The 68,570-nt window shown below is 51.9% G+C and overlaps 4 protein-coding genes across 5 annotated transcripts; 2 read left to right on the forward strand and 2 right to left on the reverse strand.

Annotated features, from left to right (window-relative positions):
* The first annotated feature begins 3,104 nt into the window (after positions 1 to 3,104).
* Positions 3,105 to 16,851, forward strand: LOC128981773 (acetyl-coenzyme A synthetase 2-like, mitochondrial). The gene is made up of 14 exons (XM_054400708.1): positions 3,105 to 3,420; positions 4,714 to 4,810; positions 6,564 to 6,763; positions 7,503 to 7,678; positions 8,937 to 9,089; positions 11,029 to 11,176; positions 11,601 to 11,738; positions 12,032 to 12,124; positions 13,324 to 13,436; positions 13,889 to 14,015; positions 14,642 to 14,769; positions 15,292 to 15,355; positions 16,472 to 16,593; positions 16,675 to 16,851. The coding sequence occupies exons 1-14, from the start codon at positions 3,105 to 3,107 to the stop codon at positions 16,849 to 16,851; spliced, it is 2,052 nt and encodes a 683-aa protein (XP_054256683.1).
* A 962-nt stretch (positions 16,852 to 17,813) lies between these two features.
* ABCD4 (ATP binding cassette subfamily D member 4) lies at positions 17,814 to 33,465 on the reverse strand. 2 transcript variants are annotated; one of them, XM_054400071.1, is made up of 15 exons: positions 33,326 to 33,465; positions 30,240 to 30,356; positions 29,841 to 29,966; positions 26,560 to 26,654; positions 24,507 to 24,628; positions 23,017 to 23,108; positions 22,816 to 22,905; positions 22,353 to 22,561; positions 21,979 to 22,070; positions 21,730 to 21,766; positions 20,459 to 20,508; positions 20,204 to 20,256; positions 19,809 to 19,885; positions 18,164 to 18,279; positions 17,814 to 18,005 (listed from the first exon to the last, which is right to left on the reverse strand). In XM_054400071.1, exons 1-15 carry the CDS (start codon positions 33,433 to 33,435, stop codon positions 17,910 to 17,912), a joined length of 1,482 nt encoding a protein of 493 aa, XP_054256046.1. In that variant the 5' UTR covers positions 33,436 to 33,465; the 3' UTR covers positions 17,814 to 17,909. The 2 variants fall into 2 exon arrangements, with proteins under 2 accessions (XP_054256046.1, XP_054256045.1); XM_054400070.1 differs by lacking the exons at positions 26,560 to 26,654; positions 29,841 to 29,966; positions 30,240 to 30,356; positions 33,326 to 33,465 and adding an exon at positions 28,947 to 28,971.
* Positions 33,466 to 45,385: 11,920 nt separating this feature from the next.
* Positions 45,386 to 47,413, forward strand: VRTN (vertebrae development associated). Its single transcript, XM_054400738.1, has one exon. It carries the CDS (start codon positions 45,386 to 45,388, stop codon positions 47,411 to 47,413), a length of 2,028 nt encoding a protein of 675 aa, XP_054256713.1.
* Positions 47,414 to 57,375: 9,962 nt separating this feature from the next.
* Positions 57,376 to 62,367, reverse strand: SYNDIG1L (synapse differentiation inducing 1 like). The gene is made up of 3 exons (XM_054400612.1): positions 61,939 to 62,367; positions 60,692 to 60,829; positions 57,376 to 57,534 (listed from the first exon to the last, which is right to left on the reverse strand). The coding sequence occupies exons 1-3, from the start codon at positions 62,365 to 62,367 to the stop codon at positions 57,376 to 57,378; spliced, it is 726 nt and encodes a 241-aa protein (XP_054256587.1).
* Between the last annotated feature and the right edge of the window lie 6,203 nt (positions 62,368 to 68,570).

The following is a 68,570-nucleotide window of genomic DNA, read 5'->3' on the forward strand; positions in this document are numbered from 1 at the left end:
CTGGGTCTCTCTTCTCCTGGTTCAGCCCTAGACCCCATTCGCCATCCTGGGGCAAGCCTGTTCCTTGCCACCATACCCCTCTTTGGTGCACATCTCTTTCCAGTACTGCCTGGGCTCCTTCCCCTGGCACCCCTTTCTGCTGTGCCCCAGGCAGTCCAACCACCTTCCCACAGCCATTACCTCTGCCTCTGGCCCAGGTCATACAGGACAAGCCCATGGCAATGTTTGCATGAAATGGTGACTCATCATCCAGGGTGGTTTGCACTCCCCACCCTTATCTTCATGCCCAGCACTGAGGTCTGCTGGGAAGGGGCTGTAACTTTAGAGCAGTTGAATTCTGCCTCCATTTGGCAGGGAGAGGCAGGTTTAGCCTGTGGGCATGACACCCTGGTCCTTCCTCGAGGTGATCCCAGTCCATACTGCTGGCTCCTGCAGGGCTGGCCACCACAGCTGGTTCTTTCTCTGCCCCAAACACCAAAGCCCTGCACCCCTGCAGAGGGGCTGAACGGTGAATTGATTTACTGAACACATTATTCCAGGTGAGACAACAACATCAGCCCAGTGTATTTATTGAATTAAATTTGCCCAGCTCCCCCTCTGAGTGTTAAAGGGAATGACAGCCATGCACATCCACCTTGGCACATCCCATAATGTGTACATATGTCTCCCAACCAGTCCCACAAGAGCACATGCAGCCCCATGCAGCCAAACCTACTCTGTGGTACTACCACCTCCCCACTCCAGTAAGGCATTATTCCCTCTCAAAAGCTGTAGGACAGTGACTTCCAGGTGACCCTTTCTGTCCTGCTTTCAGCTGTGAGCACCCTTTCCCCAGAGCTACTGTTTTCATTCCATCAAAGGTTAAGTCTCTTCATCCAGCCCCTGTTTGTCTTTGTCTCCCAGTCGTTTGATGTGTTAGATGATAGCCCATGGTGTGTAAATAATGTATATACAGTGAGAAAATAATTCAGTATTGAGGTGTTTGAGATATGGAGCTGTAACAACTTCTAGTCATCCAGCATCTGTGATTTATGTGCCATTTTCTGTAAAAATATGAACAAGAATAAAACTAAACAGCAATACTGTGTATAAGTCCAGTCACTAATGTTCAAGGAGGATGAATTCAGCCAGACCCAGAGGGGAGCTGGATGTCAGACCATAGCCAGAGAGAGGTGGGAGGTCCAAAGTTTCACAGAGAGAGGTCTGCACATTTCTTCTCACCCAGTCATGGAGAAAATGGGGCTTGGATGCTGTTCTCCCTTTGAGATGAAAGAAAGCTGAAAGGGGTCTGCTTGTACCCAGGGTGGGAGTTAAGCATCATGGCATACAACTGGTCAGAGAACGAGTCACAAGCATCCAGAGCAGCCATGGTGCTTTAGGTCACCTCATATCACCCATGCCCTGGCATCAGAGAGCCAGCCAGCCTCTTTGGGCAGGCTCAGCCTCTCTGCCAGGAGCAGGCTGCAGGGCCCAGCTGGTCTGAGCAGCAGAGGTGGCAGGCAGATCCTGCAAGTGCAGGGGAGCTCATGAGAGGGAAGGGCACAGACAAGGATTTCCAGCAAGGTGAGCTCTGATCTGGGAGCAGCAGGAGCCCATACTGAGTTATCAAGGAAGGAGCTGATATTTTCCCATCCTCCTGAGGGCATCTGAGGAGGGTCTGATGGAAAAACCTGGTGCCTTACAAGGGCAAAAGGCTATAGCAGAGCAGGCATGAATAGGCAAGGAGACACTTTGCTTGTGAAATGAAGAGGCTGCTTGGGCTTGACTTTGTGGAGGGGCTGCAAGCCCACAGGACTGCATTTCTTTGGAGGGGCCGTTATTTATCCTTCTCAGGCTTTAATACAGATTAGGTGTGCAGTCTGGGATGAGCACACACACCAGCAAATAGTGCATGTCTCCTATACTGTTGTCCAGCCTGCTCACCAAACACATCAGCCCTGCAGACTGTGAGTAGTGTTGTGCTATGAAGAGCAAAGAGTGAATCTACTCTCTCATCTCACCTGTTCACCTCATCAGTGTGCCCAGCTGAGAACAGCCCTGTTTGCAGGGAGAGCCTTTTTCTGCTCTTGTGCTCCCTAGGAAGAGAGGGGAACCTGGTCAATTAAATTAAGGAAACCTTTAATCTCTGTCTTAAAAAAAAAAAACAAACCCACACTACCTGTATAGGGCTTGAAGGAAAGTAAGGCAGAAAAAAGCTATTGGAAGGCAGGGAGGCAGCTTTTCCCTGCTCCAGTGGGTGGTGGGATGTCTCAGCTTGAGAAGATGGGCTGCATTTTTTCACTTAAACCACCACCACCTGCTCCACCATGTCCTCATTGAGTATTCCTAGTTCACTCTGGGGCACAGACCAAACTGAGAGGAAACAGAGAGACCAGCCCAGCCTGCCAGAGAGGACAATGCTGACAGCCACCCAGCAGTGAGGTGAGGTGAGGTGAAGTGAGGTGAGGTGAGGTGGAATGGGATGCAATGAAATGTGGGATGATAGACTACCCCTCTCCTACAGCAGACTGCCACAGGAAAAAGTCTTCCATGGTCCATGGAAGATAGCACAGCCTGGTGCTCTGTAGGGAATGGCCCTTAATTCTGTGAAGGGGATGTCCCATCACCCAATTCTAGCATGGGTGGGACACTAACTTTTACAGATGAGGAGGCTGGTAGAGGACCTGCGTGGAGGGCTGCAACCAGGGGGCTGTGGGAGAGAGGGCATGGGGGATGAATACAGGAGGTGGGAAGGAAGCAAGTGAGGGCAAAGCAGAGGGATCTGGAGCAGGCTGGTAGAGCCTGACCCAGGCACCTGCTGAACCTGGCTCTTGTCCAAGAGCAGCCGTCAGGACTCAGATTAGCATGAAGGTTATTTTCAGTCAAATATTTATACAACCCATCCCTTTCCCCTCCCTTAAAGGGATTGAATTTCTTTTTGCCTTAGTAGTTTGGAAGAGAGGAGGAGAGGATAGAGACAGGGGAGAAGGGTGTCCAGGCTTGCTGCCTGGGAGAGCTGCTTTGTTTCCAGTAGCTCCAGCTCCCCCCCCCCCCAGGCTGGGTATCCCAAGTATCCCTGAGGGCTCCAGGCACTCATCTCCTCGGTAGAGGCCGGCACCCTTGCAATGATAGCCAGGCTGCTGGCCAGGTCTTACTGCCCCAAAGCTCTTCCTCAGGCTCCCAGATGCCTCCCTGGGCTGGCAGCTACCCGAGCCTGGAGCCGTGGACCCCTCACTGCCTATATGCCTGAAGCTGTCACCTTCCTCGGGGCCAAGGACCACCAAGGCTTGTATAAGGTGTCAGTGGAGCAGGGGGATGCTTTCTGGGGCGTGCTAGGGAGGAGCCGGCTTACCTGGATCACCCCCTTCCACTCTGTCCAGGACTGTGATCTGCGCCAGGGCAAGGTTTCCTGGTTCCTGGGAGGGCAGCTGAATGTGTCAGGTAAGGAGGGAAATGGACAAGCGAGACCATCAGGTGCCTGTGAGCTCCTCTCTGTGAAGGGCTTGGGCCTCTGTAACAGATTGGAGGAGCACAGACTTAGATGGTTGGTGTGAGGGGGATCCCCAAAAGGTCCATTTGGTCCTGCAGTGGCTGTAGTGTAAGGATGTGGCTGGTCCTAAGGAAGCAGCTAGGTCTCACTGGAGGAGCTGCAGCTGGATTGGGGTGTGCTGGGAGCCAGACTGCTCCCTCTCAGCCTCCCCAGATCTCACAGCAGTGCAGCAGGACTGCAGATAACAGCACCAAACCCCATGCATTCAGCAGGCACTAGGCTATCCCTGTCCAGCAAAGGCGGTGTGCATTCTGCAGAGAGCAAAACACAGGAGCAATGAAGGTCCCCACAGCCAGGAGAGGCTCTTCTGTGGGCTGGGGCTACCAGGAGAAGACGTAGTGGCTGGTGACACTTTGTCCTGCTCACAGCACTGTTGGTTTGAGTTCAAAAAATGAGGCAAACTTCTTGGAAAACAGGTTTTACACATTTGGGAAGGAGAGCAGGAGTTAATTACCTTTGGGATTTGAGATCTTAATTTTTCCCCCTTTTTCTGTGTTTCTTTCTCTCCTGGAAAGTTCCAATTGGTCGGTAAAAAGAGATAAAGCATTTTGGTTCACAAACAGGGGTTGCTACACTACCCCATGACCTCAGTAGCAGGTTTGGGGAAAACATGGAATGGAACAAAGCTTCTGAGAAAGCTGCAGCTGTCAGCAGTGTGGGAAAATTACAGCCAAAGCCTCAGGCTACTATATTCCCGGAAAGCCAGGGACTGTGTACTCCTGGCCAGGCTTTCCTCCATGGACTAATGCACCCTGCAGCCTGTGAAGAGCTTAATTTCATCCTACATTTGTTAGTTAGGAGCACCACTACCAAAAAACTGCTCTAGTCCACCCCACAGGCAACTTTAGGGCTGAGTTAATATTTGCCAAAACACTGGGGATATGACCTCCAAAGGGACTTTGGGCAGTTTCTACTCTGGACTATGTTAGGTTGCAATTAAGGAGGAAGCTGATAGTGGGGAGCAGCAGGACATGGAGAGGTGAGGAGTGTAACGGGTTTGGGACAGTGCTTGTGATCTGCTGGCTGATATCCACCAAAGTTGTTTCAGCGGATATCCAAGGCTCATGCTGAAAAGACACACACAACCCTGGCTGACCTGAAAACAGGACTGCCAGTGCTGGTTTTATGGGAGTGGAGAGGCACTGAGGGTTGCTCTAGCAATGAGACTGGGTCATCTTTTCCAGTGAACTGTGTGGACCGACATGTCCATGTAGCTCCAGACAAAGTGGCCTTAATCTGGGAGAAAGACGAGCCAGGAGAAGAGGTGCGGGTCACGTACAGGTCAGTACTTCCCTCTGAGCAGCTACAAGAGATGCATTGCAGCATGCACAAACACTGCACAGGGCTGACTCACTGGTGCGCATCAGGAGAGGATGCAGCATCTTTCCCCACAGATAGATCAATAGCATGGTGACTGTTGGCTTGCCTGTGGTGATCTGAGACTTCAGCCTACCTCCCAGTTATCCCTCTGAGTCCCAAGAGGTCCATGCCCAGCTGAGAAGGCAGATGTAAGCCCTTCATGGTGGTGCTGCAGTGCTTGTAGGTAAGACCACATGGGAAAGTCACGTATGTGCCTTCCCAGTAAGGTTCCTAGAGTCCAAATTTGCAGGTGCATGGTCTGCAAGAGAAGTCACTTGAGTTTTTAGAAGTCCCATGCTCATGCACATGTCTGCAATGCTGCTGGGTTTGGCTTTCTGGGGGCTGCTGCCTGTCTGACCCAGCACTGAGAGGCTGGATTGGTCTGAGCCTCTCCCATTCCAGGTCAGTTTGCCTGCTCTCCAAGTCTGCCTTCCAGAATCCACTCTGCATACAGAACAAGTTCCTCCATCCTCTCTGGTCCACACCTCACATGACAAACATGACCTTCCACCTCTGCTAGTCTCCTTGCATGGAGAGCCCATGGAGAGTCAGTGAAATGAGCCACTGACAGCCAAGTCGTGGTTTCTGGGAGGGATGCATCTCAGGAAGGGCATTGTTTAATTCACCACCTTACTGTGGCTGTTGTTCTTGCTGGTGGGACTTGACCTGCCCAGATTTAGCAAAGCATGAGGTCCTGTTTTGATGGGAAAGATACCCAACTTCTCATGTGTAGCCTGCAGCTTTGCAGGGTAGTGTGCTGCTCCAGTGTGCAGGCTGATAAGAAACGTGCAGGTTGTCACTGGGGAAAGTCAGCTGAGGTTTTGTGGGCTCGTTGAGTTAGAGGAGTTGCCAGTGGCTGGTGCTCATGCTGGTCAGTGAGACTGCCAGGCTCTGTAAACATGTCATTCTGATTTATTTCTTTTCCATAAATAATTGCCCATGTTAGTGGCTGTCTCCTGCTTCCCACTGACATTTTACAGCTCTCCCATTGACTTCTAGAATGGGGGGTAGAGGGGGGAGGATGTGTAGTGATGCAAGCTGCATACCTATGACTCTGAAGCACCTCCCTTTATGTTGTGGTGGGTTGAAATTCCCCTCCCCAAACGTAAAATTGCCAGACCAGCTCAGATGAAAGCAAATGAAGCTGTATTTACAAGCAAAACTACAATCTAAAACATGAAATGCAATGAATATGTACAAAATATACAATGTTTACATATATTTACAATTTATAAACAACACAAGAACCCCCCTGGACAAAACCAGGGGGTTACCAACAGCTACCCCCTCCCTGCTCCCTTCCCCTACCCTATACAAGAGAGAGAGAGAGAAAGAGGAGAAAAGTAGAGAGTAGTTTGTTAGTACTTAGCCACAACAAGAACACATTCAAGGTCAGAAACAGCTAAGCAAAAGCCATCTAGTAATGGCCAGAGCAAAGGAAGCCAAAAAGAGAGAGGGTTTACCCAAGTAACTTTATGTTAGAGACCAGGCCAATGGGATTACTTAGACCTTATCATTACTTTCTCTTTTACATCCAATGGTAATTTGTTTACATTCTACCACTTTTACTCAGGATCTGTGGAAATTTTCTAGGCGCAGCCTAAAACTACCACATATGCACACCAGTAAGGCACACAAGAAAGTCTCTTAACTGTGCCATTGCTTCTTTGGACAGAGAGCTGCTGGAGCTGACATGCCGTCTGGGGAACACCTTGAAACGACAAGGAGTGAAGAGGGGTGACAGGGTGACAATCTACATGCCTCCATGCCCCCTGGCAGTGGCTGGCATGCTGGCCTGTGCCCGCATCGGGGCTGTGCACACTGTGGTGTTCGCTGGCTTCAGCGCAGAGTCCCTAGCAGATAGGATCCGGGATGGTAAGAGCCTGTGGGTCACAGGGACATGTGCCTCCCTTGGGGGACAGTGCTGAGCTTCTTGGTTCAGCAGCTGAGGGTTGTGCTGATGGCACAGGTTTTATGAGTATGACTCCTTGGGCTAACTGAAGGTGGTGCACAGTAATAAGACAAGACACAAAGGGTTCAAACTTGAACCTAGAAGATTTCACCTCAACATGAGGAGAAACTTCTTTACAGTGAGGGTGATGGAGCAGTGGAACAGGCTGCCCAGAAAGGTTGTGGAGTCTCCTTCTCTGGAGACTTTCAAAACCCACCTGGATGCATTCCTGTGTGGACTACCCTAAGTGATCCTGCTCTGGCAGGGGGGTTGGACCTGATGATCTCTTGAGGTCCCTTCCAACCTCTAATATACTGTGATACTGTGAAGGTGCCCTGCCATGATGTGTGGCCATGGAGCAGGGATTAGCACCCCAGGAAATGGTATGAGTTCACTAAATATCTTCCAACCCATGGGATGGACTGGTTCTCTCCTTCATCCAAGGTACTGAAAGTCTGGGATACAGAATCTTCTCTGAGGGGATGCAACACAGGCATGAATGAATGGTAAACAAAGGTGAAAGCTGCTGGTTTTGTTAAATGGAGGAAACTAGTAACAGAGACAAGGAGACAGAGAGAGAGGTTCAGGGTTGTGGTAGATCCAGACTACTGTGTCTGATGGAGAGGGGCAGAGCTGCTTAAATGGTTCTTCTGCCTTCTGCAGCCCAGTCAGAGACAGTGATCACAGTGAACCAGGCTCTGAGAGGTGGCAAGGTCATTGAGCTAAAGAAGACAGTGGACCAGGCTGTGAAGCAGTGCCCAGGAGTGAAACGGGTTCTGGTTTCCATGAGGACAGACAGCAAGGTTCCCATGACAGACCTGGATGTGCCGCTGGAAGAGGTGAGAGGCTACCTGACTCTTGCCACTTCCCCTGGACAATGTGCCCACTCTGGGAGAGGGGACATGGGCTGAAGAGAGGGTCCTGGCTGGCCATGGCAGTTTCTGGTATTGACCTAGTGTGGAGATGCTGTCCTGCAGCAGCAGTGGCAACCGGAGCTGCACACGAGTTCAGGACAGGAGCTGTCAGAATGCATAACTGGTGGCTCCTCTCACAACACCAGCCCTGTATTGTCAGGGGCAGGAAGAGAAACCTAGAGTGCATAGTAGGGTGAATCAGGGGCTAAAAACATCCAAACATGGGATGACATGTTGAGAGATCAGCCTTGGATTGCCCCTGCACTGGACACACTCTGTGGACTGAGAGCCCTGGGGCTGCTTAGTCTGGAGAAGACTGAGAGGGGATTTGATAAATATTTATAAATATCTGAGGGCTGGGTGTCAAGAGGGAGGGGACAGGCTCTGCTCAGTTGCACCCTGTGATAGGACAAGGGGCAATGGATAGAAACTACAGCACAGGAGGTTCCACCTCAACATGAGGAAGAACTTCCTCACTGTGAGGCTTACAGAGCACTGGAACAGGCTCCCCAGAGAGGTTGTGGAGTCTCCTTCTCTGGAGACTTTCAAGACCCATCTGGATGTGTTCCTGTGCAACCTGTGCTAGACTCTATGGTCCTGCTCTGGCAGGGGGGTTGGACTCGATGATCTTCAGAGGTTCCTTTCAACCCCTAACATCCTGTGATCCTGTGACTTGACACCCTCTGTGAGAGCTGCTGGCAGCTGGTGTCCAAGGAAGCAGGCAGTGAGGTTGCTCCTGTGTCCACTATTCGTGGCCCACAGGATGGCCAGGCTTCCAGCATGGAGCACTGCTTCTGAAGAGGTGAGCCCCTGCTGTGCATTTCTGCTAGCTGTGGAGCTGCACGAAGTCTCCTGCCTCTGCTCATCCCATCTGAAAGCATTTACTGCTAGAAAGGGTTCCTGGAAGACCTCTGCCCTGGTCAAAGCAGTGGCAGAGTAAAAATAGCTGCCTCTTACTCAGCAGGTCTGCTCTGACTGAGGAGTTTGCCAGCTCAGCAAGGCAAAAGAGAGTTCAGGTTGTAAGCAAGGCGAGGTGCCGAGGCAAGGGTGATGGTTTCTGGGGGAGCAGGCTGGTGCAGGTGCTCAGGGGGAGGCTGTGGAGAGAGATGTGCAGCCAGGTGTAGGGACAGCACAGGAAGGCCTGTGAGACCCCAAGAGACAACTGCTGTGCTCTTTCTGGCAGGAGATGGTGAAGGAGGACGCATCCTGTGAGCCTGCTGTCATGGACAGTGAAGACATGCTGTTCCTCCTCTACACATCAGGCAGTACTGGCAAACCCAAGGGTTTGGTTCATTCCCAGGCTGGTTACTTGCTGTTTGCTGCTCTTACACACAAGGTAATGGATCCTAGCCACAGAGCTCTCAGGAGCTAGCAGTACTTAGGCGGTGCAGGGAATAGAAGAGCTGCCTTGTTGCACTGTGAGATCATCTTGATTTAGAGCAAAGCCTCTGGGAGGTCCTCCTAGGGCATCAGCCCAGTAAAGCACATCTGTCCACAGGTAGTGGGGAAGAGCAGTACATGCTCCAGAGCACAGCTTCCCAAACACATAGTCCTCTCAGCTACCTTCTTGGCTGCTTCCTTTTTTTCACTGCCCTATCCTAGACTGAATCATCGAGTGGGATGTTCAGGCTTACAAGGGTAATTTTGTATTACTGGGTGAGGAAGAAGAAGCCAATTTGCTCCTAAAACCTCTGGCTTGCTTTCCATATGTGTAACTATCCCAACACAGGAGATCAAAGGCAGTGCTTCTGAGAGGATATGTGTAAAAGCTGGTGAGTGCCCTCAAGACAAAAGATCTATACCAGAAGAGTGTAGGTCTTCTTTGGGAAGAGAAAAGCCTTTCACCCCTAGCATATCCAAAGCAAACTCTCACAGAGTTGGATAAAAGGGTGCTGAGCACAGGGTGGAGCTGCATTTGGCCATAGGAATGGTTGCAAAGGACATTTCCTAAGACATTCTATGGAGTACCCCAAGAGAGAGAGGTCCTCTCTGAACAGTCCCTTAGCTTTGAGTCTGTCTCTTCCCGTGTGTGACTGAAGTTCCAGCAGTGCCTCTGGCCACCACTCTACGAGCAGTCTCAGGGCTGGTGGGGTCTTCTCTGTCAGCTGTGAGTGCTGGAGGTCAAAGATCCTGGGATATATACAGGGTGTGTGTGGGAGCCTTTGGTTTTCCTGTAAGCTAAGCTGTCTGTATAGCTGTGCCCAGCATGATACGTGATCCTCTTGAGATCATCAGAGGTGGTTTGTGAGAGCCAGAGCTGCCATTCCAGGATGGCAATAGAGGGAGTCAGCAGGATGTGGCCATGTTAGCACAGGAGTGCTGGAAACAGTGACAGAGGGCTGGCACACTTGGATCTCTCAGCTGGATGAGGCAGTTGGATGGGGCAGACCACTGCCACCATAATTCACTACTTGGTTAAAAAGAGACAGAGCAAGGAGGGGAAGTCTTCTGTTACAAGCACCCTGGAGTACTTGAGGCCCCATAGTTCCCAGCTGGCAGCCTGCAGGCAGGGAGCTGCAGGAAGAGATGGAAAGGTTCAAAATAGCAGAAGGCAGAAAGCCATAGACTAGTGGGAGCCTGAGCCCTGGGGAGCTTTCCTGGTGCTGAGTAAAGGAAATGAAGGAGAATGCTTGAGGAAGCTAGATGTGTTGTTGCCAGTCTGATGGCACTTAGTTCTGCCCTGCTAAGGGCAGGCACTGGTCCCTCATGCTCCAGCCTTGCAGCCAAGGGTCTCCTGAGGAATAAATGTGGCAGGTGGAATAAGAGCTTCTTCTGCTTTCTGCCTGCCTGCAGGCATAGGGCTGTGCCCACCCAGCTAAGGCAGAGAGGTGCCAACTCCTGAGGGTAAGCTGGGGTAGTGTGGGGTGAGACCCTTCAGAGTCCCTCTGCTTGCTGCCTCAGTAATCCTGCACTGAGCTCCTTGCTGAGCCCAGGTGCTCTCATTTGGAAAACAGCAAGTTTGGCTGCGTTGTGGTTTGGGGTTTTGCTGTTTGTTTGGGGGGTTGCTGTTTGTGGGGTTTTTTGTGTTTGTTTGTTTTTTTTTTTTTTCCAAGTGTCTCCTCCTGCACCTTCATAAAGCACCTGACATTTATTTTTTTCTGCTGATGTTTTAAAAAACCTTTCTGCAGGAAGAAGGTGCCTCTGCAGGGGTGATGGGAAGATGCAAGGATGCAATAGCATCAGGGCTAAGAGAGAACACACTGCTCCTGACTGTGTCTCTTGGTGTGGGGGCAGGCTCAAGCTGTACTCCTCACTGCCTCTCCTCTCTCACACAGTACGTGTTTGACTACCAGGACAGGGACATCTTTGGCTGTGTGGCAGATATTGGCTGGATCACAGGGCACACTTATGTGGTCTATGGCCCCCTCTGCAATGGTGGCACCACAGTCCTTTTTGAGAGCACTCCTGTCCATCCTAACCCTGGTGAGTGAGTGGGGATCTCAGAAGCTGGGACGTATTACAGTAGGTAAGACCACACTAGGTAGGGAGCTGGTGGCTTGATGCCAGAACACAGGCAGCAGTGGTTCTGCTGCTGCAGGAGAAGACCATGAGCTGTGTACAGCTGAGCTACAAGGGTTCCTCTGGTTAGGAAGCCACTGCTGCCTCTCCAGGGATGAGGTGTTTCTCCCTGTCCCTTCCTGCAGCAGGAAAAATAGCAGAGTTAGGTGATGTGGATGAATAGGGGCTGCTTTTGCTCCTGGACTGATTTGGTCCTTCCCAATGTGGGATGAGCTTGGCTGAGGGTCTAGGCACTGCCAGGAAGCCCTTGCTCTCACCTCTTCTCCCTCTATCCCAGTCTTGGGCTGGGAGGCCCTGTGTGGATGCTCACTGGTTGCTTCCATTCCAGGCCGCTACTGGGAGACAGTGGAGAGGTTGAAGATTACCCAGTTCTACGGGGCGCCCACCGCCATCCGCCTGCTCCTGCGATACGGCGACGAATGGGTCAAGAAGCACGACCGCTCCTCCCTCAGAGTGCTGGGCTCAGGTAACTCCTGCTGGCGTGGGCTGAACTGCCAAACCCTCGGGCGTCAGGCTGTGCCTCTTCCCACAAACACCAAGAGAAGCAGTGGTTGGAAGCGGAGAGTTGGAAGACGGCACTATTTGGAAGTGCCTCTGCAAGCCAGCCCTGAGAGACTTGTGTCTTTGACCTGATCTTCCAGCTCTATACCCATTCCTTTTTCCCCTTGCTGTGGGGGAACCCATCAACAAGGAGGCCCTGAGAGACTTGTGTCTTTGACCTGATCTTCCAGCTCTATACCCAATTTTTTTCTCTTGCAGTGGGGGAACCCATCAACAAGGAGGCATGGGAGTGGTACTACCGCGTGGTTGGCGAGACACGGTGCCCAGTGGTAGACACATGGTGGCAGACTGGTGAGATGCATACAGACCCTCTGTGGTAGTTTGAGGCTGCACCTTGAAAATTTTCCACAGGTCTTGAACAGAAGCTGATAGGATGTAAATAAATTGCCATTGGGTGTGAAAGGGAAAATCAAAATCACTGAAACTTTGAGGTTGGAAAAGACTCTCAGGATCACCAAGTCCAACCAATAACCCTACTCTACAAGGTTCACCCCTGAACCATATCCCCAAGCACCATATCCAAACAACCTTTAAACACATCCAGGGCTGGTGACTCAATCACCTACCTGGGCAGCCTGTTCCAATGCCTGACCACTCATGCTGGGAAAAACTTCTTCCTAACATCCAGTCTAAACCTACCCAGTTGTAAATAATCCCATTGGACAGACTACTAACACAGGTAGTTTGTATAAACTAACTTCCTCTCTTTTTGGCTTCCTTTGCTCCAGCAGATCCTAACTTGTGCTTCTGCTGGCTTTGCTGACCTTGAACGGGTTCTTGTTGTGGTTAAGTACTAACAGCAATTCTCTGCTCTTTCTCTTGTCCCATGTACAGGGGGAGGGAAGGGAGCAGGGAAGGGGGAAGCTGTTGGTAGCCCCCTGGTTTTGTCCAGGGGGGTTCTTGTGCTATTTGTAAATTGTAAATAGTAAATATTGTGTATTTTGTACATATTCATTGCATTCCCTATTCAGATTATAGTTTTGCTTGTAAATACAGCTTCATTTGCTTTCTATCTGAGCTGGTCTGGTAATTTTATTTTGGGGGGGAAATTTGCAACCCACCACACCTTCATTTCAGCTTCTGCTCTCCTAGGCTTTGCGTGACCTGCTGAGTTTTTTGTTTGGTTGTGGTTTTTTTTTTTTTTTTGACAAGTGGGGATGGTTGTTATGGACAGTCTTGTATGAGCAGTGCTGGTCAATGTATGACCCATTTTGGGCCACAAGCACTAAAACATGCAAGAGAGAAATGGCCTTTAAAGCTAAGATGGAGAAATGTGGGGGAGTTGATGCTAAGGAGCAGATCTCTGCTAACTAAATGAGTAGGATCACCATTATGCAAAGAGCCTTCCCCAGCTCTGGCAAACCCAGCCCCAGTCTGTGGTCCAGCAGAGTGCAGTGAGGGCCAGGGCAAAGGCTGTTTGGGCAAGAAGTGCTACCTGGCTTTCCTCTTGTCCTTGACTTTGGTGAGCATTACGGTTTCTTTTGCTTCAGAAACAGGAGGCATCTGTATCTCACCCCGTCCTTCCAATCCTGGAGCTGAAATTCTCCCAGGCATGGCTATGAGACCCTTTTTTGGGATCAGCCCCTCCCTCCTGGACGACAAGGTACATTTACAACCCACAGCCCAGGCACTTGCAGTGGGTACTTGTTGATGGGAGTGGAGATCTGTGCCCATGTCTTGTCTGCTCACCTCTGCTAGACAGCACCCTTTCTAGACTGGAAAAAGGACTAACAGGGGAGCTGTTGTCCCAACTAGTGCAGATGTTGCATTGTTGGCTGGCTTCTCGTGTCCTGACAAGATGTGCTGTGCTTGGGCTCCCCAAGGCGAGGTAGCAGGGCAGGCAGGAACAGCCAGCCTCCCTGCAGGGATCCTGCATCCCACCATGGTGTGCAGACATCTGCCAGGAGAGACTGAGCCTCCCTCATTAGAGGTGAGGGACACAGGACTCTGCTCACTGCCTTCCCTGACATTTCCACCACAGGGTTGTTAAATAGGCAACGACCCAAACATCCCAAGTACCTCAGCCATGGGTACTAAAACCTAACTGTTTTACAGGGAAATGTCCTTCTGGAAAACAACATCTCTGGAGCCCTGTGCATCTCAAAAGCCTGGCCAGGTATGGCACGCACCATTTACAATGACCACAAGAGGTTTCTGGAAACCTATCTGACTTCTTATCCAGGTAAGGCAAACATGTGGCAAGTGACTGCAGAGGTGTTTAGTTGGGTAGGGCTGGGTCTGCCTGCTGGTTTTCTGCACAGGGACAGGACTCGAGAAAGCTTGTACTGCTGCTTCATTCTTCCACAGACCCTCCACAGTGTTGAGGTCCTTCACCTTCCCATGCTCAATGCCTTCAACACTGCCCTAGGAAAGGGTCTTCTCACCAACCTTCCTCCTTGGATCACACGAGGTTTTAGGGCAGTGGATTTATCTTCAGTCCCCAGTCCTCTCAAGCACAGAGATGCCTCCCTGTGCATCTCTTGCAAACCCTGTCAGCTTCTGTCACTCACCCAGAGGCACTGAGCAAGTCCAGGGGTGTGTGTGTGTCTTGATGTAAAGTAAAGGGGAAGAGCAGCAGGATCGCAGGCACCAGTACTGGGGCAAAATGCTCCTGCCCACTGCCACACTGCAGAATGGTGGAAGGAGTCTGATGATGACAGAGCAGGTACAACAATGAGTGTTACAACTGCTCACCTTGAGCAGCTGAGGAAGGAGGAGGATGCCAAGAGAGGAGAAAGGGGTGAGGTGAGAGTGCAGCTGGTGAGCAGCTCACAGCAAGTGTCCATGGCATGGTTCTGGCTGCTGCAGGGTTCTTCTTCACTGGGGATGGTGCATATCGCACCAGGGAGGGCTACTACCAGCTGACAGGACGGCTGGACGACATCATCAACATCAGTGGACACCGGCTGGGCACGGCAGAGGTGGAAGATGTTGTGGTAAGAGGTGTGGGTGGGAAGTAAAACCATCTGAGGGAACAATGAAGGTACACTGATGGTGCTGAAGGAAGCCTCTTAAGACAGAAAGGCATTGCTGCTGTAGTTCTAGGCAGCAGTGCTGGATCCACCGTCTGCCTGGGGGAAGAGTTCCCCCCCTGCCCCCTCCCCTGCAGCAAGGGAGGGATAAAGCCTGATAAGGTTGATGCTCTAAGTGGGTGTATTCCAAAGTGCCAGCCAGGCATCTTAAGTGAACCAGTAAAGACTGTGGAACCTGGTGGAGCAACCTGGAGGTAAGTTGGAGGTACAGAACACGGTCTAGAAGGTACAAGCCTAAAGCAGCAAGGGGCAGGGGGAAGACTTGTTTTTAGATATACCTGCTGAAGCCAAAAGGGAAAAAGGGCAGAGGCCATCTGGGGCCCTCCCTTATCTCTCTGCATTCCTGTGGGCTGCAACAGCCAAGCCAGGTCAGGCAGCCAGCCTGTCAAAAGCACTGAGCCAAACCCTAGCCCTGTTCTCTTCCAGAATCACCACGTGGCAGTGGCAGAGTCTGCTGTTATCAGCTACCCACATGAGATCAAGGGAGAAGGTAAAATGCTTGTTTTCTTACCCCTGAAATGTCTCTCCCAGGGCTACTGCAGTGGGAAGTGGCACTGACACAACCACTGCTGATAGCAACACTGTTGCAACATTGCATGGCATGTTAGCACAGCCACTGAAGCCTACACCAGACCAGCTGGGCTTTACATCAGGTTGCAAGTAGCACCATGGTCAAAAGAACTCAGAGCTCAGGCTACAGCAGAAAGGGACCTCTCCTGGCACTAGCGGCAGGTTAGGCTCTCAGGGACCTCTCCTGGCACTAGCGGCAGGCAGGCTCTCAGGGACCTCTCCTGGCACTAGCGGCAGGTTAGGCTCTCAGGGACCTCTCCTGGCACTAGCGGCAGGTTAGGCTCTCAGGGACCTCTCCTGGTACTAGCGGCAGGTTAGGCTCTCAGGGACCTCTCCTGGTACTAGCGGCAGGTTAGGCTCTCAGGGACCTCTCCTGGCACTAGCGGCAGGTTAGGCTCTCAGGGACCTCTCCTGGTACTAGCGGCAGGCAGGCTCTCAGGGACCTCTCCTGGCACTAGGGCCGGCAGGCTCTCAGGGACCTCTCCTGGCACTAGCGGCAGGCAGGCTCTCAGGGACCTCTCCTGGCACTAGCGGCTGGTTAGGCTCTCAGGGACCTCTCCTGGCACTAGCGGCAGGCAGGCTCTCAGGGACCTCTCCTGGCACTAGCGGCAGGCAGGCTCTCAGGGACCTCTCCTGGTACTAGCGGCAGGCAGGCTCTCAGGGACCTCTCCTGGCACTAGCGGCAGGTTAGGCTCTCAGGGACCTCTCCTGGCACTAGCGGCAGGTTAGGCTCTCAGGGACCTCTCCTGGTACTAGCGGCAGGCAGGCTCTCAGGGACCTCTCCTGGTACTAGCGGCAGGCAGGCTCTCAGGGACCTCTCCTGGCACTAGCGGCAGGTTAGGCTCTCAGGGACCTCTCCTGGCACTAGCGGCAGGTTAGGCTCTCAGGGACCTCTCCTGGCACTAGCGGCAGGCAGGCTCTCAGGGACCTCTCCTGGCACTAGCGGCAGGCAGGCTCTCAGGGACCTCTCCTGGCATGAGCGGCAGGCAGGCTCTCAGGAGCATGGTGCTCTCTAACCTGGTGGTCCTTCTGCCAGGAGCCTACGTGTTTGTTGTGCTGAAGAAGGGCAGTGGCTACACGCAGGAGACTCTCACTGCTGAGCTGCGGGAGCTCATCTCCCAGAAGATTGCCAAGTATGCATCTCCAGAGTATGTTCAGGTAACACACAGAGGCTGGCCCAGTGCCCACCCTGACACCCCTGCCAACCCTTAGCCTTAGCTCGGCTTCTCCCCATCGCAGGTCACTCACCGGCTGCCCAAGACACGCTCGGGGAAAATCATGCGGCGAGTGCTGAGGAAAATTGTGGAGGACAAGGCCAGTGAGCTCGGGGACCTAACCACCCTGGATGACCATGAGGCTGTGCAGCAGATCATAGAGGGACACAAGAGCCTGGTGGAAGGGCAGAAGAGATACTAGCTTGGCTCTGCCAGCAGCCACCTCCTGCTCCTCCACTGCAGAGCTGGGGCCGTGTCCAGAAATGTCACTAGGCAAGTGCTGGTCAGTAAGTGCTCAGAGACCACACCTCTGCTGCAGTCTCAAAGTAACCTCTCTGCAACAGAGACCTTCCAAACCTCTATCTCCACACACCTATGGGAAGCAGGGGAGAGAACACTACTCATCACAGGCAGAACAGGGAGAGGAGAAGAGTTCTGCTTCCTCTCCTAAAAACAGAGGGCCAAAAGCCCTCAATGGTGTTCCTTGTGCTTTGCAGTAGCTGTGGAGATAGCAAAAGGACAGATGCCCAGCCCTGGAGAGGGACGTTACTCTTACTCCTTCTCTGCTTTTCAGCAAGAGTCTAGGCCAGGACCTCTGCTAAGCAATTCCTCCAAAGCAAAGGCCAGAAAGAAAAGCTGCAGCAGCCTGGTTAGCAAATACTGACTCTTTTCTGTAAACATTGCTGGAAAACAGGCCCCAGGCTTTAATACAAATATGTTCCTTTGACCTGTAACCCTGTGTCATACAGAGAGACCTTTGCTGTGCCAGCCTTCTGCTCCCCTTCCAGTACATTCCTTGGCTCCTGCTCAGGACCACAACTTTCAACAGAGCCATGGGAGTAGGAGTCTGTTCTGCAGAGCTGTGTATCAAAGACACAGAGGTCCCAGTGAGGCACAGAGGGTAGAATAGGAGGCTGCATCCTAGCCTCACACCAGTGCATTCCAGACAAGTTGGAGTTCCTGTGGTCATTGCTTCTACAAGCCCCAGGAAGCAGCACCTTCTCTTTGGGCAGCCTAACAGCTCAGCCCTTTCCCCATGAGAAGCAGGGAGGCAAGAGAAGGGGGCTGGGAGAAGAGTGGCATAGATGTGTCTGCTCCTGGCAGAACCCCACAGCATGAATTCATATTTGGCTGTGTCCAGCAGCAAAATCCAGAAGTGGTCTTATGCTAGGTGAATCCCTTGTTGACAGCTGCTTGCCTGCTCTTCAGAGCTCTCACACACGTGCAGGTTCTGCAGCTGGCCAGAGCAGGTCCCATTTTTCAGCATCCTTCTCCAGCTGGGAGCCGCTTCACCTTCTCAGATCGAGTGAGCTCCCATCTTCCCTCCCCATGAAGCTTCAGAATCCAGCTGTGGAACTGCAATTCATTAACACAGTGACAGAAAGGTGTCTACAAGAGTATGTCCTCCCACAGCAAGGCTCTTGAGCCTCAGTCAATCTCTTATGGTTGCCAGGGACCCTCTCTACCTCCCCTGTCTGGCCACCACCAGGAGGGCGTGGGAGCAGTCTCCTCACCTTTTCCAGGCTGGCCCTGTGTCCCACACTGATCAGCGTCATGCCTAGCTGAAGGCACACACGGTACAGCTCATGTTCCACCTCTTCTGTCAGGGCACTGGTGGCTTCATCTAGCACTGAGAGAAAAGTTGTAAGCCCCTCAAATCCTCTCCTGAACAGTCATCTCCCCCTAGGCAAAAGAATAGCAACTACCCGAGAACAGATTAAACAGCGTTCACCAAGAGCAGCTACAGGAAACAAGCGAGGAGAAGCCTAAGGACTCCAATGTGCCTCTGGCACAGCTGGTGTCATGCAAGGGGGAAAGCTGCCCTTCCCCACAAGACCACAAATCCACCCAAATAGTGCTGTTCATTCTTCTCCCTCAACAGCTGCCAGCCACTGCCTTGTCCCCACCATTGTGTAAGCCAAGAGGTGACCTTCTCAAGGCAGGCCATGTGCCAGAGTGGTGGGCTGAGCAATAGCCTGTGCACCCCTCCAGCCCAGAGCCCATCTGGAGCATCCAGGATGGCCTGAGGCACCTTTCTGTCAGTTAAATGTAAATACTACAGAGCTGGAGCAGATAAATTAAATTTTGTTTACATCGTCTCTACAGCTTTCAGTTTGCAATCTGCAGGTTCCTTCTGCCCAGGCAGCACTGAGCTATGCAACAGGCTTCAGGGGAAGAGAGGTACTTGTAGATACTTGCTACTGACACCAGCTCTGTTCGCCCACACCAGCCCTCATCACAAGTCCTCCAACAGAGCCATCTCTGCCAACCCAACAATCACGAGCAGTCTAGGTGTGCAAAGGAATTAGCCCCATGTGCTAATGGGAGCTGCTTCTGAGAACTTTCAGGACCATTTCTCCTACTGCTCCTTGTCTCTTTTTATTGTGTCACAGCTGCATTTCCCGTGTTGCTTCCACAACACTATAAAGGTTTGTGAGCTTCAGCCACAGCAGCTAATGCCATGCTCCCTGGAATGCACACTTCTCCACATGGGAAATCGAGAGCAGAGTCACAGAATGGTAGAGGTTGGAAGGGACCTTTGGAGATCCACCTCCATCAGGTTGTGCAGGAACATGTCTAGAGGGGTTTTGAAAGTCTCCAGCGAAGGAGGCTCCACAACCTCTCTGGACAGCCAGTTCCAGTGCTCTGTCACCCTCAAAGTAAAGAAGTTTCTCCTTAAGTTGAAGTGAAACCTCCTGTGTTCTTGTTTGCACCCACTGCCCCTGGGCCTATCACTTGCCATCACTGAAAGAGCCCAGCCCCACCCTTCTGACCTCCACCCTTTAGCTATTTCTATGCTTTTGTAAGATCCCCTCTCAGTCTGCTCTCAGGTCTCTCAGCCTCTGCTCGTAAGAGATGCTCCAGCAGGCTGAGAAGGAGCATCTTCAGGTTCCATTGGACCTGCACCAAGAATATTAATCACGAGTTCCCAGAGAATGTGTTAGACACAGCCTCCTGAGTTACCAACCTCCACAGACAAGGAAGTTTCAACCCCTGAATCCTCTCTGTGCTGTGCTGTTAAAACAATGGCGCAGACAAAGCACGGTGCTAGCAAAGCAGAGGTTTCATGAGCTGTCTCTGTACCAGCTTTTCTTTACACCAAAAGCCCTGCCTTCCCCCACCCCTTGCCCTCTTTGCCTCTGCAAGTCACTCACTCACCTGCATATTTTGGCTGGAGGTAGAAGAGCCGTGCAAATGAGAGCCTCTGCATCTCCCCTGGGGACAGGATGTCATACCTGCAGCAGGGTAAAGATTCACCGATCTCCCTCCAGAAAAAGAGCTTATGGCTACTGATATCACAGATCCCAGGAAGCAACTGTCCCTGTGTGTGCCCCCCCTGTCTCCCTCCATGCTGGGACTGGCACTGCACCCTTGTGCATGGTGATTGTTGCCACTGATGCTTTGGGCATGAAGACTTTGCTCCTGTAAGGTGCCCACCTCCTACAGTTCACAGGTGGATACAAACATTCCCAAGCCCAGCAGCAATGTGCATCTGCTTAGAAGTGTTCCCCATCCAGAAGGATCACCCAGATTCATGCAGATGGTGAGCTTACCAGTTCCAGTCCACCTGCTCATCCAGGCCTCCAGCCCTTGCCAGCAAATCAGTCTGCAGAGAGCACAGCAGACTTGTAAACACAGTCCCCAACCCTGCCAGCCCCGAGCATAACCACCCCCTTCCTGCTACTCTCCAATTTCCACAACCTCCTCCCCTGCCTGTCCCAGCTGCAATGTCCCCACACAAAACCTCATCCCTCCTTCCCTCACTGGTGGCACTGGGGAAGAAGGCAACAGCACTGCTGGGAACTCACCAGCCCAGTCAGTTCCAGGAATCGCACGATTCTCTCATCATCTGCAGACCCTGGGGCAGAAAGCAGTCAAGCATCAAGCAGAGGCAATGTGTGCTGAGACCACCAATGTGTGCTGGAGGAGCCAGTGGGGCAGGAGGGAAGGATTGGAGGATCTTACGTGGTCCAATGTAGCTGACTTGACCACTTATCTCTATCAGTTCCTGAGCTTTGGTGCAGAGAGCTCCTGAAGACTGACCTTCCTCAAAAATGTTAAGCAAACCTGTAAGCAGCCTGGCAGGAGGTAGCTAGGCCCTACTGATACACCTGAGACTTGGCTCAGTCCATGGTCTCAGATGCACACAGTCAGAACACAAGGATCCAGGCCTCTATTGCCAAGGCTCTGCCCACCAGCTGCTCTCCTATGGCTGACTGCCCACCATATGCTGCAAGTGGTGGAGTCATGGGAGTGGAGCTCTGCTAACAGCCAGCAAAAAAATTCCTATGTGGGATGAGAAAAATCTCAGGGTGAACCAGCCATGCAGCAGGACATAGGCTTGAAATGGTAGTCAGCAGCTACAGAAGCTGAGTAGAAGGGCTGTGGATCTGCCATGTACCTCCCTGAAGATGCTGAAGAGCCACAACAGTAACTGATGGCTGCAGTTACTCTCTGCAAAACTGTGACTCCCACAGTCACAGCTTAGACTTGGACATCTTCAAGCTGCAGCAGTCCATGTGTGGTCTGGCTTGGGAACAGGGTAGGGGAGAGAAGAGATCCACACAGCCTGACCTCAAAAGCATGCAAAGTCCTGGCATATCATTTGAAAAAGAGGAACAGTGCAAGATGGAGGGGGATGGAAAATGAGATGAAGGTAAATACAGCTTGCCCAAAGGCAGGTTGTACCAGACAGAGCAGATGTATCCCAACAGCAAGGTGCCTCAATGTATATTGTGTGCCTAGCACAACATGCAAAGCACGGCCAGCTTGGCTCATTGCACAAAGACAGTATGTTCGAATAAAGAGAGTAAGTTACCTCCCAAAAGGGAGGCATCACAGACCTGACCTTAACCTACACTAAGGTAAATCTTCCAAGTTACCTCCCAAAAGGGAGGCATCACAGACCTGACCTTAACCTACACTAAGGTAAATCTTCCAAAGAAAAGCAGAGAGCAACAAAAGTGAAATGGAGGAGCACTCCTGATGGGGCATGGTAGGGAAGAAGCTGCACTGGGTGCAGGACAGGGAGCTGACACACCACAGAGCTGACTGATTGCTGCAACGCATTTCCATGTACCTGAAGCTGGATAGACCTCCTTCAGGGGATAGATCACCTGTTTAAGAGAGCAGAAGAAGCCATGTCAAAGGGAGCCAGACACAGTCCATCAGAGATGCAACGACGCTGGCATAAATTCAGGCACAAGGGTAAGAGCAGCCATGAGCATTCTGGTCCTTGCAGGCCTTTCTGCAGCACACAGGTTTCACAGGGCAGGACTCCAGCTGGGAGCAGAGCTGGGGCCAGAACAGAGACAGCTCCTGGGCTCACCTGCTCACGCAGGCTTCCATCAGTGAAGAAGGGGCGCTGCGGCAGGAACATCACACCCCGGGGGCCAAAGCAGGTCACCATCTTGATGCTCCCTGCAGAAACACACTCATGCCATGCCTGCAGCACCAGCCAGCAACTCCCCACCTCCCCCTGCACAGTCCTGCCCCACAAAGTAGTCAACAAATCCCAGAGAAGGGAAATTTGTGACATGGGGCAAAGCAATGAGTCAGAGCAGAGATGGGTGGCTACAACACATCAGTGACACGTCCACCTCGACAAGGTGGCACTGATCTCACAACCACACATTGCCACCCTCCAAACTCAGGGCAACCCTGGTTCAGAAAGGGAAGGCTATGTGGAACAGCAGTCCTTACCCCGTGTGCTCTCCCAGAGTCCCCCAAGGACCCTCAACAGAGATGTCTTCCCTGTGCCAGTGTTTCCCACAATCATCACACTGTTTCCTTGTGAGATCCTGAGGCTCAGGTCCTTGATGAGCAGCTTGCCAGAGGATGGCACCGAGAGCGTCACTCGCTCCAGAAGGAAAGCTGTGTCCTTTGGCACCGGGTCCTCCCCAGAATGGCTGCTGGGCCACCAAGACAAAGAAGAGGAGATCTGGGGGTAAGCAATTGTGCTAAGATCAGGCACCTTAGACCTCCTGTGCCTCTGTGACAGCAGCCCTGCCCCATGAGTCCCAGGGATGACAAATCAGAGTGAGCACCACCTGCTCCAATCGACTGCGTGCAGCCTGACCAACATCAAGGGCCACCTTCATCCCATGACAGCCCCACATTCTGGCATATAAGCTGCAGGCCAGCCAGCTGCTGAGAGGAGACTCACCCATCCAAATCCCAGCTGGCTTTAGCTTCTGAGTAGTTATCATTTTTTTTTCTGCCAAGGCTCAGCAAGGTCTCCTGCAGTTCACCGATCCTAGACAAACAAGAGGCTGCAGGAACACAGGGGACCTGGAAGAACTCCAGCAGCCTCCTCACAACTTCTCTGTGCTTGTCCTGCACCTCCCTTTCCTGCAGAGCAGCTCACCTGTGTGTGTAGCCAGCTATATCAGTCACAGTGCTGGAGAGATCGATGAGCTGGCTGAAGCAGCTGATGAGGTAGATGGAAACAAAGGCGTTCTGGGGAGAAACCACACACCAGAGCGAGGGTCAGCACCGAGCTGGGGCACTGTCCCTTAGAATCATAGAATAGAATCACAGAATCAGTCAGGGTTGGAAGGGACCACAAGGATCATCTAGTTCCAACCCCCCAGCCATGGGCAGGGACACCTCACACTACATCAGGCTGGCCAGAGCCTCATCCAGTCTGGCCTTAACACCACTTTCATGGTGAAGAACTTCTTCCTCTGTCCCTTCCTCTGTGACTGCAAGGAAGGCAGACAGGGAGTCCAGACATTTGGCCATATCAGCAGTCCTAGCAAGCTGAAGGAGGAGAGCGAAGTGGCAGTGAAGAAGTTGATGCCCAGAGGGCTGGAGCACCTCTCCTATGAGGACAGACTGAGAGAGTTGGGGCTGTTCAGTCTGGAGAAGAGAAGGCTCTGAGGTGACCTTATTGTGGCCTTCCAGTATCTGAAGGGGGCTACAAGAAAGCTGGGGAGGGACTTTTTAGGGTGCTGGGTGGTGATATGACTAGGGGGAATGGAACAAAACTAGAAATGGGTAGATTCAGATTGGATGTTAGGAAGAAATTCTTCACCATGAGGGTGGTGAGACACTGGAACAGGTTGCCCAGGGAGGTGGTAGAAGCCCCATCCCTGGAAGTTTTTAAGGCCAGGCTGGATGTGGCTCTGAGCAACCTGATCTAGTGTGAGGTGTCCCTGCCCATGGCAGGTGGTTGGAACAAGATGATCTTTGAGGTCCCTTCCAACCCTAACAATTCTGAGTTCAATGGTACAGGGCTTGCCTGCTCAGTACAGCAGCTTTTGCCAGGTGGACCCAGGGCAAGGATGGTGTCTGCAGAGTACCTGCTGGCCACCATGGAGCTCAGCTAGCTTGCCTCATCCTAGCCAAGCAGATCCATGCCACCAGCTCTGCCCCAGCACCATACATGGCTCAGAGCAGGGTGTCTCAGCCTGCAGGGTCCACTTTGCTATTTTTAGCTTTGTACTCTCGATCACCAGCCAGTTTTGACTACCTGGGAATGAGTCAGGTCAGGAAGGTGAATGCAAGCCAGCTCAGCCTTGCAGGTGGCCAGGCTCACTGCAGGCAGCAGCCCAGGTCACAGCCTGCACCACTGCATGAATCCAGAAAAAGCCAGAAGCTTTACCATCTTCTGGTGTTTTCCAGACACAGAGGTCTGAGCTAGGAAAGAGTTACATAGGTGTGTCCTTGACAGCTCTCACTCCCAGGTTAATCATATACCAGCTGCCTTCAAGCTCCCATTTCCATGCCATCATGGGCAGGGGCATTTTAACCTAGAGGTCAATTGCTGCAGGTTACCCAGCCCCAATGCCACCAGCACCACATGCAACCTCTGTCTTCTGTGCAATGAGGTCAGGGGGATCACCTTTAGCTCACCTTGCTGACAAGAGCACTAAGCTCTGTTGGAGTCAGGTCACCGTAGACCCCAGAAAAGATTGGAATGGCAATGACCACATAGCTCAGAATGCTGCCCAGGTAGTCAAAGGTGTTGATCCCAACTGGGCAAGAAGCACATTGAGAGAAGACAGTGAGTTAGGGTGAGAACCTCTGTCCCAGTCAGACTCAAGTGCAGCCCATGAGCCCAGTCAGAAGACCCATGGTCTTGCCTCAGTCCTTCACAATGCACCGGAGCAACCAAAATGATTTCACAGACCACAAGCACTAGGGTGAAATCCATTTGCCAAGCAAAGAGCACTTTGGGGCAGGACCCTGAGCAGAAAAACATCATACAGACACACAAGTTCTGGAACCACCCTGGAGCAAAAGCCACTTTGCCTGCTTGCTTCTACTCTTCAGGGGCCTCCTTGACTCTCGAGAAGCAGGAGGGAGGGCAGAAAGGAAGCTCTGAGGGAGGACAGTTGGCCATGAAGTCTGCCTGGGAGCACAGGACAGGCAGAAAGACTTGAGTCTCCAAACTCCCACAGAGATGTCTGTGGACAGGGCTTCTACCATCCTTATTTTGCACAGAAGTTCACTGTGCTGGTGAGATGAGGAGGCAGCAGTCATGCTAGCAGTCATTTAACACCCAAGCCTGGATTCAGTGGCAGTGGGAGAAGGGAGATTTTCAGGGGACAACTATGCTCAAGAACCAGGCTCTACAGGAAAGAATAGCTCCCAACAACATACACAGAGATTTCTGCTCCTCAAGCCCTTCTCCTCTTCCTGGCCATTGAACACCTGCCCCAAAGAAGCAGAGATTCCCCTTTTAAGGGTTTGTATTCTCTGACTCAGTTGGGTCCTCCACAGCTTTGCTCTCTACGAGGCTCAAAACAGAATTCCCATGTAGGACTACAGGAGACACTCTGCTCACCCTGTGGTAGTTTTTTAGGCTATGCCTTTAAGATTTTGAGCAGATTTTGAGCAGAAAGTAGTAACAATGTAAATAAATCACTATTGGGTGTAAAAAGGAAAATAATGATTATTCTAAAGAATTCCATTGGAGGGATATCTCCCATATCTTCCAACGGAGAGCCATGAGGATGATTAGGGGACTTGAGCATCTCCCCTATGAAGAGAGACTGAGATCCCCGGGGCTGTTCAGTCTGGAGAAGAGAAGACTGAGAGGGGATTTCATAAATGTGTATAAATATCTGAGGGGTGGGTGTCAGGTGGAGGGGGCCAGGCTCTTTTCAGTGGTTCACAGTAATAAGACAAGGAACAATGGCTTCAAACTTGAACATAGAAGATTTCACCTCAACATGAGGAGAAACTTCTTTACAGTGAGGGTGACATAGCCCTGGAACAGGCTGCATGGAAAGCTTGTGGAGTCTCCTTCTCTGGACACATTCAAAACCCACCTGGATGCATTCCTGTGTGGACTACCCTATGGGAACCTGCTTTGGCAGAGGGGTTGGACCTGATGATCTCTGGAGGTCCCTTCCAACCTCTGATATACTGTGATAAAATTTGGTTCCCAAAACAATCTTGGCTTCAGTTCTGTTCTGTCCTTCTCATCTTGCTTCTTTGCTGGGAAGATACTAACAGGCTTCTGCTGAATTTAAATGCTTTGTTTTGACTGGTATTAACCTATCCTGCTTCTTTTCTCTTTTCCCTTTGTGTAGGAGGGCTAGGGGGGAGGCAGAGAGCCAGCTTTCCCTGGTCTTTTGGCCAGGGGGGGTTTTTGTGCTGTTTTGTTAATTGTAAATAATACCTGTAAATACTGTATATTTGTACATATTCGTTGCATTCCATTGCAGATTGTAGTTTGGCTTGTAAATACAGCTCCATTTGCTTCCCAGCTGAGCTAGTCTGGTAAAGTTAATGTTGGAGGGGGTGGAATTTCAACCCAACACACACCCTCAAGGCTTTCATGCACCAGCATGAGGCAGGAGAGCAAAACCCAGCGGTGGTCCTCTAGCAGGAGGGCTCTCAAGCCTGTGGGCCATCACAATGGAGCTGCCCCACTCCACCCCTCAACGCCCCCACTCACTGTATAGCCACAGCTCCTTGCCTATCAGCTCCTTCTGGGTCTGCAGCAAGCTCTGCAGCCTCCGGTTTGTGCGCATGTGCTCCACTCGCCCAGCCCTGTAAAACAAGAGTATAACATGGCACAGACGTCCTGGGAGCACCACAGTGAGGGCAAAGCACTTTAGGACTGAGGCTTGGAAAGGGTCTGGCACCTCAGCCACCAAGCAAGAGGCTGAGCAAGAACTCAACACCCTCCTGAAGAGCTTCACCAAGAAACTCTGGCTAAATCAAGCAGCCCTGCAAATCTCTCGGAGAGCCCATGGATGCTGCTGCTGCATAAAGGAGGAGGTGAGGCAAGGCCAGACACTGTCAGTGAGGCCCCAGCCTGGAGCAAAGCACACCCAAGGTCACACACACTTTCTAAGCAGAGCCTGGATGGAAGAGAGGAAGGGCACCACTACACAGCTGGAACCAGAAAAGACAGGGCAGAGGTTCAGAAGGTGACATCAAGCCAACACCACCTGCATGGCCAGCAGACCTAGCCTGCCTCTTCCTGTTCCCCACCCTGGAGGAGTGAGACAGAGACAAGCTCCAAGTAGTTAAGCCCCCAGTGCAAGCAACTCCAGCCCCACAGCACCACCTTTCTCAGGGGTACCTCCCACAGGCACCACGAGGTCGCCCACCACCCAAGCTAGCAGTGATGCTCCCACAGCCAGGCTGAACCAGTAGCAAGGAGGCACTTCTCAGCTCTAAATCACCACCTTCAGCAAGCCTGGCAGCTCCTCCTGCTCCTCCGTAAGGGCTGGCCTGCCCTCAGGTGGTGAAACGCAGAGAGAGCTCCACAGCTCATTCCAGGACCCCACTGGCAGCAGCAGCAGCAGCTATTGCCTTACTACCCAGCACACACTTGTGCTCAGCACACACCCATGCTCCCACCACGGTCCGTGCAACAAAGGAGTCAGTAGGAGCTGAGCATAGAGGGCCAAGATGTGCACACGCACCAAAAAAAGCAGATAAAGGTTTTTGAAGAGCCTCAGCTCTAAAGATGCTTGGTTCTTAGAAAAATACATTTCCTTCCTCAAAAATACATCTGGTATTAGAATTCAGTTTGGCATTACTACCCTACAACTCATCTCAGATAACCACTGAGCTGTAAATTTTGCTGCTGAGTATTCCAAAAGGATAAAGTCTTGGACACAAGGAGTTAAATGCAAGGAAGGCACCAGGGACCAGAGCATTTCTTTTGCTGATGGGGAGAGACTGCTATATTGGTTTTAGCTTTTCTTCCCATTCAATTCACTTTTAAAGCAAGTTTGCTGAAGGCTTAGAAACCAAAGAAGTAGAAGGGTTAACAGGGCTCAGGTTTTGTTTCTTCCTGCTTAGGCAGGTGAAAGATCTAACAGCTTCTACAAGCTAGAGAAGTGCAGCAACCAAATCCAGCCATTTCTGTGGAACATCCTAAAAGCTCCAAGCAGCAGCTCAACAGAGTTCATGGGACCATGAAGTGATGAGGTGTTGCCAGGCTCCCACCTTTGTGCACAGGTCTGGGGCAAGTGACACTGAGCAAATTCAGAGTGGCAGTAGAGTGTTGGGAGGGTCAGGGCACAGTCAGATCCAGACAGCAAGCAGAGATAAGGGTGCCAGGCAATAGCTGCCATTACCCACAGAAGACATGCAGGTTAACAGCAGCAGGACGGGGCCTGAAGCAACCTACAAGTCCCCAGAGGACTTTATAGCTGCCTTCCAATACCTGAAAGGATCCTACAGGAAGGCTGGAGAGGGACTGTTCATAAGGGTGTCCAGCAATAGCACAAGGGGCAATGGCTTTAAGCTGAGGGAGAGTAGGTTTAGATTGAATCTCAGAAAGAAGTTCTTTAGTATGAGGGTGGTAAGACTCTGGAATAGGCTGCCCAGGAAGGCTGTGGATGCCTTCTCCCTGGGGGTGTTTGAGGGCAGCTTGAATGAGGCCTTGAGTCTAGTTGAGGTGTCCCTGCCCATGGCAGGGAGGTTGGAGTAGATGATCTCTAAGGTTCCCTTCCAACCTAAGCTGTTCTATGACCTTGACAAGATGCAATGAGACCTCAAGCAATCTCCCAGGTAAGGACCTAGCAAAACATCAGCAATAGTCTCTAAGTCAGCACCAAATTTGTATCAGGCCTCTGGGAATGTCAGATGCAAAGGAAAAGTAGTTGTCTCCAGCTGCTGTGGAGTATTTCTGCAGATGATGTGCAGGATGCAAAAGACTGAACAGAGTGCCAGGGTGGTATGAGGCTGCAGCAGGATGGAGAGGACAGAAAGCTTCAGCTGCAGCAACAGGACATGGAACTCCTCTGGGAAACATGAACCCCACAAGGTTGCCCTGAGCTGGGAGGACCCTTAAAAGGATGTAAATAAATGAATGCCACTAACCTGTAGAAAGCAGCTGGTTCTGCATTGACACGAATCTGCATGTGCTTGAACCTGGACAACACCAAAAACCATCATGAGGATTGTGCACAAATGCCAGTGAACTATGTAGCCAATACCCTTACTAGAACAAACTGCTCTTGCATCTGTGAGAGGCAACTCTTGACTGAAATTGGCTCAAAAAGGCATTAGTGACCAAAGCTTAGTACAAGGTGATTTCCTTCTGGGCCACCCAGTAGTTCATTTGGTATCCTGCACTCTGCACATCTCAGCCCTTAGACTTGCTCACCTTGCTCACCCAGTATTTCTGTCTCCACCACAACCAACTGCCTTGGTCTGGGCCTCCTGTGCTACACCAGCTTCTGCTGCTGTCCCCAGATGTCCTGAGCCACAGGGAAGCTGCAAAGCCCCTGCCACACAGTTAACCAGCCCTGCAGGGGAAGGGGAGGAGGTGAGCTACAGAGCATATGGAATGACTGTGCTGTTTTGGGAACTTCAAAGAAGGTGGTAGTGAAACAGAAACCTGATTTCTGTCAGTAGATGCAGTTCACTGAACTTGCATCTGCACCCAAGGAAGCTTCAAGTGCAGTTTTCTTCAACACATCCAACGCTCTAGCAGAGGCACCAGCAAGAGCAATGACCAGGCAAGTGGTCCAGAGACTGAACTGTGAGTCTGAACTAAGAGAACTGCCTGCCATGACACAGGGCAGTGAAAGGGACTGCAGAGGGCTCAGTACATGGACTTTGAGAGAGCACTGCACAGGGAGATTTTTCGGAGTGCAGATAAAGTCACAGACAAGAGAAGTAGCTGCATACATAGCACTGAACAGGGACAAAAATGCAGCTTTCACAGGAGCTGCCAAGAGGTAGTGAAAAGGCTGCTCTGCTGTGACTCACCTGAAATCTCCCTCCAGTTTTTCCTGCTGCACAAGTTTAGACACAATCGGGCTCATCAACACCTTGTTGACGATCGTTCCAATGACGAAATACCCAAAGATGCTCACTGGGCCGAGCCAGCCTGTGCTAGAGGAGGAGAAAAAGAGGTCATCTAATAATCCCAGCAAAAGGGCAGCCCAACACCCTCAGGCTCAAGCAGTCAGAACACTCAACCATCATCTATCTTGGCTTTCACAGGGGTTTGTGGGCCAGCACTGCACAACCCAAGGCAGAATTCCATTTGGATTGCAGAGACCACTCCCCCACAAGTACAGGCATCCATGTGTACCTTCCTGGTTACAGGCTCCAAAAAACAGCATAGGAAAGAGGAGTGAAAGCAGGGCCAGAATGGGTCCTTACCTGTGGAAGCACTGGTATGTGTAGTAGGCCAGTGTGAAGGGTGAGATGATGAGCTTGCTGGCCATGGAGCTGAGCTGCCTGCAGAACCTCTCCACATCCTGGCTGATGCGCTGGTCCCTGCTCAACACAAAGAGTCACTGACTCTGTTAAAGCCCAGGGGCAAGAACCCTAACAGGGCACAAGCCAGGCTGCTTCAAATTACCTAAGCTTACAACAGGGTGCAGGTGAACAACCCTGCACCTGTGACTCCAAAGCCCAGGACCTACCAAAGGTCCTTCCTGGCTTCCAGTTCCTTGTATTAACTCATTTTTCTACTTTCAACACCTCTGTCCAACTCTGTGCTAAAGGTTTCTGCATCCTTGTCCTGTACTCCTCTCATGGACCCATCCTGTGCTACTAAAAACTACTGACTCTCCCCCAAACCCTCAGGATTGGTGCTGCATCTCAGGCACCAGAGCTGCCAGGACAGGCTAGGGCACAGGCCAGGCCTTCATGAGCTGTTGGATATTTGCAAACACTTCTATCAAAGCCACCCTTCCACAGTAGCTGATCCCTCTGCTCTGCATGGAGTGCCCTCTGGCCCTTTGCTGCAAGGAAAAAAGGGCTTCCACCCACCCCTATCCCACAAGAGCAGCACACCATGCCTCCTCACCCCAGCAGCAGCAGGCACATGGGGGACACAGCCTCAATCACAGAATTACAGAATAGTAAGGGTTGGAAGGAGCCTCCAGAGATCATATAGTCCAACCCCCCCCAAGTCCTATCTGTCCCACTGCTGAGCAGGAGTTGCATTTGGGGTAGCTAGAAGGGATTTCAGCATATTCACTCTCAGCATCTTGTCTGTCCAGAGCATGTGGACGAGAGCTTCAGTCTGCTGTGCTAAGCACAGCAGGAAAGGCCACGACTGAGAAAGGTTGACTCCTGCTTAGACATCAGTGCAGATACAACCACAAGGACATTCATCTTTCAACTACTTTGCAGGAGTGGAAAAGCAATGGATTCAATTTTGGGGCAGCTCTCACCCTGACTGACCTTATAGTCATCATTTTTCCCCTTCCCCAGATTGTAATTGTTCCCATAAAGTTATAATTTAAGTCGTGCTCTAAGCTCATGGCAGGATATTGCCTTTTATGAGCTATTAACCAACATGTAATGATAACATATAAACACCAACTCAAGTGCCCTGCTAGGAGCTGCAAGTGTTTTCATGCTACTCAGAACCCACTCTTCCTTCCTTCTAGATGGGTAACACCATGCATCTGACACTCAGATGGGTTTGCATTGCATAATGGGAGGTTATTTTGTCCCTCCAGTTCATTCTCTAAATACCCAGTTCTCATTGAGGAATTTCAAGATAAAAAAAACCAATCATCAAACTGGATGTTTGAGCAGAAGCATGGTGGTAATGAGAAATCCTTCACAGCAATCCCACACAGTCTGTCTGCAAAGGTCAGGAGAGCTGGGTCTCTCACTGTGAGGCAGGCTGACCCAGTTATCTCATTCATTTCACTGCATGACATGAACACATTCCCTGGTTAAAAATAAACCTGAGCAGAACAGTCATGTGGTGAGGGGCCTCTGTTCTCCATCCCCACCTCCCCCAACCAAAGGAGGAGTTTCTGGCCATGGCCAATGTGCTACACTGCCTGGGAAGTGCTGGAAGTCTTGGTGACAGGACTGGCTTTTGAACTTCTCCTTGCAACTGCAAACCATTGCAAAATGCATCAGAAACGAACATCTACTGTGGATGGGAACAACCTCAATGGTGGCTGGAAAGTGTGTAAGCATCATGAAGCTGTGATTTCAGGCTTGCCGGCAGGGCTGTTTGACCCAAGCTAAGGGCTGCTTGCTGCTACCCCTGCAGACAGCTCTTTGCTCTTACTCAGGCTGCCTTCTAGCACTGGGCCAGTAGAAGAAGGCAGGGAACGAGTTTGGCCGAAAAACCAAGGCAGACGAAAGCACATCTGAGACATCCAGCACATTTTTACTGCACAGCCACACAGACTATCAAGATGTGCAACAAAGTGACATAGACAGGCAGCCAGGGGCTCTAGACAGCAGAAGCATAGAAGCTGCTTCAGTTCCTTGAGGTCATCACTATCAACAATAGTTAGGAGTCCCTTCAAGGCAGCCATTTCTCACAGGGACCAGAGACATGGTCTCCTCTGGTGCAGCAACCAGACCAGAGGTGTCCCCTCCAGGGGAGGAGAGTTTGTGTTCTCAAAACAGCTGTATAAAGCTACACAACTTAGAAGTAATTCCCCAGTTTCTAGTTTTTCAGCAAGTATTTAATAATAACTGCTTTAAATACTGGAGGAGAAAAAAAAAAAGCCTCTACCTCTTAACATGAAGTCTACTGTAGGATCTTTATCTCTTCAAAATGTGTAACTATGACAGCAGTGTCCTGTGTGGCTGGAAATCCAGGACAGCATGCAGTTGTGAGGAAGGGAGGTGTTTGACCCTGGCTGCACAGCCCAGGTAATTCAGTAGCTCCGTGGCAAGCAGGACAGTGCACAAAGCAAACTGGAAGGGATCTTGGGGTGGGCTGGCATAAGCCATATTTCAAGTCACTCCTGACATTTCCTTCCTTTGAATGAGAAAGGGGAAATGCAGTCCTCATACAGTGCAAAACAAAGCCCTTCCTGGACGTGGCTCCCAGGGGTTATCAAAACTGTTAACCCATGGCTCCCACAGGTTAACAAAACTGTGTTCAGATAGAGTCTCTGGTGAAGGTCAGACAGAACAGGGATCATCCTAATGTGCTGGCTGTGTGAAAGCAGGAAGAAGTGCTGACTCCAGCCGTTTACAACATCAACTGAGTGTCAAGGGTTGGATTTGCAGATAGCACCTTTTACAGCAGCACTAGATACCTGTTCTGCTGGGCCTCCATCCTATAATCATCATGACCTGCAGTCACAGGAATTCCTAGCAACAGGTACCACCTCCCACCCAGGACAGGAGAGAGTATTTGTGCCTAGATCGCAAAAGCTTCTAGGATTCAAGTCCCTACCCAAAGAGAAGTCAAGAAAAAGTGTGGAGCCCAGGAGAAGCCACGCAAGAGGCTGAGGGAAGCCACAGGAACCTACGGGTTGTCGATGTCCTCACGTAGCACATGCAGGTTGTAGTAGACTTGGCCTTGGAAGTAGCAGCTGTGAAGGTATTCAGTGAGGGACTTCCTCCAGGTCACATACATCATGTTGCAGATAAACTGGTCACAGCTTTTTAGCTGAAAGGAGGGCAAGGAAGACAGATGAAATAAAAGCAGTTTGTACCAGTGATCCATCCCACGCACAGCGATCTAACTGGGCCAGGGCAGACCTAGATCCTTCATCACCAAAGTCATGTTGGCAGCCATGGGCAGCCTTCCCTTCCCCTCCCAAACCACGGGAGTCTCTAGCCTGTCTTACCGTGGAGTTCACTACGATCAGAGTCAGGGCAACGGCAGTCAATGTTTTGAACCCGGAGAAGTCCTTGCTGCCTAGGACCTCATAGTACTGGCTGGGAATGACGCCGACCTGGTAAATAATCAGTTGCTCTGGGAGAAAGAAGCAAGCATGTGAAGTAAGTGAAGAGCAGCAGTGACACGGCAAAGGGCAGGGGTGGGAGAGCAGGGGGATGGGGAGCAGAGGTAGGGTGCAGACGCCTCCAGGCTCACCCAGCAAGGCGACGCAGAGCAGCGTCAGGAACATCAGGGCGCTCGGGGAGGGCCAGCCGGGGAAAACGACGGCCTGCAGCCGCAGGAACCGCCGCAGGAACAGACTGTCCAGCCGGGGTCCAGGCCTGCCACGGAGGAATACAGAGGGAACAAGCAGTAAGCTACCGGAGAAGCTCAGCTCCCCTCTGCCCCGTCGGAATAGGCACCCCCGAACCCGTGCCTCACGCACTCCCGGTCCTGCCCACCCTCTCCTCACCGGCCGCTGGCTCCGACGCCCCCCACCCTGGCGCTGCCTCCCGCCATCAGCGCGCGGCAACGACCCGGCGGGACCCGCCCAGGAAAGGCCCCACCCCCGAGGGCGCTACAGGATGAATATTCATCACCTCTCCTCCTCCTGCATGAGCGCTGGGCAGGGCGACCGCCGCTGCCCCCGCGCTACCGAGCGCTTCCGCGTACAGCGTCACCATCGAAATCCCACCGCAGCTCCGCCTCTCTGCGAGACACCGAGCGGGGGCGCCCCCTGGCGAAATGCTGCGCTGCCTTGCGGGACGCAGCGCCCCCTGACGGCGACGCATGGGGGAGAGGAGCGGGCAGCCCCGGCCGGTCCCGCCGCTTCCACACGGAGTCGCGGATGGTGCCGGCGGTTGCTTGTGCAGTGTGCTTGTGACCCTCATCGCCTACTCACCGCTCGTCTGTGTACATCACCGGCTCACTGACTGAGCTGCAGTGTCCCGATCGGGGTAGAGGCCCTGAGGCCCCGTGGCTTGGGCAGGACCACGGCTGCCGGGCCAGCCTCCGCGGACGAGCCGTGTCCTGGCAGAGCCAGGGCAGCACTAAGGGAATGCCTCTTCCCCTCCTGAGCAAGGAGCTGGACAAGTGTGAACTGCTCCCTCGGGGACCCCAGAAGCTGAGGGACAGTCCCCGTGGGCAGTGGGCATTGCCGTCTTGTTTCAGGGTACATGGGAAAGGAAGAGCAGGGCTGCTTCCTGCCCCTTCAGATTAATTTGAGGTGCAGTGAAGTTTAAGATTGCTTTGAAAGGACATGCAGCTTGTGGGTGCCACCATCTGCAGGGGATTTCTCAAGCTGGGACCTCAGGGTGAGCCAGCAATTCCCAGCGTGATGGTGAATGGTAGTGTGTGCTCCCTGCTCTCCTGCAAGAACCAGAGCCAGGCAATATGAAACCCCAAAAGCAGCAATGGGCTGTGTCAGTGAAGTGACCCCTCTGGTTTCTCAGTGATCCCAAGTTTATATGGAAACCACTAATTCTTTTTTTTTTTTCTTTTTTTTTTCTCTAGATTTGAGTAGTCATCCGAACTCTGGGTTATGAAATGTTTCAGGCAAGTAAATTTCTGGATAAATCTGATGATAAGAGATGAGGAATCCTAAGAGATGGAATCACTTGCATCTCTCAGATCTACCATCCTGTTGATGCCATTTCTTCTGCAGAGCGTTTGGGCTTCTGCACATACCCCATGGGTCCCTCTTCCCATACACCAAGTAGCTTTGCTCTCCTGTCAGTTCCCTGCCTCACCGTCATCTTCCTCTTTCCTCATCCTCATTTCCCTCATCTTTGCTATTCTGCTACCTGCTTAGGTGTCCAGGCACTTCAAAACACAAAATCAGAGTGTGTGTGCTGAAAGAAGATACACCAGCCTATTTCCTCAGCAAACGGCCCCGTTTCTAAGCTGGGTCCCTTTCTCTTTGCCCTCATCTCCCTTTTCTCAACTCTTTTAGTGCTGGAATTCACAATGCTATCAGTCATACCTAAAGGTTAAGCTCCAGAGGGCAGAGATCAGTCCTCTGAAAACCTAACCTCAGTGATGACTAATTTTTATGTTAAGAGGATTGGGTTTTTTCCTCAGCTGTTGCATCAGACCTGGGTGATGGTTGCTCCTAGGCAGGCACATCCTCTCATGGTGCACTACTGCAGCTGTGGTAATTGTGTGTGTCACCTTGTCAGTCGTTACCAGGACTGAACTGACTCCTTTGCTCCCTCACCTTCCTTCCCCTGCTGATGAAATGGCTTCCTAGCACCAAGGGAATCTGACACAGAGACGAGATGGCCACAACTATCTATCCCAAGCCCATCCTCCTATCTCCTCCCTGCCCTTTGTCCTGTCGCTGCCACCCCCTGACCACCACCTGATAAAGCGCATGCCGTGAACTCCCTTTAGTGAATCAGCTCCGGGATTTTTCCTGGGACCACTCCTAGGGCAGCCGAGATCAAGAACAAAAGAGAAGTGCCTTCTCTCTGCCTCTCCATCCCCCTGCCGAGACTGAGCCCTAGACACTCGGAGCTGCTCTGAGCACAGAAACATTTACATTTTTTACAGCACTCCAGCTCTACTTCTCACGTTTCTCCCCCCAGCAAACATCATGGCCATTTCAGAGTGTGCCTGGGGGCAGGGCTTGGGAAAGGACTGGGGAATCACAACTTCAGCAGGGTTGTATGGTTCTGTTTACACTGCAGGGCCATATCTCAGCTTCCTGACTAGCTACAGACCTAAGAGAAACTCCCTTTGCGTTGCTAACTCGTCGCTAAATGGTCTGCCGCGGACCCCGGGAAGGGAAAGCCAGGCATGGCTTGCTAAGTCCTGGGCTCCTTGTGGCACTGCAAGTTAATTCCTTGTGGTGCTTAACCCCAGCCCCATCTGCTCCTGCTTGCTAGGTGTGAAACATCCCATCCCCCACCCTCCTCTGCCTGCTGGTGGATGTATTTTCTCACTGCCTAGGATAAGTGGGGGAAGCCCCAGTCCAGATCCTCCCACGCCACTGGTCTTCCGTCGCCTGCTTCGTGGCAATCCCCACTGCCCCGCTGTGCTGCCACTTCCCAACGCTCACTTTCTGCCTGCTGGCCTGTAGCTGGGACATAGGCAGCAGCCTGACAACCCACCTTGCAGTGCTTTTGTGGAGCAAGTGTCCCTGGGTGCTCTCTGAATCAAGCAGCTACTGCTGCTGTGACCACTGAAAGAAACACAAAACTGCAGCCTTGATTCTGCAGGTAGTTTTGTCTCAGGTTTCCTGTCCCAGGTCTTCCTTAATGCTGCCAGGTTTGTGTATGTTGCCTAAGGAAGCCATGCTAGGAAAATACATCCCTCCTGGGCTTCCCAAATTTGAATCTGCCGTTTACTGGCCATGTTTCCAGTCTCCAGCCTCTTCATGTATGCCTGTACTCACCCGAGCTTGCAGCTTCTTCAGTTTGGGATCACCTGCAAGCTTTAGCCCTCTCTCTGATCATTAGTGTGAAGGGGTAAAGGCGATTCCCATTCAGCTCTTTCTGTATTTGGGTGTGAACTAAACCAACTGATTTTCAGCCAGAAAGAGCAACCTGAACTGACTGACAGAGTTCCTCACATTCCTGTGCTACCCCAAAGCAGAGGCTGGGAATGGAGAACCAAGGGGGAGCAAACAGCAGAGGCCAGGCTCAGCATGGCTTAAACCTCCATGGAACCCCACCACTGGCTCCTGCTGTGATATGTTAACGATTCCTCCTCCATGCTCTATGCCTTAATTAGGCTTTTCCCCTCCTGTGGGCCAAACTGCTCTGCTTTCTTTTCCATCCTCCTTCCCCTGTACTTCGCCTCTAACACTGTCTTTCTACTGTACACTTCAAAGGCTTTGCTTGCTGCATCTCACCCGTGCTGGCATCAACTGATAACACCCCAAAGCAGGACAGGTCTGACATGAACTCAGTCACTGAAATGGCTTTGGGCCCTTTGGATCTGGGCAAGAAGCAAGCATAGGGAGGAGGGGTGGAAAGATTTTCACCATTCACCTCTGGGAAGAGTTATTAGTAACACAGGAAAAGCAAGGGGGAAAGCAGCCCCCTCCTCCACCAAGCCTCCCCAGAGGAGAGCCTGCTGAGGGCAGAGTGCTTTTATGTGCAAGTGGGGGGGAAAGAGAGTGTTAGGGTTTCAGAGGGAAATGCTTTGATCTTGACTTTGAATCTCCTGCAGTTCTCAGCTCTTCCCCACCCCTCCCACCTATGGCGCAGACCCCAGGAAATGGCCAAAACTCCCAGTCCTCACCCAACACTATGGTACTGTGCTTGGTGCTTCATATTTAATTCCTTCCCAGGAGCCTTGAGGAGCCTTGGGGAGAAAGGACACAGTGCCACCACCAAGTTCAAACCTTCCCTCCCAATTCACAGAAGCCGGACAAAAGCCAGAAGAGAAAAGAGCCCTGAACTCAGCAGAGGAAAATTAGAGATGGGACCTCCTGGGAGCACTTTGCTACTCCAGGGCAGAGGGCAGGAGTCCTGCTGCATTAGACCACTAAGTCCTGAACATCACCCAGAATATGAAGTGAGAGGCAGCCACCATTAGTAGAGGGACAGAGTAATCTAGGTGACTCTCAGAGGACAGCACTGAGGTCCTCTTGTCCTGCAAGGAGAGATTGCAAGTCAGAGAGAGAACAGCAATGTGGGCCCTAGGGATGGGAATGAGGTGGCATTGAGGGGTGCTGGAGGAAGGGGAACAACCCTGAGGTCTGAGTCACTGCAGAATAAGATGGCAACAACATCTGGGAAAGCCTTAGAGGACCTGCTGTCTCTTGTGCAAAATAGGACCTAGTGCCCAGGCCAACTCCCCCAACCGCCCTTGGAAGATGAAACTCCTGCTCTCACTCACTGAGGTTGATGCACTCAGATGTCTGTGTCTGCCAGTTCTCATTTGAACACCACTAAACAGATTTTGCTCCTTGCATCATCTCCTATAATTCAATCACTTGGGCTCTGTTGCTCCTGGCTAAAAACTCCCTGAATTTTCTCACTCTCCCTCTCAGTGTGATGTGAGCAGACTTGAACAAAATTGTCCGTCTGCTGGTGCTCAGCATCATTGTGGGGCATGCACAGACAGGAGGGTGCCTCACAGAACCTTGCCATCCCTCAAGGCTCATCTTTTTAAGGCCCAGTATCCCTTTAAGGGCTCCAGCACAGACATGACACACGGGTTCAGAGATGGTTTGAGGGCTAGGAGTGAGGAGTACCAGACAATGTGAACACCAAACCAGAAGACTCCTGTCATTCAGTTTGGACAAGTTACTACAAAAAATGGGGGAGACTCCCATGTTTTCCAGGTTCCTGCTGGGGCCAGAACCATGTGACCTATCTTCTCCATAGGACTAGTGGGTAGGCTGCAGCTACAGCAACCCTATTTTTGTTGCCAGTTTTAGCTGCAATTCCACTGGTGTTTTTGGCAACTGGTCCACAGTCTGACCTGCCTTGAATTGCATTTGGCTGCCCCGGTGTTTCAGCCATACCTCATCCTCTCTGAATGGTCTCCTCTGCTCCAGCTTTACAGTGCTGCAGTGAGTAGGGTACTGTGATTCCCTTCATACCAGGAGGTCTCCTATGTGGGAGTGGAGGTAGGACTGGGGATCTTTCCTGTTGCAGGGGATAACTGAGTGTTTGAATGTTGTCCCCATGTGTGGCACTGTGCGGGTCGTCACATTACAGTGAGAAAGCCAGAGTAAGCCCCACCTTATACAGGAACCCAGGACCAAGGCTTTGGGACACCCTTTCTCACGAGGTTTATGAGAAATGTTCTGATTGAGGATTTCATCTAGTGAACAGGGAGGTTCCCCTTGACCTCAGATAAGGTCCTGTGCACAGACTTGGAGCATGGCTGGAAACACGCTACCCTGAGACCTATGAGCAGCTGGACATCTCTGCATCTTTGCTCTGGGCATTGTCTGAGAGAGGATGGGGTGCAGCAGGCTGGCTAAAGCACAACAGGCAGAAAAGCTCTCAGCAGCCAGAGCTAAATGGTTAAGGTCTTCATGGCCTGATGTCACCCTGAAGCATCCTGCACCAAATCAGGGAGCATTCTGGTCCCCCAGCAAACTCCTCCAAGGAACAGAAAAATGCTAACTACTTGTTTATATGCTGGAGGCCGGTGTGTGCAGTCATCTGCATAACAGAACTGCCCAGGCTGTCTCTTTGTGTGTTTTCCAGCTCCTATGTTAATCACTGACCCTGCTGACTCTGGCATTTACCAGTGTCTCACTGCCCTGTGAGCACAGCTTTGCATTTGCAACCAAAGAAGTTGAAAGGGTGAAGGATGAGCAGAGGAGCTCAGCAGCTGTGGATATGAACACCAGCCTGCTGGGCAAAAGATCCAGGACTGACCACGTTGATAGTGGAGTGGGTCTGGCTCTGGAAGATATGAAGGTTGCCTCAGGGAGGAAAAGAAGACTCACCAGGGGATGGTTTAGGTCTCTCTTCCTTGAACTGTAGCTTTTCTGCATCCAGTGAGAGTGCCTTCTGTGAGTACTGAAGGCCAGGGTTCAGTGTCAGCTAGGGTGGTCGCCCATAGGTGAGGCTGGGATGACTCACAATTGACCAGTCCACAGCTTCCAGGGAGCCTGTTCCTCCTGTCAACCCCTCCTTGCCCAGCCTCCCCTTGCACTCCTGGACTCAGATATGAGGCAAGAGAAGTGAGAAAAAATGGTCAAGAGTATGTACTCCTGGACACACTGCACTGAAGGTGTGCCTCGATGCATGCTGTGATGCATGCTCTGGGATAATATGGAAGGGAGGGCATCAGAGAGGGAACTGGGAACCTTTCCCCTGTTGAAAAGTCCATGTTTAGTTTTCTTTCTCAATTGCATAAGAATTCCACACACGGTGTTGTCAGGAGCCCTCCTGCCCTCTCGTTGCCAAATGCTGCAGCCAGAGTGAGGTTTCCCACAGGTGGTGGCATGAGGGGAAGGAAGCCCTTGCTGTTTCTGACAAGGGGAGTTAACTCTGCACACCTCACTAGGAGAGGAGATTGTGGTTAGTCTCAGGCTGGTCCCCAAGGGTAGGCTGAGGAGAGGAACCCGGATGCTGCTTGCAAGTGGAGCTACAAACCACAGGGTACATGAAGCACTGAGACCAGCTGGTGAAGGACCCATCTCTTCCCTGTTGACCATCCTGTGTCCCTTGTAGTTAAAATGCACACATCCCTCACATTCAAGAGCAGGCAGGCTCCTCAGAGACCTGTTCTGGGGTGGTGTAGCTTGTGATAAGGAAGGTCTTGGAGACAGCTCTGGAGGTTCTGGACTTGTGAAGAAGACACTGGGGTAGAGCTGGTGTTGGCAACATAGCGATGTTGGAGTGAGGTGCCTGGCATGCAGGCTGTTTGCACAGCCTCACATGATGCCCTAGGGATGGGATGAACCCATTGTGCAAGCAGGAGTAAAAGAAGGGGACTTCAAGATTAGACTGTGGAGGTATCAGGGCAGAGATAGGGAGGAAGGCTACTCCACCGGGGACCCAGGCATGGCTAAGGCATGCAGGCAGACGCAAGCCTGTTCAGGAGGCTGCCCAAAGCTGAGTGCAGCAAAAGACTGCTGTCATTGGGGTGCCTCCTGCAAAAGTTTTTGGCAGCTGAGCTTTGCCAGCCCTACTTGCCCGGGGGTCTTACTAGAATTTCTTTGCCAGGGGGAGGAAGTACACTGCTTCGGGAAGGGAAAGGGCAACTGCCTCCTAGCTTGCAGTGCAGTGAAAGGATCATGGCCTCGGCAGGAGCAAGCAGGAAGATGCTCACGTGCTGTGCCGACCCCGTGGGCTGTAGTGACACCCACTCGGGATCTGCCTGCTCTCCGTGGGACACGAGGGATGCCCCATGCAGGCACCCACCTCCCACCCTGCAGCCCTAGTGGGCTCCGTAGCCAGCTATGAGGCCGCAGACCCGGGAGATACCTCGGGGCAGGAGGATGCTGTGGGGCAGCAGCCTGCCCAGGAGCAGCGGGGCGCAGCGGGGCAGGGCAGCGGGAGGCGGCGGGCCCTTTAAGCGCGGCGGCGGCGGGACAATGGCCATTATCACTTTAGCTTTGGAAGTGACCCCCGGCCCGCTCCGCTTTCATCTGGGCCGGGGCCGCAAGGATGGCCCGCTTCCTGGCGGGGGAGGGGAGGAAGGGGGCAGGCGGGGAGGGGCAGCCCGGCCCGGCTCGGCCCGACCCGGCGCCGCACGCGGCCGCCCGCTCCCGAGGGTCACTGCGGGCTGGCACCCGGGCGGCAGCAGCGGCGGGTCCGCGCCGCTTCCTGCCGCCGCCCTTAAAGGTGCGGGGCGGCCGAGGGCGTGGGTGGGGTGCGACCCGCGGAGCCAGGTGAGTGTCGAGTCGAGCGCCGTCGGGGCGGTGGTTTCCTACCGTCCTTCCCTAACCCTGACCCCACGGGCTGGCCCGTCTGCGGCGGGCACCTTTCTCCGGCGGCCAGGCGGCCCGTCCCGCCCTGCCTTCAGTCTCCGGTTGGAGGCTGTACGGCACCGGCGACCTCTCCCCTGCCCCGGGGCTGTTCATCCCTTTGTCTCCCGGGCCAGAGGAACGGCGGCCCCCTGCTCCCACCCGGGGCGCAAGGCTGTCCTCGTCTCGGGGGCCGCTTTCGGGAGAGGCGAGAGCGGCCGTGGGGGCGGCCGCGGCTACGTGTTCACGGGGGGACAGGGTTGGAGGCGGCTGTCAGGCGCTGCTCGCAGCCGGTGCCCCTGCCCTGGAGACAGCTGAAGTCGGGCTTGCCTGCAGCTCTCCGGCCTAGGTGAGGGCGGATCCGTGCCTTGCCTTCTCTCCGTGTTGCCCCGTTTCCGAGCTTTAGTCGGGGCATGGGTGTTGGCAAACGGAGCCGGTTTCTCCCACTGCCTGAGCTGCGAGGGCTGAGCACCCTCCAGAACTCCCCCCGGGATTTCTATTCTAGTGGTGTTTCTAGCCTAGGCAGTCCTTGAGATTACAGCTTCTGCTGTGTGGTTGTGGTGGGTCAGACCTCCTCCTCCCCAGTGAAACCTTCCCTGATGGAGTGGCCTGAGTTCACAGCTGGGGCTGGGAGGTGGGCCACCCAACCCAGCTGGGCCAGGGTGCATGGGTACCCCTATTACTCATAAGGCACTTGCAGTCCAGGACAGCAGGGATTGAAGTCTCCTGGATGCCTTCTGGTGGGAGCATTTTTGGGGCTGGCTTGGGGAACTTGCACTACTGGATGCCACCAGTCCATCAGTTTGGGTGAGGGAACGTGATCTGCAAGTGCTTGCTTATCTGTTACAATGCAAAAGCAGCCAGGTGAAGTAAGGCCGCCTTTATCCACTCTCAGTGCTGAGGCAGTTTTGGAAGCACTGGTCTGTCGTGTTCAGCTGGCTTTGCTGGGGGTGTGCAAGGAAAATATTCCCTTTGCAGCAGGTCCTGTGTGTTCAGAGCTGCTGAGTTTTATCTGAGAACAAACCCAAGCTCCCACCATGGCTTACTTCTGCCCCCTTCCATCCTGCCTCAGGACCTCAGCTGTGCTGTTGTAGTTGAAGAGTTTGCCTTACGATTGCTTTTGAGGCTCTGTTGCTCTGGGCAGCAGAAGCTGGCAGTGACATCGTGGTGTTAACACTGAAGGAAAGGACTCGATCCTGTGTCTCCAACTCTCCCTTTTACCCTTCCTCTTCCCCCACCAGCTAAAAGGGTAAATGCCCACCAGGCTATAAAGACCAGGGTTGTTGCTGGTGCTCCCTAGCTCCTCACCCTCTCTAGGGGAAAAGCTTGCCTTGCCTTTCCTGGCTATTTTCTTGGTTGAGTGTTTAGTTGGGCTGTGGGGGCTGTAAGAGATGGTGGTGGCTGCTGCAGAGGGAGGTGGCTGTCCTTGAAAGGATTTGGCATGGCATGGAGAAGGAGGACTTAGACTGTTGCAGCTCTTCTGATGAATACCTTTGCTTCAGCTCCTAAAGTACATGGTGGACTTGGTAAAAAATTCTATAAACTTCTGTAAATGTCTGTGAACTTCTAGGAGAGCAATGATACAGACCTGACCTGGAAGTGGCAACCCCATGATTGCTTAGACCAGGATTTTAGATAAATTTATCTTCTCTGCTTCACAGCTGTGTGCATTCTGTGTTGTCTGATACCTGATGCCCCACAGCTGTGGGAACAGCTGTAAGAGAGGGAGGGCCCTGATGTGCAGAGGACTTGAAGCTTGAAGCAGGGAAAGGGAACTGATTTGGTGACTAGCTGTGTCCTGTTACAGGCAAGGGGCAACATCAGCATAGAAGCTTCTTGTGGTGAGCTAGCTGAGAAGCACCCATGTGATTCTGTGATACCTTGTATCATTTGCTGTTTATTCATGGCCAGGGGCTGTAGGTGTTATAACCTTAACTGCAGCAGAGCACAGGGCTGAGAATTGGGAGAAGTCAGGAGGGACATCTGCTTTACTGCAGAACTGCTGCTTTTCCTGCCTGGCTCTGCTGTTTCCTTAAAGAGCTTTGAGTACATAGTAATACGTGTGAAGTGTTGTGGGTGTCCAGCTGGGATGTGAATCAAGTAGACTAAAAATTGATGCCTTACGTTTTGGGAGTGGTATGTGAACGAGCCTTAGGAGAAAATGGACCACATTAGCTTTCTTGGTTGAGTAAAGTGATGTAGCCACTGGGAAAACACCGATTAAAAATGGATAGACTGAGCTGGCTTAGGGAAATGATGCTGAAGAAGCACTCATGGAGTGTGATCTGCAGTTGTGAATGCTCCTGGAGTGGTGAGGGAAGAGCCATGGAGACATCAGGACCCAAGATGACAAAGAAGGATGTACAGGTTTCACCCTTTGAATGGGAGCTGGCACACAGAGGGAGGAAGAACAGGACTGGGATGTGCTCAGGCATAGAAAACAGGCTCCATACAACCTCTGAAGTACCCATCCAATGCTCATGTTCCATCTGCACCTCTGGGTTGCCTCCTGCTTGGTAACTCAGTCTAGAAGCTCTCCTTTTGTGGCTTCTCCCTGGCTAGTGGTATGTGTGTGCTGAGCAGCAAGTGACATCTAGTGTCAGTGTAGGCAACAGTAACCGAGGCTTGGGCTGGCTTTGGCTCTTCCTCCTATCCCGGGTTCTGTGACAGGAAAACAAAAACAAACAAACACTGCGACTTTGTGATTATATGCAATGAGTGTGGCTGCCATGCCTTCCTCTGAGGGAGGGGCCAAGCTCCTTGCCCCTTCTGTTGGGCTGAACACCTTGAGCCAGGTCCCTCTCTGCTCCTGTGCAGTGTTGCTCTGTCACAATTCTTTTCCTGTAGAGATGACAAATGTTTCCCTTTGAGGCTCTCTTCTCACTGTGTGCTCGTAACAGGACAATAAAACGAAAGGTTTGGAGCTACTGATGGGAGAGCTGGATGTGGCAGTGAGGCCAAGTGCAAAGCCAGGTGTGCAGGGGTAGGAGGTGAGCTGTCTTCCCACACTCACAGGTGCAGTCACTCCTTAATTTCACCTAGATCAGTGTCTCTGAAGGTTGTGTGCCATTTGTATTGCCCACAGGAGGTCACTGGAGAGCAAGCCAAGCCCAGGTCTCTGTCCCAGGTCTGCTTGTCAAGACTCAGGCTTCCTTCTTTTTCCTTGGAAGTGTAGATTGAGGAGTGAGCAGTGGCCTTTCCTTTACCCTTTTCCACCACCCTGCCCTTTGGGGAAGAGGTGCACCTAGAGACTGGGTCCATGGTAGTCTGGAGCATGTGCTACTTTAATCTCTGCTGACATCTTTGTTTTTGCTGTCCTTCAGGATGATTCAACGGCACCAGCTGGTGCAGTCTGTGCTGCAGGAGCTGCAGGAAGCTACCGAGTGCTTTGGTCTGGAAGGTCTCACCAGTGCTGTGCTGGAGGCAGAGAGAACCCTGTCATCTTTCTCCCTGCCTGGCTATTGTGGGAGGCAGTTCCAAGAGGAGCTGGAGGTTGACCGGGTAGCCAGAAGCCTCTATCCTGAGGATGCTCCAAGTAACATGCTGCCTCTGGTTTGCAAAGGTGAGGGGAACCGCCTCTTCGAGGCTGCCAGCGTGCTGCTGTGGGGCAACCCCAGCCTCAGCCTGGAGCTGCAGGTGCGTACGGTGGTGGAGATGCTGCTGCACAAGCAATACTACTTGAATGGCATGATCGACTCCAAGGTGATGCTGCAGGCTGCCCGCTACTCCCTCTGCACTGAAGAGACCCCAGAGATGACCAGCCTCCCCATGGCTATACTAGAGGCCATCTTTGATGCTGACATCAAAGCTACCTGTTTTCCTGGCACTTTTGCCAACATGTGGCACGTCTACGCTCTTGCCTCAGTTCTGCAGTGTAACATCTACTCGATCTACCCCATGAGCAACTTGAAGATTCGGCCTTATTTCAACCGCCTCATCCGGCCCAGGAAGTGCAGCCCACGAACCTCTACCCTCCACATCATGTGGTCAGGGCAGCAGCTCTCCCGGCAGGTATTCAAAGCACAGTACTTTGTGGCTGTGGTTGGCCTGGAGGAGCTGGAGCCCACAATGCCTTCACCGGAACCTCCTGTCCAGCCGATGAAGACCCTTGAGCTGCTGAACAGTGACCCCCAGCTGACTTACTCCAACCTGCGTGACCGGTACAGCATTACCAAGAGCACCTTCTACCGCTGGAAGCGCCAGTCCCGTGAACACCGGCAGAAAGCAGCTGCCAGGTTTGCAGCTAAACACTTCCTCCAGTCCTGCTTTCAGGAGGGCAATATCATCCCCCTCCAGCACTTCCGACAAATGTTTCCAGAAATTTCCCGATCCACCTACTACGCCTGGAAGCATGAGATGCAGAGTATGGTCAACGGTGATGCCTCTGCTCTGGCTGAGGCTCATGGGTTCCAGGAGCTTCACAGAGATATCCCAAAAAAAGCTGATGTGGATGAGCCAGCAAATTCAGGGGGGAGCTTAAGATCCCCAAGTCCTTCCCTTGACCCTGTCCAAGCAGGAATTTTCATGCAAGGAGCCAAATCCTACCTAGAGAAATGCATTTCCATGAACACTCTGGTGCCTTACAGGTGTTTCAAACGCAGCTTCCCTGGCATCTCCAGGTCTACTTACTACAACTGGCGAAGAAAAGCCATCAAGGAGAACCCCAACTTCAAGCCCACCCAGCCACCCTTGGATAACCAGAAACCTCTAGCAATAGGAAAGCCATTCCTGCAGTTGAAGCCAAGCAGTGTGCCTGTTAGGAAGAGACCAAACAGAGACCAGCCAGCACCTAGGAGCCTCCTGCAGCAAAAACCCTCTCTGTGTTGGAGGAAGCAGCTGCGAGATGTGGCCAAGAGGCAGGTCCAGCAACGGCGGCTGCCATTCTGCCAGTACCGCCTGCGCTACCCATCTCTCTCCTCCACAGCATACTGGTTTTGGAAGGGCAGTGCTGGGGCCCTCTGGCAGCATCGCTTGCTCTGGACCGGCTCCAGACGGCCGTTGGACCGGGTGGCTTCCGTGTCACCTCCCAGAGTACAGCCAGGCCTCAAGCCCCAGTGCCCCATGGAGGTAGCCGCCAAGCAGCCAAACAAGCCGGCACCGGCTACACCGTACAACGCCACCGTTTCTGGCTACGCCGTGTCGGAGCAAGCCAACAGCCGGATGTTTGTGATGGATGTGATTGCCACTGCCCAGTTCAAGGCGCAGGCCAAGCTCTTCCTGCAGCAGCGCTTTGAGTCGAAGACCTTCCCCACCTACAAGGAGTTCAGCGCCCGCTTCCCACTCACGGCACGCTCCACTTACTACATGTGGAAGCGTGCTCTGCACGACGGGCTGACTCTCGTGGATGCCTGAGTGCCAGCTGGCTTGGTCACAGCTCCTCTGCTGATTGTGCTTTATTGGCTCTCCAGTAGAGTGCCCGGGCTAGGGCCCTGCTGTAACTTCTGTTCTGGTTTGGTTTGGTTTTGTTTTGTCCCTAGTCTCTGGTCATCTTTTTTTTTTTTTTTTTTTTTTTTTTTTTTTTGTGTGGTTCAATCAGGTATGGGAGCGCAGTGCCCATTCCCAGAGATGGGAGGAGTGGAAGGAGAGGGCATAAAACTGCCCCAAAGGGGAGGGGCTAGGTGGTTGTCCTCTCTGTGCTTGGAGAATGAGCAAGTGAGGGAGTGCCATGCCAGTGGCACAGGATGCTGCTGGGTCTCTTGAGACAGAGGACTTGAAGGGATCTCTGCCTCAGGCAGTTGCTTGAATGAGTAACATGGATGTGCGGGAGGAGTACAGAGGTGCCCAGCATTCCCTTGGTGAGCACAACAGTGCCAGCTCAGTTGTGGGTGAGGAGGGGCTGAAGAAGTGCTCAGTTTTATGGGACAAGCATTTTTGATTTGGGTTCTTCCCAGCTAAGGACAACAAAAGCTTCACTTGGGGTCAGCGCCAATGCCGCCTTGGCTTTCTGGCTCTTAATACTTGCTCCTGGTTGTCCCAGTCCTCCCTAGAGGCTGGTAGAGGTTTGTATTTCTACTGTAGTCTGTCTGCTAGCAGTGCTAAGCTAGGAGCCAGTGTCCTTTGCAGGCTCTGGAGAAGCTGTCCCTGAGCTTTCTGGTCTTGTAGCAATCACCTTTCACACAATCCTTTACCCTCTCACAGCTGGCAGATACCTTACTTTCCTAGGGTGTCTCTTCCCTGGTGCCTGGGAGAAGGCAGAGACCAAACCTCGTGTGTCCTGTGTCTCCTGTGCCATGCTGCAAGCTGGGTGCAGGTGTCTCCTTGCAGCCAGTCTAGAAGCATATGTGTCTCACTTGTAAGAAATCAGAGCAATAAAAACTCTTCCACTCCTAGTCCTGTGTGGTTTCTTACTTTTGTTTATATGATTTCTGGGCAAGGCTTTCCCTTCCACATCTGCTTCTGAAACTGGTTTGTGAAGGGAGAGCCTGCACACATCTCAATCCCTTCTGTGAAGATCCTCTTTTGCTTCCTAAGACCTGGTGGGGACCATCAGCTTGGCTCTCTGGATTGTGCTGTCCCTGGTGAGAGGCCAGGACTGAATGCAGAGCTGGGAACAATGTAGTGGGTACAGCTGTGGCAATGTCTGGCATGTCAGTGGCTGGGCCAGCCCTGAAGTGGTGATGCTTTAAGAGGCTGAAAGAGGCTGTATGCCCCTCTGCCCAGCTGGTGTCTTGGAGTACAGGCCTGTGGGGTCTTCCCTGTCTGGGCTCTGCTGGGGGTCTCCAAAAAGCATTGCCTCCTTAGTGTGCAAGCTTCTGTGTGGTGTCTGCCAGCATGGCTGTGCAGGGGTGAGCTGTAGTGGGTCTGGGACTGGCTGCTGCTGCTGAGGAGGGTGATGACAGCTGCAGTACCTGCTTGTATTTTCCTCAAAACTGCTGTCAGTCAGAGCACCTTCCAAATGTGACGGGTGTACCTCTGCAGCATTGCACCTACCATATGAGCCCTTGAGGCTGGGTCTAACGGCAGCTCTCTCTTGTCTTTCTTACCCTCAGGATTTGCAGGGGTATAGGGAAGCTTAACGACCTTGTTAGGAGTCAAAATGCAGTGGTGGCTCCTCGGCTTCACTTGCAAATGAACTCTTTTTCTTCCTTCAGCATGTCTGGGACCTGTCAGTCTCTACTCAGCCCAGTCCTGCTCCAGGTGCAGTCTTGCTTCATTGACCACTTAGAGAGGGATGTGTGCTAGAGAGCCCTACTGAGCTTTCCTGGGCATCAATCTGCTTGACAAAGCAGGGCTCAAAGTCATCTAGTGGCATCCTTGGGTGTGAGCCTTGTGGTGAGGCAGTCCCCTAGGAACAGTGCTGAGCCACTGAGGCATCTTTTCAGATACTGTTTAGCTTTGTGGCCTTGCTGGTGGCTCCTTACCATTGCCTATCCACCCCAGTGTATGCTGTGTAGCTGTAGGGGAGTGAATCTGGGGCAGCAGATGCCCCATGGAGGGAGGCAAGCTGGGAGCTGTGGAGCAGTGCTGTATGCTGCTGCAGAGAGCCCCGGGCACCCCGGCTCTGTGTCAGCAAGTAATTGGAGTAATTAGCTACCAGAGAACTCCTCCAAGGGTGTTCTGGTAATTACTCCAGAGTGATTACCTGTGTTTCCAAACTGCTGGAGGCTGGAGATAGCTGCTTTAGGCTGCAGCAGTTACTGTGAAGGGTGGACATGAGACCCCCTGAAGTATGCCCAAAGGAAGGGGGGGGGTGTGTGGTGTGAGGTTTCTGACAGTGAGGATGGGTTTCTGTGGGTGCTAATGTATTTGGGGCCATTTGGATAACTCTAAGGCTGGGGCAGAATGTGTACAGCAGCGGAGCCAGTGGCTGGGGTATCCCTCAGCATGGCACATTATGGTGGGTGGGTAATAGTTGCTGCGGGTGGCAGGTGCCATCAGGAATGCCTGGGGAAGCCCCTCTGGTGGTAGATACCCAGCTCTCTGCAGGGTAGAGGTATGATTTCTCTTGCTTTCCACCACCTAACGTTCCCTGAAATAGGATCATTGCGTGGCTCACACTAGGGTGTAGTTGCAGGATGAATCTCTCCTGGTTACTGAATTTGGACGCTCTTCCCCCATCCTCCACCACCCTCTTGTATGACATTTTGAGGAGCCCTAGTGGAGAGATCTAGGTGTGATGGTTTTTCTGGGGGGGGGGGGGTTGGTGAGGGATTTTTAGGGTGTCAGGTAATGATAGGGCTAGGGGGAATGGAGCAAAACTAGAAACGGGTAGATTCATGTTGGATGTTAGGAAGAAATTCTTCACCATGAGGGTGGTGAGACACTGGAACAGGATGTACAGGGAGATGGTAGAAGCCTCATCTCTGGAGGTTTTTAAGGCCAGGCTGGATGGGGCTCTGAGCAACCTGACCTAGTGTGAGGTGTCCCTGCCCATGGCAGGGGGGTTGGAACTAGATGATCCTTGAGGTGCCTTTCAAATCTGACAATTCTATGATTCTACCCTTATCTGGATGCCTGGGTAGGGCATGGTGGGGAAAAAATACTTATCCCTCTGAGGTGTTTTTCAAGTACCCTTATGTTTCTCCCTCCCAACACACTGACAGCAGCAGTGTTTGGTGGATCTCTGCCAGGTGGCACCACCTAAATGGTGGCTACTTGTTATTTACTGATGTAGTTTGTGTCTGAGTAGAATTTAATTGAGGGGGGGGAATTTGTAGCACTTAATTTGTACTTCTTTTGCTGCTCTCACATTTTGCTGGTGGTGGGAGATGAATTTGAGGCAGGTTCATCTGCTCCACACTATCTGATAAATCTGCCTTTGCATGTGGGTGAGACTTAGCTCAGGTGCCACCCAAACTCCCTCACAGGTGGGTGCTTGAAAGCGCCAACCCCCTCAAAGATGGAACTTAAAAGGCAAGTGAAGCTCAGAGCCTGGGGGGCAGCAAAATTCAGGGGGAGCAGTCCACTACTTACTTGCAATTTATTTGTGTCTCTGGTTTTTTTCCTTTGCCCCTCTCCTCATTCTTCCTCTATCACTTCAGTAACCACATCTTGGGGGAGGGTAGAACTGCTGTGGGATGGACATCTCCCACCAAACTCAAACACTTGAGAATAAAGTTTTATCTTCCTACCACTTCTGCAGCTTGAGTGCAGGCAGGCAGCTGCTTATGCAGCAGAAAGGAGGGTGCTGGCTCTGGATCCTTTGCCCATGAGGCTCTGCCTCAGATCTCTGTGCCAGGACAAGGCAGCCCTCCCTTTGTGGGGCACCTGCAGGACTGAGTGTACCCAAAGGTCGGGTGGCTTTCTTCCTTCCCATGCCAATACAATTTGGGAGGGGCTAACCTCTGAAAACCAGCTTTCACTGCCTGTTACACAGAAATTTCAGAGGATACAGAGTACTTTAAGCACTGTGCTTCAGGCAGGGACACAGTTGCAGATTTTGGGCGCTTGTTGGCTTGTGAAGCTTTGTAACACCTCACCCATCCCTGAAGGCATCGAGATGTTGCAGACAACATTTTCCCAGTGTATAGACAGCTCTGTCTTGCTGTGGCTGATGCCAGCATACATGAGGGTGTAGGGCAGGCAGAGCATCCCTTGCCTGTGAGCTTCAAAGCCACCAGTCCAGCTTCATGGGTGAGGCTGAGAGTTTGGTCACCACAGGTGATGGTGCTGCTGTAACCCACACAAAGTTCTGGGATACACTAGGTTTAGTCCTGCCTGACACTTTGATTAAGCAGCAAGATTGGTTTAAAAATGAAGTTAGAAAACACTGCATGGATAAAAATCCAGTTAAGCATCATGTCTCCAAAGGTAGGTAGGGAGTCTCTGTGGGTGTTTCTGCTGGGAAGCCCCCAAAGGATCCTAAGGATGGGAGTGAGCTGAGTGCAGCCCTGCAGCTGGAAGAGCTCCTGTGCAGAAATAGGGGCAGGAGGGAATCATGCCATGCAGCAAGAGAGCCCAATAGCTCAGCTTCTTCAAGGCAACAGAGATGGTAGCATGGGGAAGGAGAGCTGGGCAGACCCTCATGGCACCAAGGCTGAGAGCCTCATCCATGTGGGACTGAAGCAATGTTTTTAACACAAACAGAAATCAGCCATGTGAACTGCTTCCCTAAGGTCCAGGTGGCTGCTTTTGCTTGCTGAGAAAAGGAGGTAAAAAAATTCTGGCCATGCAGTGTGTAGCAGGGTGGGGGGAGAAGAGAGGTTCTTCCACCACTGCCCTCATCCCACCCTCTGGCTGAAGAGGCAGCACCAGCTCCTCTGTTCAAGGGAGTCTGGCCCAAGGGGAGATTGGCCTCACCAGTACATTCCTGCATGCAGAGCTACTGGGAGCTGTGGAAGAGGGAGCTGGTGCCTGCATCTGCAGTGAGAGGAGAGGTAATGAGCCTCCTGATTTCACAGCAGCTGATGCCTGAGTGATGGCTCCTAATTGGCTTCTCTCTGCAAAAATCCTCTCCTGCCAGTCCCAGGAGAGATGGCATTGCCACAGGCTGTATCTCCCCTCAATCTCTCTGCTGCAGGCTGGTCTTGGGGAGCAAAGGGGAAAGGATAAGCTAGGCAAAAAGATGCACTGCTAAATGCTTTTAGATTTTTTTTTTTGGCTAGGAGTAGGAAGTTCTCCCTATCTCAGATAATTAGCTATTTCCTTCCTGGATTGCTGCAAAGGCAAAACACTCACTGTGCCATTAAGTGAGGCAAAGAACTTGCACTGGTTTTATTTCCCTGTGCCTCCAGAGAACACTGTGAGAGTGGTGAGGCACTGGAACAAATTTCTCAGAGAAGGTGTGGATGCCCCCTCCCTAGAAGTGTTCAAGACCAGGTCTTTGAGCAACCTAGTCTAGTGGAAGGTGTCCCTGCCCATGGAAGAGGGTTTGGAACTAATGGTCTTTAAGATTCCTTCCAACCCAAGCCATTTTATGGTTCTATGATGGCAGATGGGGAGGAGAACTGAGGCCTTTCTGCCCCACCAGCTGATGGTGGGTCCAATCCTACCACAGCAGTGGGCACTGTTTGGAGAGCAGGCTGTGTCCTCCCAGTTAGATGGAGGAGTACAGCATGAAGAACAACCTGCACCACTGTTTTCCATGTCACCCAGCTCAGGGATGACTCCAAGGGGAGGCAGGCTGGCTGGGAGGATGCAGGAGGACCAGTGCCTCAGTGGATCCCTTCAGCTGGGGACAGGGTCCACAAAGGTCTTGTGTCCCTCACAAACTGCACCAGCTTCTTTTCCCTCTCACCTCATCCCTGTGGGAGGCGGAGCAATATCCAGTGCAGCCCCACCCCTAGTCACTGCTCCCCAGCCCTGCTCTGCAGCCAGCAGCCCCGTTTTGGCATGCTGCAGCACATGCCAAGGGGTGAGTGGCATGAGCAGAGCTGAGGGAAGCAGGTGGTAGCTCAGATGCATGGGTGCTCAGCTTTGTGGCCAAGGTACCAGTGCTTTTTTTGCCTTGCCTTTCTGCCTGGTTGTGTCCTAGGAGAAGGCACTATTCAAAGGCCAGCCCCACCCTTAGCTGCTTCTGAACAGTTATGAAAGGAGCCCGAGCTGGAAGGTGACATTTTCCACTGCTGGAAGAGAAACCAAAGCCCAGCCTCGGACAACACAGCCTCCAGCTCCTGCCTGAATGAGGACCATCTGCAGCCCAGGGCAGTGATGGAGGAGATGTTCAGCCAGCTGTGTGGAACTTACCTGGCTTCATCCCCAGGGTCTTCTCAAAACAGGAGGGCATCTGGGTCATCTGGAGATGGCATTTCTTGCAACCCAGAAGTTGCCCAGCATGTGAGATGAGAGAAGGGTATCTGGGCATGGGTGCAGGGAGAAGGGGGTATGGAACAGGCTTTCTGATGACTTTTTCTGTCTGTCTCTTGATGCCAGGGCTGAGGCTTGTGGTGGAGCCATAGGGCCAGGACAGGGGCATATGGGGAGGAGTGGGCAGAAGGCAATGGGGTTGCTGGGGCCAGGGGTTTGCAGGACCGTGCCTGTGCTGGGGGTGCCAGGCAGCACCTGTGTTCACAGGGACAAGCACCTGCAGCCCACTGGCAAGGAGCTCAGTTGCAAATAGATGTCCTGATTTATGGATAATTAATTACTCATGAATGAAGAATGGGGGCTTCTGATATACCATGGGACCCTTAAGCAGCTCTTGTATTTTTAGAAATCCCTTGGGTGTGGGGAAATGCTGCAGGTTGCTGAGTACACCCTTCTAGGATCTCACTATTTAAACAACCCTACTCCACATCCCCCCATCCCCAGCTGAGAGAACCCCAAATCCTCCCTCTTCAGTGACCAAGAATCATGCTCCACCACTGCCCCTGCCCCACTGTGGCCTGCATGGGCACAGACCATCTCTGCCCTCGCTGCCTGTTGCATCACCTCTCACAGCTGTGATCTTCTGGGTCCCTTGCACTCTCTTCTCATTGCTGGGCTAGATGTTGCTATATCACACTTCGAGGCCATTCCTCATTTGTCCCAAATTTCTCAGCATCCCTTGATGGGATCAGGACCATTATGAAGCTCTGCCATGGGGCTGAGGGTCCTACAGGGGAGAGGGACCTCTCTCCTGGGAGGAGAGGAGGGAGGGAGCCAAGAGTCACTTCTTCTATGCTCACTGGTAGGGTTTAGTTTGAGCTAAAAAAAAAATAAATTAAAAAAAAAAAAATCTGGGGCTTGTGCCTTCCCTGGCTGCTGTGCCTTGTTGCCTTTTTTTGCTTCCCTTCTGCCGGGGCAGATGCAGTGAGTCTATAATAAGTTATTCAGCAGCAGCCTCCATGCTAGTCCTTGGATTTCAATTTCCATGTCTCCCTTCAGGCTGTTTCCGACTAATTTCTCCATTTGCATAATGCCCCCCTTAGAGATGCTCTGCACAGCCCCTTCCCCCTCCTGTGACAAGATTGTCAGAGGTTCAAGCTATTAGCAGAAGACACTTTAATTCCGTTGATTTTTCACCCTGGTCCTTCCTCGTGCATCTCCAACTGACAAACTGACAGAAGGTGGGTTGGGATGCAGGGGGTGGGATGCCCATGGGGAGAGGGCTGGGTGCTGATGGCCCCCATCTGGTGCAGCCTCTGGAGGGAACCAGACAGCAGAGGCACCGTTTCTCATTGCCAGCTCTGGTCCATCAGCCCTGATGGATTTGTCTGAACCAGAATCAGCAGGGGCTGCTCACGTCCCCCAGCAGCCACCTGTGCCCCCTGGCTGGAGATGCTTGAGGTGAAGAGGCAGGATGGTGCTGAGCTTGGTGGGGGAGTGATGGGCCTGAATCTCCCTGATGCTTGGGCACCCACAGACTGAATCAATGCTCCAGTCCTGCTCAGTTGTTTGGAGGGACAGGTGCCCAGGAGGACACACAGATGAGAGGGGAATGAAAACCATCCCTCAGCTGCTAGGTGAGGGTGAACCTCATCTCTTCTGGACACCCTAGTCATTCCTTAAAAATTCTGTCTCTCTTCACCATCAGAAGACCTACTTATTCTCTCCTGGTGTTCATATTATTTTGCCCCTCTTTGAGCACATTTTATTTATGCTTCTATTACACATAGAGCAGCTTGAACACACACACACGCACACACCCCCCCTACACACGCTGCTCCAATACCTCTCTCCCCCTAATTCTTGTCCATCCAACATGGCAAAAAGACCACATCACCATCCTGCTCCCCACACTAGCTGCTCACTCTGATCTACACTGCAGTGCATTTCCCTCTAAGTTGCCCAGACATTAGCTGGATTATAACTTCCTTTGGGAACTGCATAAACATCTCCAGGTTTAAGTGAGCTCAGCAAATCTCACCTCTTCACTAACCAGCCCCATGTCCTTATAAACAGAATCTTCTTTCCCCCCTGCTTCTTTTTATTAGCTTATCCATGTTATAAAATGTAATGGGAACTTTCAGATCAGCTTCTGAACAAGTCTCTGATGTGCTTCTCTTTTTCATGGCTCAAGTACAACAGCAATTGCAGACATTATCATGCTTCTCTATGATGAAATGTACATTTGAATGGCAGCCAGTGCAAGGAACATGCTGCACCCCTAGCAGAGCTGGCTGCAGACCACCCAGAAACCTTGATGAGGGCATTATGGGCACCCAGAGCTTGCCTGCAGCCTCCTGCACACAGGGAAAGGAGGTGGCAAGGGAGCCATGGCCAGGGCAAGGGTGGGTCAAGGTGGATGTTGGAGAGGTGGGTGAGGCAGGGCTGCCTAACAGTCATTGCCTTCACACCCATCTTTGCAGGACTTGTGCCACTGACAATATATGATACAGCAAAAGTAAGATGTAGGTGAGGATGTGTGGGATTTCTTTGTCAGCAGAGTCTTAGGATAGATGGAGATATCCCTCTCTGAGGCACAGGAAGAAGTATGTTTGGGTCACCTCTGTGTCTCAGGCTCCTTCCAAGCCTTTTCCCTCTCTGGATCTCACCCCCTTGCAAACAGCACTCCCACCCTGGGCTCTGCATGTCATGTTGGCCTTTGCTTTCCATCCCTCTTTCTGTGTGAGGCCCTGACATAGTGCTGAGAGTGATGTCCTTCGGACCCCAGCCCTCCCAGGTAGTTTCTTGGGTAGAAATTTCCATTACAAGTGTTTTCCAGGGCCAGCACTGTGGGATGCCAACCTTATGGGGGCTCTGACTTGCAATTATCATGACAATCATTATTATCATGGAGAAAGCCTTGCTGTCTTTGCCAGCTTGCTCCAATTATGGGAGTGACAGGTGTGCAACCATCAGCCTGCCTTCATCCTTGTTTCTTGCTTGGGCTAGGCCAATGACTGGGATGTCCCCTGGATCAGGAGTCTGTCTGCAGAGGGATATGGAGAGCATGCCCTTCAGTCACATCCATGCTTTGTCCTCCTACCTTTTTGCAGCTGAGGGGCCAGGTGTGGCACAGTGGCACTGAAATAAGAATGTTATACCCACCACCAGTGTCTGAAGACCGGCCTCCCAGGGTCATGCCCTGGTGCCATATCCCTTCTCCTCCCTGTGTGCTCTCTGCATGGGCCAAGCATGGGCACCAGCAGCAGATCTCCCAGCTGTGGGGCTGGGAGGGGAAGCCATGGCCCCAGAGCAGGTGTGATGGCACCACTGTAGCAGCAGGATGTAGCATCTCTCCTGCATGTCTTCAAACAAGCAGACGTGCTCCTCCTGGTCACAGCAGCCAGGCCAGTGCCAAATTCCCTGCTGTCAGATGGTGGCACCCCACAGCCTTCTGGGGGTCAGGGGTCTATTGTTTGTTTGAAAGGGGAAAGAGCTTGCGCAGGGCATCCAAGCCAGGGTCCAGCCGTGCAAGCAGCCCTTGCAGGCACTGCTGCCCCCTGCTCCATAGGAAAGCTCAATCCCAGGAGGGCTGGCAGCTGGGGACATCACTGATGTGCAGGTGGCAGCTATACATGGCCCCCTTTGGAGAGATAAGCAATCAGAGCTACCACCACCCCGACGTACACTCCTGTGCCGATGGTTATGGAGAGCGCAGCGAGGAAGAGAGCTCGGCGGGAAGCTGAACTCGCCAGGTGGAAATCTCCTTTGGAGACAGCCTTGCTGGTCTGGAAGGAGAAGAAATGCTTATTGCTCACAGTACTATCAACATGGCCTTTTAGCCCATGAGTAGTTGTGTCAGCCCCCTGAGTCAGCCCCCTTTCCTCAGCCACTGGAAGGAACAGACAGCAAGGCATCTGCCAGCCTGGAAGGGCTCAGCATGGCAGTGCCACCTACACACATTTCCCTGTGGATTTTGCCTCTCAGGGAAGCATGGGCTTTGGCCATTTGTCCGAAAGTCCTAGCTACCTGTGCGCTCAGTAAGGGTGGTGAGTGGGTGGCTGGACCCTCACAAGACCAGGAAATGGTTGGTGCATGGGGTGAGGGCTATGTGGCACTAACTAGGTACCCTATACACACATATATCCATGAGGATGATCAGAGGGCTGGAGCTCCCCTCCTGTGAGGACAGACTGAGAGAGCTGGGGCTGTTCAGTCTGGAGAGGAGAAGGCTCTGAGGAGACCTTATTGTGGCCTTCCAGTATCTTAAGGGAGCCTACAAGAAAGCTGGGGAGGGACTTTTTAGGCTGTCAGGTAATGATAGGACTAGGGGGAATGGAACAAAACTAGAAATGGGTAGATTCATATTGGATGTTAGGAAGTTCTTCACCACGAGGGTGGTGAGACTCTGGAACAGGTTGCCCAGGGAGGTGGTAGAAGCCCCATCCCTGGAGGTGTTTAAGGCCAGGCTGGATGGGGCTCTGAGCAACCTGATGTAGTGTGAGGTGTCCCTGCCCATGGCAGGGGGGTTGGAACTTGGTGATCCTTGAGGTCCCTTCCAACCCTAACAATTCTATGATTCTATATAATCCAGCTGCCTAGTCTGAGAAAGCTGACTAAGGACTGGAGCCCTTGCCCTTTGTGGATGGGGAAAGGGAAGAACATGTGTTAAGAAGCCATGTCAGGCTGGGAGCACTAATAGTATAGCCAAGATGTGTTACTGAACATGCCAGGAGTGTCAACAGTTCAGATCTTATTTCACAAGTATTTAAGTTTCATAATGTTTTTAAGTCCTGGTACTTTTTAGACAATGGTATAAGACCTGTCCTCAGGTAATTTGGTGTGAAAAAAAACAAACAATCAACCAACCAAACAAAAAAGGTCAAAATTCAAGGGATCAATCTCTGTAAAACATAATTGTGACCCAAAAAGGCCTGGGCTCCAATAATTCTATCTGTAGCCACAGTTTCTGACTAAACAGGGACCAATACTCCTTCTTAGTATTAATACAGAGAGTATGACTGGAGAGAGACAAAGAAAGATGGATCCCCACATTATTCTTGTGCCAAGCACCATCTTTTAAAAATATATTCCACTACATTGATCAAGAAGCAAAGAATCTGAGTGTGTACAAGTACAGAGCCTGGCTTCAGCAGCTGTGGAGGTGTAACCTATGGTAGAGAAAGTAACATTTGACTTCCCAGGTCTGTTTTCATCTCAGGGCTTGATAATAAAGTTAGTCTTACAGATATTTTCTTTACATAATGATTGTGTAATGCAAGGTCCTACATAATGCAAGGTCCTGCATCGGGGTTGGGGCAATCCCAAGCACTGAGATAGGCTGGGCAGTGACTGGCTTGAGAGCAGCCCTGAAGGACTGGGGGTGCTGGTGGATGAGAAGCTCAACGTGGCCTCTTGGTCTGAGTGTGCTCCTGCTTGGTTTTGCCTACATAGGGTTTGCAGCTGAAGCCTGTTTGCCATAGAAGGGCTGATGGAGACAGTAATGGAGAGGGATGTTGGTGCTGCCTCTTTGAGCTGGCAGCTTCCAGCTTCCCTGAGTACTTGGGGCATATCCAGAGCTACTCTTGTTATTACCCAGTGTTTGTGTCTGATGTGGAGATCAGGGCACTAAGTGTGCACAGACACTAAATAGAGATGGTCCTTGTCTCAGTGAGTGAATGGAAGAGGTAGTTACAGCAAATGGAGCTGAACAGAAATTGCACCAAGTCCATCACCATGTGGAAAGTGTACTGTGCTACCCTGCACCATGTGGAAAAATCTGAAACCATCCACTCCTCTGGGGCCTAATCAGTTAAAGTTTCCTCTGCCTCTCACCACCACTGTGCCAGGAACTCACATTACATATTTTTCCATTTCTGTTTCTATCCTCTTGATTTAACTTCTCAAAGCCTAGACTCATCTATTCTTGCCACAGCAGCTTCTGTGCAAACATAGAGTAAATCCCTTGGCTCTGCATGAATTATTCTGGGTCAACAGTAATGTAAATGAGCCCAAGCTCTGGGCTTAGCCCTAAAAAAGGCAGCAGCTCCTCACATCTGATGCAGCCTTAGGGCTACCACCTCCTCCAGCCTCTGCCAGTCTGGCATTGGCTCGCACTCCTTAGCCAACACATCAGGAACAAGTGCAAGAGAGGAGCTGTAGTGTATGATATGGAGACTATATGTGTGTGATATGGACACCAGGCTCCCTTTGGTGTCCAGTTTCTAGTGTAGACTGACTCCTGAGGCATGAGCTGCATACAACCTCTGCTTTACTGGAGAATGGGAGGGTAGGTGGGAACATGCTATTTCCCTGAGCCTGGCTGGAGGGTGAGAACCTGGACAAGGGGCCAAGGGGAGCTCCAGTTCCCTAAATAACACCTGAAAGACCCAAAGGACAAGCTGGAAACAGTCTCTCATGGAGAGAGACTGTTTACAAGGGCCTGCAGTGACAGAACAAGGGGCAATAGCTTCAAACTAGAGAAAGGCAGATTTAGACTGGATATCAGGAAGTTCTTCACTATGAGGTTGGTGGTGGAACATTGGAACAGGTTGCCCAGGGAGGTGGTTGAGGCCCCTTCCTTGCAGATATTCAAGGTAACACCCAACGAGGCCCTGGGTAACCCGATCTAGTTGGGGATGTCCCTGCTGACTGCAGGGAGGTCAGACTGGAAGACCTTTGCAGGTCTCTTCTGGCCTGGACCATTCTATGATTCTATGATACTCCAGTAACCCACAAAAGAGCTGGAGGGCTTGCAACCCCATGGCAGTTGTGGAGACATCTAGGAGCCAGCAGCACCCTTTGCTTCATCCCTTAGGGGTCTGGGTGTGGCACAGAGACAAGCCTTAGAGCCAAAAAGGTGCCCAGTCCCCTCCAGAGCTGCTGTGGCTTGCAGGACCCTTGCTCCAGCACTCAGTGCATGCAGCCATGAAAGGGATCTCTTACCCCCTGGGAGAAGTAGAAGGCAGCAATGCCCAGGGGCCAGAAGCAGCACAGCATGGAGAAAAGGGCCAAGCCCAGGTGGTCCCGAGGGGGAAGCATCAGGAAATGATCCTCACTTTCGCTGTCGCTGGAGGAGTCGCTCTGCAAAACCAGAGACATGATTCAGCACATTCCCACCTCCTCCTGTCACCTGGCATCTCAGAACCTCGCCTCCCATAGGTTTCCTACCTGCAAGTTCAAAGAGTGAGTTTCAAAAATATTTTAGCCTCCTCAGCCCAGTTTAATGAAAAAAAAATGTAGCTCAGCAAATTCAGGAGCAGAGTATGTTCTTGGCTCCCTGCCAGAGCAAATGCTGAGCTCACTTGCTGGGGGGTCTGGGACTTCCCTGGGAGACAGATAGTCTTAAACTGAAATATCTTCAGCTTTGGCAGGACTGGCTGTTTGTCAGCTTAAACAAACTTAAACCAAGTGCCTTATCCCCATTAGGGCCTAGGAGATCGATAGCCTGCTAAAGTAATTTAGCAAGTGAGGGAAAGTGGTTGGATTGGAGCCTCCATCACAGGGGTGGCATCTTCTGTCCCCTTACCGAGTGCACTGCTCAGAGTGACTGTGGTCAGCCCTCCTGCCCGTGGGCACTGCTCAGCCAGCCCCAAACTGACCTGGAAGTGATGAGTCCCAGGCATTGAGAGATGCTGAGGTAGGGACACCCCTGTTGCCATCGGAGAAGGTCACACTACTGGCACTGAAAGCAGCAGAGCTGTGATGGGTCACTAGACGTCTGTTCTAGTGAGTCTGGGGGCTTGCTCCTACTTCTGAAGGTCCTGGATGATGTTCTCAGCCTCTGCAACTGCACTTGAGCCACAGTGGGGCACAGAGCATAGCATGAGGCTGTTATGCAAGGATTGCTGTTTCCCCTTAGTTCGAGTGCCACAGCAGCAGCAGGCTGCTCTTGCAAAGGGTCCCCAAATCCCAGAGGTCCTGCAGAGATGGCCCCAACTCCCCTTTGCTATCAGCAGGCATGCAACCATGCTGCTCTCAGGGAAGCTGACCTCCTCCTGAGGTCTACAGTGAGGAAAGGGGAGAAGAAATTATAAGGAGAAAGAAGAAATATTAGGTGCTGGTGAGGCAGGAGATGCTGGGGTCTCGGGGGAAAGCTCTGGGGAAAGAAAGAACAACCAACCTAGAATTTGTGCTGGTGGCCAGAGTTACCAGAACAGGAGTTTGGTACCATCCCACCTGGCAAAGCTCACCTCATATTCCTGGAGCTCCTCTTCTTCCACCTCATAGGACACAGTCTGGATGCGGATATCGCTCTCTACCAGGCAGGACCCTTGCACCTCATGCCCATCAGGACCTTCGGATGGAGCCTCTTTGCTTTCTGTAAAGGTGGTCTCGCAGCTTTCCACCTTGCTGTCCTTGGCCTTGAGAGCGGTCTCATCCTTCACAAGGATGAAATTTGGGCCATACAAGGCTTCAACTGCCAGCTGCAGGGAACTGGCATCCAGCAGCTGGTGAGTCCTGGCACTCCCAGTGTTTTGGAAGATGTAGGAATACAGTTTCCCTTGGCAGTGATGACTGGAATAGTCCTGGCCGTGATGCTGGTGGTAAGAATAGCTGCTGTGAAGGTGCCCGTTGGCCTTGGCCAGGAGTGGGTTTTGGAGCTCACGCACACTCTCCATGCTGCTGGTGGCAGGGGGAGCAATCCTGCAGGAGCAGAGAGAGTGGGAGGGAGACAGCTGTTATTTCAGCAAGGCAAGGGAGCCTCTCACCCATGCAGAGCCAGTGGCAAGATGAAGCTAGTGGGGACAGAAAGACTGGGCAATGCTAGAGGAAAAAGGAGCCTTCCCACTTCTCCACAGCTTCAATGCTATCTTGGCAAACTGAGCATCTCTTTTATTCTTTTATCTCTCCCCAGCTGGTAGTGAGATAAGGAAGCAGCCCTGCAACAGGATGATCTGATTCAGGCTGGATTAAGATGAGGATTTGCTGTATCTGTAATGCATCTTGAGATGGCCACGTGCAGCCTGACAGGAAAGGACCTACTTCATCGTTTCTGCTGGTTCATAGTATGTGCTGTGACAAAGTCTAACAGCACAGAAGTAGATAAGAGGCTGACATTCACTGGAGTAGTCTCCATGCCTTCTCAAAGGAGAGGGTCTCACAACGAGTTACAGACAGGCATTATACATGCCTTGGAGAATAAATCTTATGAGGAGCAACTGAGGGAGCTGAGGAGGAGCTGAAAAAAGGAGCTGAAAAGAGAAGGCTGAGGGTAGACCTCATTGCTCTCTACAACTACCTGAAAGGACGTTGTAGCGAGGCTGGTGTTGGTCTCTTCTCACAGGTGATTAGTGATGGAACAAGAGGCAATGGCCTCAAGCTACGACTGAGAAGGTTTAGACATTAGGAAAAAAATTTTCACATCAAGAGTGGTCAGGCATTGGAATGTGCTGCCCAGGGAGGTGGTTGAGTCCCCAACCCTGGGTGTGTTTAAAGGTGGTTTGGATGTGGTGTTTGGGGATATGGTTTAGGGGTGAACCTTGTAGAGTAGGGTTATTGGTTGGACTTGGTGATCCTGAGGTTCTTTTCCAACCTGAATGTTTCTGTGATTCTATGCAGGCTGAGCCAGGGCTGGTGTGAGTGCTGCAAGCCATTGAGGGAAGCCCAGAGGCTGCTGTGGGGACATAAAGGTGGTGTTCAGCCTGTGGTGGGGAGTGTTGGATGCTCAGCCAGCCATAGAGGAACAGAGAGATGCAGAGGTTGAAGGGGAGACTCCATGGGGTTTGGTCTGCATTGAAATTAAGACAATTTAAGAAAACGACCCATCACATCAGAGCTCTGTTTAAACCAGCTCCACCCCTAGGCACACCAGCAGCCATGCAGTGCTAGCTCTGAGCCACTGGCTTCAGAAAATACAGAGTCTAAGTAGGATCCTCAGCTACAAATGTCAAAACAGGCTTCTTCCTCAGGTAAATTCACTCCCTTCTCCCCTCCTCCATTTCAGAGTGCTGAAACCTTGTGCTGCTCTTTTTTGTTTTTTTTTCCTTTTTTCGTGAAAATTTTTGAGAAGAAATATTTCAACCCCATTTTTTTTTTTCAGAGGAACATTTGCTATTTCAGCTTCTCAACCCACCCTGACACAAAGAAAATACGTAGTGAAATATCAGCATTCCCCAGGAGAGAGGAACAATTACTTTGTGCTCTTTAGTACCTGAGCCTTGTGTTTTACAGCTGCTTTCTAGCATGTTCCCAGTTCCTAGACTGTGCCACCTTGTTGCCTTGCAACCCCAAATGTTCCTGACCTCCTTAGAGACCTCCATCACTGCCTCCTCTCTGTGTAGAAGAGACACACTTCCACCTGATACAGGGTTCCCTGCAGTGCCCTCAGCTTTCTGACAGAGAGCACATCACCTTGGCTTTAAATCTGTCCTCAAGAAGAAAATATAAATAAATAAGTTGGAGCTGAACATTGCAGAGAGTGAAAAGCCCAAGTGATCCTGTCCCCTTGGTCAAACTCTACCATGTAAGTTTGAGTGCTGTATCTGGCATTAAATGGCCCTGTTGGTGGGCAGCAGACATCATGTTTTGGAAAGCTTCTCAGGAAAATGGAGCAGTTCAAACCCACTCTCACACTGCTAAAACTCTGCACATTTTGGCAAATGCCCCCTACTTCTCCCTCCCCAAAACCACTCTCTGCTTTCTGCAGTCTTCTGCCTTACTAACAAAGCTTGTAACTGCTTGTGCAGCAGATGGCTGTTAAGTATTTTCAAAATATTTAAGGGAGATTCAATATTTGTACCACAGATTTCCTGCACAGACCCAGAGAAGCTCAAAGCTTCATCCTGATTTGCAGGCAAGGAAAGCATGAATCTCTTCTTTGCTTACCACAACATGCAAATTAAATTCCCAGTAGAGTACCTTGCTTTTTAACAAAATTGTAAGGAGAGACCCATCTCTGAGTGTTGTTTGAAGAGAAGCTGTCCACGCAGGAGCAAAACCTGAGCTCTAGCAAGAAAAAAAAAGTTGAGAAAAGAGCCTGGAGAATAAATCTTATGAAGAGTGACTGAAGGGGCTGGGGCTGTTTAGTTTGAAGGGGAGGCCTCAACACTCTCTACCACTACCTGAAAGCATGTTGTAGAGAAGTTGGTGCTGGTCTCTTCTCACGGGTAATTAGCAATAGAAAAGGAGGGAATGACCTCAAACTTCAACAGGGTAGGTTTAGACTGGATATTAGGAAAATATTTTTCACAGCAAGAGTGGTCAGGCATTGGAATGGGCTGGCCAGGGAGGTGGTTGAGTCCCCAACCCTGGATGTGTTTAAAGGTGGTTTGGATGTGATGCTTGGGGATATGGTTTAGGGGTGAACCTTGTAGAGTAGGGTTATTGGTTGGACTTGGTGATCGTGAGAGTCTTTTCCAACCTGAACGATTCTGTTATTCTGTGATTCTGTTTTGGTGGGGCACCCATGCCTCATCTCAGGAAAGGCTTCTGGCAGCAAGCTAGGGTAAGGAGAGATGGGATCTTGCTGGGAGTTGCTGGAGTAAGCTGGCTCCAAATGTGCTGAGAAATACCAGCAGATGGGCTTCAGGCAGGCAGCCCACCACTGGGCAGCAGGTGCTGCCTGCAGGGAGGTTGCTGCTCTGCTCACTTCAGGCCTTGGGCAGTGAGTTGGAGGAGGTGGGGAGCTGTACAGCAAAGCCATATGTTCACAGCAGTGAGCACTGGGAAACACTCTGTGCAGGGAGCAAAGAGGGGAATGGAGACAGGATGAATTGGAAACCTAAAAAGGCAGCTTGGGAGGCAGTGGGTGTCACGTAGCAGAGTGGGAAGTGTGCATCTATGAAGCCAGACTGCTGCTGGACACAGACTCTACTGACTTTGAGCATCCTGAAAGATGCTAAAGTGGCTGGCTGTGGGACATGGCTGGCTGTCCCAGGCTGGGGAGAAGAGGCAGGGAGAACTTGCAGGAAGCAAAATATCCCACAGTGAACACACCTTGGAAGAGTAACATTATGGGTAAGAAAAGAAACAGCAGGAAAAAAATTGCTGAAGCATGGGGAAGTCTTTGAAAATGTGGGCTGGGCAGGGCTGAAGGCTTCCCTCTGGGAGAGCACAAAATTCTCTGCTCCTTCAAACTGCCCTGGAACTGTCTCTAGAGCAAGGCCAGGACCTCAGAGGCTACTACACTGCACAAAGCATGGAGAGGGCAAGACTATAGCTAGAAGACTTTAGTTCATCCTGGTCTTGCACCCTCTGGGATTATATAAAAGATTTATCTGTAGTAAACGCTTTTCCTTGCTGCCTTCCACTCTTGGGAGCTGGCAAGGATGCTCCTCCTGGGAGCAGGGTGGGACAACAACAGTGCTGCAGGGACAAAGGGAAAACTGTAGAAGGAGATCTCTTTGTGCTTCTCATACATAGGCAAAAGGACTACCAGGTGTACCCCCTAGCACCCTGTTTTGGCATTTGTCAGCAGGAAGGGGGGGGGGAATACCAGCATCACAGCATGCTCAGCCCTGCTGGAAAGCAGCCAGGCTGAAACCTCCCTCTCTGATAGCTGATGTGAAGAGTCCCAGCACTGGAAGGGTTAGAGATACTTCCCACTCCTTAGTCACTAAGATCACTGCATCACATAGAGACTGTGCCTGTGTGCACAAGCACGTGTGCTTACATGTGCCAAAGTGGCAGGGTTTGCAGGTGGACATGAAGGCCATCAAATCTCCAGAGATGATATTAGAGAAGGAATGGCAGGGAGGGCAAGACCAGCCCCATGTGCATGTGCACATGCACGGGGAAGGACAGAGCCCAACCAGCCCTGCCGTTGTCCCTAAGCCTCATTCTGACTACCTGGATCCTACAGTGAATTTATCCACACAGGGACTTAATAAAATAAGCCTAGTAATAAAGTAAGCCTGGTAATAAAGTAAGCCTGGTAATAACCAGGCTTGGGGGAAGAGGAATGAAGCCAGCAGATGTAAGCAAGGAAGCTATAAAAGACAAAACTGGCAAAGCGTGGCCGTTCTCTGTCCTCATTACCAGTGTGAGTGGATAATGCACACATGCTTAGCCCCCCGGGGCTAGTCTGGGCCCCGCTGGCGGCAGGTGTCAGCAGGGAGAAGCTGTGACGTGCGCAGGGAGGATGTGCACAGACCTACCTGCACAGCCTGGGCTCGGCGGGAGGGCGCACCTGGGAGAGGCAGACACCAGTGCCCTGACTGACCTGCGGCTCCGCCCCAGAGACGGAAGGCTGCCGGCTCCCTAACGACCTGTCTCCCCCGCTGCATGGCTATTCCTGTACCCATCCGTGGGGTAGCTGCCCCCCCTCCCCGACCCCGTGCTCCCCAGGCTGGCTGCAGTAGTCTCCAGCAGAGTGGGAAATACAGAACTGCATTGTGTACTCTCAGCTTCTCAAGGTGAGTACCAGATAAAATGAGCCAAAAGAAGGCATGAAAATAAAGAGGAAGCAAGTTTAGCTTTGTGCTTTATGGGTCTCACCTCTGTATCATACTCCCTGGGGCAGTCCAGGTCCCCTCAGGGCCATCCTGAGTGATTTTCTCCAGCAGGAGAGGTGCTCAGGTCACTGGCCACCCCAGTGCAGCCCTCAGAGGGATCCTTGGCACAGATGCCAGCTATGATAAGCCCAGTTAATGCTGAATTAAGTAGCTGTTCCAAGAATCAATCATCATTTAATTACCCTGTCAAGCAAACATTCTACCTTCTTTCCCGAGCTCATTAGCAGGTTGAAGCTGTGTTGCATGTCCTCAGATTCCCGGGTGAGAAGGTTAGTCCAGCCTGGCCAAAGGCTTTCCCCTTCAGGACAGAACCCATGGAGACCAGTGCACTCAGGAAGCAGTGTCCAGCTGTGCTGCTGTGCCCTGGCCAATCTGAGGGCAGAGAGCAGTGCAAATTCCTGTTCCTGACCCAGCTGATGGGAAGCAGCATCACATCCAAGGGATCTCTGTCTCAGAACAGAGATGGAGCCACTCCTGATAGAACAGAAGAGCCCAGGAGATGTGGCTAGCGCCCTTCTCAGAGGTCAGACCCTCCTGGGAACTCTCAGGAGGTGCTCTGGGGCTTCTAGGCAGAGGCCAGAGTCCTGCCATGGCACAGTACCTCTTCCTCTGGGCATCCAAGTTTGCAATACTGCCCAAGAGAAAACAGGATCACAGGATGTTAGAGTTGGAACTGACCTTCAGAGATCATCAAGTCCAACCACCCTGCCAGAGCAGGACCATAGAATCTAGCACAGGTGACACAGGAACACATCCAGATGAGTCTTGAAAGTCTGTCCCTATTGAATCCTCTCTCAGTCTTCTCTTGTCCAGACTAAAAAGCTCCAGGTCTCACCAGCTTGCAAAACCTGCTGAGAAGCAGCAGAGCATTGTAGGTAAGGAAGCTGGCATTTTGGAAGGGAATATGGAGCTGCAAGAATGGCTGTGAATGCTCATGGACAGTATGTCTGGCAGGGATGAACCAAGCCCCCTCTCAGCCCTAGGAGTCTGCATGGAAGCATGGATAGCTGCCAGTCCCAGCCCTGAGTCCCACCAGGTGAAGCAGAGCTCAAAGGGAGAAGGAAGTGCTTTCATCAGCCCCACAGCTATGGCTGTGGAAAGTGGTTACACTCCAGCCAACATGTAAGCCCTCCTGTGCAAGCTTGTCTCCACACCACTGCTTCTCCCCCAGTACAGCACCAGCATGCACCTGGGGCATGACAAAGCCTTCACTGGTCCTGAGAAAGGTTGCTGTGGCAGGACCATCAGGTCAGGAGGTGGTCAGGGGGTGAAAGGTGCAGGGGGGTGGTGTGGGAATGGTGGCTCTCAGCATGGGGCAGGAGAGAAGGGCAGTCAGGTATGACAGCCCCAATGAGGCTGAAAAGAAGTGT

This window comes from Indicator indicator, chromosome 4, assembly GCF_027791375.1.
Source record: "Indicator indicator isolate 239-I01 chromosome 4, UM_Iind_1.1, whole genome shotgun sequence".
Classification (NCBI taxonomy): Eukaryota; Metazoa; Chordata; class Aves; order Piciformes; family Indicatoridae; genus Indicator; species Indicator indicator.

Excerpts from the sequence above, each read along its gene's own strand:
- LOC128981773 (XM_054400708.1), top strand. The coding sequence starts at position 3,105 with ATGATAGCCAGGCTGCTGGCCAGGTCTTACTGCCCCAAAGCTCTTCCT. Across the intron at positions 13,437-13,888 it reads CCTCCCTCCTGGACGACAAG|GGAAATGTCCTTCTGGAAAA; the intron begins GTACATTTACAA and ends ACTGTTTTACAG. Across the intron at positions 14,016-14,641 it reads CTATCTGACTTCTTATCCAG|GGTTCTTCTTCACTGGGGAT; the intron begins GTAAGGCAAACA and ends TGGCTGCTGCAG.
- ABCD4 (XM_054400071.1), bottom strand. The coding sequence starts at position 33,435 with ATGATGTATGTGACCTGGAGGAAGTCCCTCACTGAATACCTTCACAGC. Across the intron at positions 22,562-22,815 it reads GCCAGCTGGGATTTGGATGG|CAGCCATTCTGGGGAGGACC; the intron begins GTGAGTCTCCTC and ends TTGGTGGCCCAG. Across the intron at positions 21,767-21,978 it reads ATGGAAGCCTGCGTGAGCAG|GTGATCTATCCCCTGAAGGA; the intron begins GTGAGCCCAGGA and ends TCTCTTAAACAG.
- VRTN (XM_054400738.1), top strand. The coding sequence starts at position 45,386 with ATGATTCAACGGCACCAGCTGGTGCAGTCTGTGCTGCAGGAGCTGCAG.
- SYNDIG1L (XM_054400612.1), bottom strand. The coding sequence starts at position 62,367 with ATGGAGAGTGTGCGTGAGCTCCAAAACCCACTCCTGGCCAAGGCCAAC. Across the intron at positions 60,830-61,938 it reads AGGAGCTCCAGGAATATGAG|AGCGACTCCTCCAGCGACAG; the intron begins GTGAGCTTTGCC and ends CTGGTTTTGCAG. Across the intron at positions 57,535-60,691 it reads CCTTCTACTTCTCCCAGGGG|ACCAGCAAGGCTGTCTCCAA; the intron begins GTAAGAGATCCC and ends TTCTCCTTCCAG.